Genomic DNA, 71,472 nt, shown 5'->3' on the forward strand with positions numbered 1-71,472 from the left:
CATTAAACCTGACAGCAAGCCGAAGTTTCACAAAGCCCGACCTGTACCCTATGCAATTAGGCCAAAAGTTGAGGCTAACTTGGAGGCCTTAGTCGAGAATGGAGTCCTGGAGCCTGTGAGCGTGAGCAAATGGGCCACACCCATTGTTCCTGTCCTGAAAAAGGACGGATCTGTTCGAATCTGCGGGGATTTTAAAGTGACTATTAACCCGGTGCTGTCTGCGGAACAGTACCCTCTTCCCCTCATTGATGATCTTTTTACGGGCCTGGCCGGAGGGCAAAAGTTCAGCAAAATAGACTTATGCCAAGCTTATCTACAAATGCATGTCGATGACAAATCAAAGGAGCTGCTGACAATTGTGACACACAAGGGGCTATACAGGTACTGCCGCCTTCCGTTTGGAATTACATCGGCCCCTGCTCTATTCCAAAGGGCAATGGATCAGATTTTGAGTGGACTGCCAGGAGTCCAGTGCTACCTGGACGACATCCTTGTCACTGGAACAAATGAGGAGGATCATCTTCTGAACTTGGATGCGACACTACAACGACTGAAAGAGTACGGACTCAGAGTTCGTAAAGACAAATGTGAATTCTTTCAGTCTTCAGTTGAGTACCTGGGGCATGTGATTGACGCTACTGGCCTGCATAAGGTGCCGTCAAAAGTCAAGGCGATCGTGGAGGCCCCAGCACCCCAGAATGTGAGCCAGTTACGTTCATTTCTGGGGCTACTTAACTACTATGGGAAGTTTATTCCAGACTTAGCAACATTGCTGAAGCCGTTACATCAGTTGCTATGTCAAGGCAAAATATGGAAATGGACTGAACTGTGCAACGAAGCTTTCGTCCAAGCAAAGAAAGCATTGCTGAAATCGGAGGTCCTGACACACTTCGACCCAAAGCTACCCGTGCAGCTAGCATGTGATGCATCACCATATGGTGTGGGAGCAGTCATATCCCACATCATGCCTTCGGGTGAAGAGAAACCTATCGCCTTCGCATCATGCACCTTGAACAAGGCTGAGAGTAACTATGCGCAGATCGAGCGCGAGGCCTTGGGAATCGTTTTTGGAATTCGAAAATTTCATCAGTGCCTGTTTGGGAGAAGGTTCACACTCCTGACGGACCACCGTCCATTGACTTCAATCTTCGGGCCCCACACCGGAATTCCGTCTCTCGCTGCAAGCAGGATGCAAAGGTGGGCTTTACTGTTGTCAGGACACACATACGACATCAAATATCGCAAATCAGACTTGCACGGCAACGCAGACGGTCTCTCGAGGCTACCCTTGCCTGTTACTCCCCCAGAGCCTCATCAGATAGACATCTTCTACTTTAGACAAGTGGAGGGAGCACCTGTCACTGCAGTTCAGGTGCGAAGGTACACCCGCAACGATCCAGTCCTGTCTGAGGTAATGGACGATGTCATTCGAGGGAGAACTATAGGAGATTCTCCTAGTTTGAAACCTTCCGTTTCAAAAATAAATGAGCTCTCCGTCCAGGCAGGTTGTCTTCTTTGGGGACGCCGTGTCATCATTCCGCCACCTCTGAGGGAACCTATACTGCAACAACTTCATACAGGCCACAGTGGAATGGTTCGGATGAAGGAAATGGCAAGAAGCTACTTCTGGTGGCCAGGTCTTGATGGGAATATTGAGGAGAAAGCCAAAACATGTTCCCCATGTCAAAGGGTCCGGAATGTTCCACAGCTGGCAACCCTACATCCCTGGGATTGGCCTGCAGAAGTGTGGCAGCGAGTACATGTGGACTTCGCCGGTTCTTTCGAAGAGAAGATGTTTATGGTGGTTGTGGACGCTCGTAGCAAGTGGCCAGAGGTCGCTGTGATGAGGTCTACCACGGCAGAGAAAACAATTGAGAAACTTGGTGAGATGTTCAGCCGTTATGGCTCACCGGAACAACTCGTAAGTGACAACGGTCCACAATTTGTATCACAGGAGTTTGCAACCTTCCTGCATGTGAATGGTGTCCAATACATCAGGTCTGCGCCCTATCATCCCTCTACTAACGGCCAGGCAGAAAGGTTTGTGCAAACTTTGAAGCACGCCTTGAAGGCATCGCAAGGTCAGGGCTCAATCCACCAACGTCTGAACAGCTTCCTGTTGTCCTACAGGAACGAGCCACATGCCACAACCAAAACTTCCCCCGCTTCGCTCATGATGAAGAGGCAGTTGCGGACAAGTTTTGACTTACTCAAACCTCCAAGGGCAGAACAGGTTGTCCATTGTCAACAACAAGCTCAAGTTGAAAAGAGAGAGAAAAGAGCCAAGGAGAGACGGTTTCATCCGGGAGAGCACGTCCTAGCTCGAAACTACAACACTGGACCGAAATGGGTTCCTGCTACGGTGATCGCGCAGACGGGCCCTGTGTCTTACACGGTTGAGACTGCTGAGGACGTCGTCTGGAGAAGACACACAGATCAACTGTTGCTAGGAGCAGAGACAGCCACAGAGGCTCCAATGGCTGGTTGGCCTGAACTGTTTCCGGATGATACCGCAAACCAGCATCCCTTGCCACAGTGCTCTTCTCCAACACAGGAAGTCAAAGAGACTGTTCCACCTGTGTAAACTCCTGACTTTCGACTGACACAGGCACCTTCTCCATCTAGGCCTGTGTCAATGCCTACTGCTGTGGAAGCCAGCGATGACTGCCGGTATCCTGTCAGAGAGCGGCGGCCTCCAAGACGCTTGGATCTGTAGGCTTAGTGACTTACCCACAAGACTGGGGCAGAATAAACCCCAGGGTAAAGTCAGGGTTTGAGGCAGTCTACCTCTACCCTAGGTTCGTTGAGTGCATTGAAAGTAACTTACCTGTTGAGGAATAATGTGGACCTTCCATTTAAGAGGGGAGGAAATGTTATGTATTGTGTGTTCTATTGTGTGTTCTCCTCCCACCTGTGGTGGCGCTGTCACAGGAGATAAATGGTTGGGTGTTCTCTGTTAAGTTTAGCTCTCTTTGTTCGGAACTTGCCAGAACTTCCTTTCCTTCCAATAAAGCACTTCATGTTTGAATCTCTGAGTTCTGAGTCCTAAATTGTGTCTAGGTAGAAAGGTACCGACACAACATTTTCCTATGGGGTTTTTGTGCCTTAAAGGAGTGTATATTTGCCATAAATTATGTATTAATTCTTTAAATACTAGCCATTGCTTGTCTACCATCATACCTTTTAATGTAGTTTCCCATTCTACCTTAGCCAACTTGCCCCTCATACCTACGTAGTTTGCTTTGTTTAGATTGAAGACCCTAGTTTCGGATTTAACTAAATCACTTTCAAACTCAATATAAAATTCTATCATATTATGGCCACTCTTCCCTAAAGGCCCCTTTACTACAAGGTTATTAATTAACCCTTTCTCGTTGCACAATACACAACACAATACTAAAATAGCCTGTTCCCTAGTTGGTTCCTGATATACCTATCAATTCGTCCAATAAAAAGCGACGAGTTAGGAACGTAACTAAAGGTTTTTATTGACTAAATAACAGAGCCCACCCTCGTGGGTGATCGGGTCCAACAAGGAGGAATACCAGCCAGTCGACTACCTTTATACCTGGGCAGGTAGGTGGAGCCATGGGCGGAGTCGGAGGTGGTCAGCCCAGGTATAACAGCGCGACAAGAGGCGACCTCGTATCGTGATACAACAGTGATAACGGTGATAACAATACAACAGTGATAACTATAGTGTAACGATAAAAGTGGTTTACCACATTCACCCCTTGTTTAGATTTGAGTCCGGCGGGGTGAAGTGTACTACCAGTTCTGGTATGTCAGTCTGTCCGGAGGCCTCGTAAGCCTCTCCGATCGTCGCAGCGGCGGTGCTGCATTATCCGGTGTTAGTGCTGGTGTCTGCGTGGTCGGCGAAGGCTCGTGGGGTTCCGGCATGCCGTCTACCTGGGCTGGAATTGGGGGGGTGGTGGGGGGGGGTAAAGGTGGTGTCTCCGGAGTGCCCGAGGGTGCGAGGTCTCGTAAGGAGACAGAGTCCTCCCGCCCGTCTGGGTAAGCCACGTAGGCGTACTGGGGGTTGGCGTGCAGGAGGTTCACCCTCTCGACCAGGGGGTCTGTTTTATGGGCCCTCACGTGCTTTCGCAGCAAGACAGGCCCCGGAGAGGTCAGCCAGGTTGGTAGAGTGGTTCCCGTAGTCGACTTCCTGGGGAAAACAAACATTCGTTCATGGGGGGTGGCGTTAACGGCAGTGCAAAGTAGTGACCGGATGGAGTGCAGCGCTGTCGGGAGGACTTCCTGCCAGCGGGAGGTTGGGAGGCCCTTAGACTTTAAGGCTAAGAGGACGGCCTTCCATACCGTCGCGTTCTCTCTTTCCACCTGGCCGTTCCCTCGGGGGTTGTAGCTGGTGGTCCTACTTGCTGCAATACCTCTCGCTAGTAGGAACTGACGGAGTTCCTCGCTCATGAAAGAGGAGCCCCGGTCACTATGTATATAGTTTGGGAACCCGAACAAGGCGAAGAGGTCGTTCAGGCATTTAATGACCGTGGTACTGGTCATGTCTGGGCAGGGGAAGGCAAAGGGGAAACGGGAGTACTCATCAACAATGTTGAGGAAGTACACATTACGGTCAGAGGACGGGAGGGGCCCCTTAAAGTCGATGCTCAGGCGCTCGAAGGGGCGGGTGGCCTTGATCAGGCTTGCTCTGTCCGGCCTAAAGAAGTGCGGTTTGCACTCGGCGCAGGTCTGGCAGTTCCTGGTTATGGTCCTGACCTCCTCGATGGAGTAGGGCAGGTTGCGGGCCTTAATGAAGTGGTAAAGTCTGGTGACCCCGGGGTGGCAGAGGTCGTTGTGGAGGGTCTGAAGTCTATCACTTTGCGCGCTGGCGCATGTAATTCGTGACAGAGCATCGGGGGGTTCGTTCAGCTTACCTGGCCGGTACAAGATATCATAATCGTAGGTGGAGAGCTCGATTCTCCACCTCAAGATGTTGTCATTCTTGATTTTGCCCCTCAGCTTGTTATTAAACATAAAAGCGACCGAACGTTGGTCGGTAAGGAGGGTAAATCGTTTGCCTGCCAGGTAGTGCCTCCAGCGTCGTACCGCCTCCACAATCGCCTGGGCCTCCTTCTCGACCGACGAGTGTCGGATCTCAGGGCCCTGTAGGGTCCTTGAGAAGAAGGCCACCGGTCTCCCCTCCTGGTTAAGGGTGGCGGCTAGGGCGAAGTCGGATGCATCGCTCTCGACTTGGAAGGGGATGGACTCATCCACTGCGTGCATAGTGGCCTTGGCAATGTCTCCCTTAATGAGGGAGAAGGCTGCGCACGCTTCCTCCGTAAGGGGGAAGGATGTGGACTTCATGAGGGGTCTGGCTTTGTCCGCATAATTGGGCACCCATTGGGCATAGTAGGCGAAGAGCCCCAGGGTTCTCTTAAGTGCCTTAGGGCAGTGGGGGAGGGGTAGCTCCATGAGGGGGCGCATTCTTTCGGGGTCGGGGCCGATGAGTCCGTTCTCTACTACACAGCCAAGGATGGCAAGGCGCGAGGTGTTAAACACACATTTCTCCTTATTGTAGGTGAGGTTCAGCCGTTGGGCTGTACGGAGGAATTTCTCCAGATTCACGTCGTGGTCCTGCCGGTCGCGGCCGCAGATGGTGACGTTATCTAGGTAGGGGAATGTGGCCTGCAGTCCGTTCTGGTCAACCATCCGGTCCATCTCCCTTTGGAAGACCGAGACCCTGTTGGTGACACCGAAGGGGACCCTAAGGAAGTGGTATAGGCGCCCATTCGCCTCGAAGGCGGTGTACTGGCGGTCCTCAGGGTGGATAGGGAGTTGGTGGTAGGCCGACTTAAGGTCGATGGTCGAGAATACGCGGTATTGTGCAATCTGATTGACCATGTCAGATATGCGGGGAAGGGGGTATGCGTCCAGCTGGGTGTATCTGTTTATGGTCTGGCTGTAGTCAATGACCAGGCGATTTTTATCGCCGGTCTTAACGACCACGACCTGGGCACGCCAGGGGCTGTTGCTCCCCTCGATGATGCCCTCCTTCAGGAGACGCTGCACCTCAGAGCTAATGAAAGCTCTGTCCCCAGCGCTGTACCGCCTGCTCTTGGTAGCGATGGGTTTGCAGTCGGGGGTGAGGTTAGCGAACAGGGAAGGTGGCGGCACCTTGAGGGTGGATAGGCTGCAGGTGTTACGTGGTGGGCGGTTTAACCTTCGCTGGTTGTCGACTGTGAGTGGGGGGAGGGGTCCACCGTATGCTAGGGTTACACTTTGGAGGTGGGATTGGAAGTCCAGCCCTAGTAGGACGGCAGCGCAGAGCTGGGGGAGGACGAGGAGTTTAAAGTTTTTATACTCTGTACCCTTAACCGACAAGGTCACAGCACAGTAGCCGCTAATGTCCGTGGCGTGGGACCTCGATGCCATCGAGATTCGGTTGCGCGTTGGCAGGACAGGGAGGGAGTAGTGGCTCACCGTGTCTGGGTGGATGAAGCTCTCCGTGCTTCCGCTGTCGAACAGGCAGGTCGTGGCGTGGCCGTTTACTTTGATGTCCATCATCGACTTGGACAGGTGGTGTGGGCGGGCTTGATCCAGAGTGACGGAGGCTAGCGTGTAGGTAAGCGAGTCGTTGTCGTCTGCGGGCGAGGCGGTCGTCGGGTCCGGGGGCCCGGTGGCAGTCGGGCGTGGTGGGTAAAATGGCGTCTCCCACGAGGTAGGACAAAATGGCGGAGAAGATGGCTGCCCCCATAACTCACATGAGGCACTATTGGGGTCGGTTGCCTTGATCAAAGATGGCCGCCCCCATGACTCACGTGTGGGGATACTGGCCTCAGTTGCCGTGAAAGAAGATGGCCGCCCCCACAGTTCGCATGAGGCACTGCTGGCCTCTGAAGATCCGCTCCTGCAGGCCTTAGAGAAGTGGCCTTTCTTCCTGCAGGTTGTGCAGGTAGAGTTCCTGGCTGGGCAGCGCGACCTCGGGTGCTTCTCCTGGCCGCAAAAGAAGCAGCCGGCGGCCCGATCGCGGGTGCCCGATGTCGGAGCCGGTACCGGGGGTGGCGGGCCCGGTCGGGTCCGGGACGCCGACGCTGAGGTAGGTCCCGGGGGCGGCGCTGCGAAGGGTATTGCGGTAGGGGTCGGGCCCGAGTCCCAGGGTCGCGAGCAGTACCTGGAAAACGCCTCCTGGTCCTGATGGGCCACCTCCAGGGAGAGAGCGAGGGCTTCAGCTTTGTCCAGGTCGAGGTCTTTAGCTTCAAGCAGTCTTTGCCGTGAGTAGTCGGACCGTAGGCCTTTCACAAAGGCATCGCGGATATTATCTTCTGTATTTTCAACAGCCGTCACCGCTTTAAAGTCACAGTTCCTGCCGAGTGCTCTTAGCGCCCGTAAAAATTCAGCTACAGACTCTCCTGGCTGTTGCGGGCGGGATCTTAGGAGGTGCCTGGTGTACATGTAATTTACCGGGCTGCGGTACTGCTGTTTCAGTAGGTTGATAGCGGCCTCGTACGTAGTCGTGTCCTGGATGAGTGCGTATACTCTCGGGCTCGCTTGGGCGTTCAGAAGTCTTAGTTTGGATCTCTGCGGGGCGCCGGATTCTTCCAGGTAGGATTCGAAGCAGTCCAGCCAGTGTTTGAAGTTGAGGGCTGCGTTTGCTGCCTGTGGGTTTAGATCCAGGTACGGTGGTTTGAGGGCTTGCAGCCAAGCCGGCTGGTGTGGCTGTGCTTCTGGGAGGGCTTCTGGCTGGCCAGTAGTAGACATCTTTAAAATTTAGTCAATAAAATTGATATACCTATCAATTCGTCCAATAAAAAGCGACAAGTTAGGAACGTAACTAAAGGTTTTTATTGACTAAATAACAGAGCCCACCCTCGTGGGTGATCGGGTCCAACAAGGAGGAATACCAGCCAGTCGATTACCTTTATACCTGGGCAGGTAGGTGGAGCCATGGGCGGAGTCGGAGGTGGTCAGCCCAGGTATAACAGCGCGACAAGAGGCGACCTCGTATCGTGATACAACAGTGATAACGGTGATAACAATACAACAGTGATAACTATAGTGTAACGATAAAAGTGGTTTACCACAGTTCCTCAACATACTGATCTAGAAAACTATCTTGCATACATTCCATGAATTCATCCTCCACACTATTACTGCAAATTTGGTTTGCCCAGTCTATATGTAGATTAAAGTCCCCCATGATTACTGTATTACCCTTGTTACATGCGCCTCTAATTTCCTGATTTATACACTGTTCTACATTACAACTATTGTTTGGGGGCCTATAAACAACACCCACCAATGTTTTCTGCCCCTTGCTGTTTCTTAGCTCCACCCAAACTGATTCTACTTCTTGATTTTCGGAGCTAAGATCCTTTCTTTCTACTCTCTTTATCCCATCCTTTATTACCAGGGCTCCCCCTCCTCCTTTTCCATTTCGCCTATCTCTTCTGAAAGTTAAGTATCCTGGAATATTTAGTTCCCAACCTTGGCCACTTTGCAACCATGTCTCCATATAGCTATTAAATCAAACCTGTTAATTTCTATCTGCACTATTAATTCATCTATTTTGTTGCAAATGCTTCACGCATTCAGATGTAGTGCCTTTAACTTTGACTTATTTCTATTTTTCTCTGATGTCACCTTAGTCACTGATGCCTTATTATCTTTGTTATTCTCTCTGTCCCTTCCTGACCCACTCTGCTTATTGTTATCCAAAACTCTGCTCTGCTCTAGAGCCTTGACATTTCTCTTGCTGCTTTTAAATTTACTCTTTCCTGAATCCTCCCAGCCCCCTTCATTAGTTTAAAGCCCTGTCCACTGCCCTAGTTATTCAGTTCGCCAGGATACTGGTCCCAGCCCAGTTTAAGTGGAGCCCGTCCCAACGGAATAGCTCCTTCTTTCCCCAGTACTGGTGCCAGAGCCCCATGAACTGAACCCCCTTCCTCCCACACCACTCTTTGAGCCACGCATTAAACCTCTAATCTGTTTGTCCCTATGCCAATTTGTGCGTGGCTCAGTTAACAATCCAGAGATTATTACCTTTGAAGTTCTGCTTTTTAATTTGGATCCTAGCTCCTCAAACTCCCTCAGCAGAACCTGATTCCTAGTTGTACCTATGTCGTTGGTTCCTACGTGGACCACAACAACTGGATCCTCCCCCTCCCACTCCAAGTTCTTCTCCAGCCGCGAGAAGATGTCTTTAACCCTGGCACCAGGCAGGTGACACAACCTTCGGAACCATCGGTTGCGGCTGCAGAGAACAGTATCTATCTCCCTGACCATACTGTCCCCTACCACAACTACATTCCCTTTCACTCCCCCCACTTGAATGGCCTCCTGCACCATGGTGCCATGGTCAACTTGCTCATCCATCCTGCAGGCTTTTCCCTCATCCACACAGGCAGCAAGAACCTCATACCTGTTGGACAAGGGCAAATGCTGAGGCTCCTCCAGCACTGCCCTTTACCTGCCTGAGTTGCAGTCACACCCTCCTGTCCCTGACCACTAATCCAGACCTGTACCACGACCTAACCTAAGGGGTGTGACTGCCTCCTGGATCAAAGTGTCCAGATAACTCTTCCCATCCCTGATGCCCCACAATGCCTGCAGCTCAGACTCCAGCTCAAAAACACTGAGCTGAAGTTCCTCAAGATGCAGGCACTTACTGCAAACGTGGTTGTCCGGGATCACAATGCTCTTCACAAACTCCCACATGCTGCAGTTGCAGCATACCACCTGCACTGCCATCCCTATATGACCTTGTTTTTTAATTAAATTGAATTAAATTTGTAATTAGGTAACTTCGTTTACAGTGTAGTTTCTTGACTACATACTTGATCTAGGTTAAGTTATGGGTAATGAAATTAAATATCTACCTATAAAACAAAGTACTACAAGTTGTGTAGGCAAAAAGCAGCAACTCCTTCCCCCTCTTCTCCAAATTCCCACTCTTTCCAAATTCCCAAATAAAACACTCTGTTCAAGTCCACTCTGTTTAATCCCGCTTTATGCAGACCGCACTGTGCTCTGCAGAAATATTTACTTTTATACACTAGGAGCCTCACCCAATTTACAAGTGTTTACTCAGCTCCCCTGCTCCTGGTGATTAGCGCCTATTCAAGACAAACACTTACACTGGCTGTCAGCTTCTGTTAACTACAGTTTTTAAAGTTCTAGGTTAAAATCAAAATCTTAAACTAAATTTCACTTTTTACAGCTTCTACTTACCCAATACTTACCAGAAATTCCCAAACAAAACACTCTGTTCAAGTCAACTCCGTTAATCCCGCTCTGTGCAGACTGCACAGAGGGTCCTGCCCTTTTGCCTAACAGCTCCCTTCCGTTTGCAGTTACCTTAGCAGGTACTTAGTGAATGAGTGGCTAATAGGCTTCAATGTTATAGTCAATTTAATTGTCACTACCATCGAGTCTGCCCTCCTGGCAGTCACACAGAGCTGGTTCATGGTCTTTGTGATTGGAAATATCCTTTTCGTGGGTGAAACTATTGATCCAATCACTTGCCACTGTTACTTGGCAAATCACCATTTGTCACAAGGCCAACATCTTGCCCAAGACATCTGAAAGCTGCCCTTTTGATAATGGTAATAGGACTGGTCCAAAGTTTCCCAACAATGTTGAACAATGCAAGTTCTCTCCTAAGATTATTGATTCCTTGCTGGGAGAGGGTGCTATGAGCATGAGTCATCATCCGGTATCTTGCCTAAGTGACCATTATACATGTGTGAGCTTTGACAATGAGTGTCAGCCAACTATTTGACTCCGGGGGCCTTCACAGCCATGTCCAATCCTGTTCCACAATGGACACATTCTCAGGATGTGGGCGTCGCAGGCAAGGCCAGCATTTATTGCCCATCCCTAATTGCCTTGTGACGGTGGTGGCGTACCGCCTTCTTGAACCGCTGCAGTCCGTGTGGTGAAAATAATCCCACAGTTCTGTTAGGGAGGGAGTTCCAGGATTTTGACCCAGTGACGATGAAGGCACGGCAGGATGGTGTGTGACTTGGAGGGGAACTTGGAAGTGGTGGTGTTGCAACACTTGCTGTCCAGGCTTGTATGTGAAGAATGGCCATGTGGGCCAGGTACTGGAAGGCAGCTGTGCAATGGTACTCATCATAAATCAGCACCTTCAGGAGAGAAATAGAGTAGTTAGAAGGGGAAAAGGATTCTTCTTGATGAAGCTTTTTTTGTTGTAGCTATACTTGCTGGAGCCCATGGCCCAGAACAGTGCAAAAGCCATGACAACAGGAGCATCTGGGTATCAACAATCACCCATCCAAGTCAAGCTCAGTGGAGGCACTCTTGCCTTTGTCAGAAGGTTTTGGGTTCAAGCCCCACTCCAGAGACTTGACCTATAATCTATTTTGGCACTTCCGTGCAGTAGTGAGGGAGTACTGCACTTTCAGAGGTGCTGTCTTTCAGTTGAGATGTTAAACTGAGGCCCCATCTGCCCTCTGGCGTGTATGTAAAAGATCCCATGGCACTATTCGAAGAAGAGCAGGGGAGTCCTTCTGGTGGCAACATTTATTGCTCAACCATCACCTAAAACAGATGATCTGGTCATTTATCTCATTGCTCTTTGTGGGACCAATTGGCTGCCATGTTTCCTACTTTATCGCAGTAACTACACTTCAAAAGTACATAATTGGCTATACAGCGCTTTGGGAAGTCCTGAAAGACGCTATATAAATGCAAGTTACACGGCCTGATATGTCTTCAGGACCCACACGATGTGGTTGAGTTGTAGTGACCCAGGATTACAAGGGATGGGTTGCATTTAACCCACACAATTCCAATAATAATTATTTAGTCATTTAAAAAATCCTCCAAAGGTTTTTGTTTTTGCAGCGATATAAATGTTTTTAACGTTGTGATGCAAAGAGTGGCGTCATTCTCTGGTGGAGCAATGAAGGGGCCGGACTGAGTGTTCAGGGCGGAACCTTCGCGCGGAGTGTGGGTTGCTGGGGCGGGTCGGTGTTTCCTCGCTCCGTCTCCCGCGGTGGAGCCACCAGAGGCCGCGTCCTGAAGTGAAGGCCAGCCCGAGAGATGCCGGGTTTGGTGGTGTTCGGGAGGCGCTGGGCTCTGGCCAGCGATGACCTGGTGTTTCCCGGGGCCTTCGAGCTGCTGCTGCGGGTTGTGTGGTGAGTAGTGAACCAGGGAGTGCGGCTTCCCCAGGTCTCCGGCTCCCTGCTCCCGGGCTCCGGCCCCCCTGTTCCCCGGCCCCTGGGGCCCCCTGACCCCCTGCTCCCAGCTCCCAGCTCTCTTTCGGGCGGGGGACAGCCGACGCATGTTTGGAGCAGGGTCTCGCTCAAAGGCTGAAAGACACTTCTCCTTTTTGTTTAGGTTGAAACGTGACCTGATCGCAGAGTCTTGAGCAGATCAATATATTTTAATAACCTTTTCTGGCAGGGCGAGACTGGCTGTTTTTGTTCTTGTGATGTGGTCAGCATTTATTGCCCATTCCTTGTATTATGGGGGCGTTAAAACTCAACCACATTGTGCGGGACTGGAGTGACCTGTAGGACAGACTCGGCAGGGAGGATGATAGGTTCCATTATTTAACCTGCTTGCCCTGGTGGGGTTTCAACTCTCGATCTCCGGGTTGTTAGTCGAGTGACATGACATCCTGTTTCACACCTGACTAATTGAAGACCATCATAACTAATAATACCAGTTCTGACGAAGGGTCATCGACCTGAAACGTTAATCCTGTTTCTCTCTCCACAAATGCTGCCTGACCTGAGTGTTTCCAGCATTTTTTAATATCAGATGTCCAGCATTTGCAGTATTTTGCTTTTGTATAACTAATAATTCATCCAGCATATAAGGGAAAACAACTTGTATTTATATAGCACCTTTAACATAAAATATCCCAAGGCAATTCACAGGAGTGATTAAACAAAAATTGACACCGTGCCAGAGGAGGAGACATTGGGGCAGGTGAAAGAGCGTTTTAAAGGGGGAGAGGGAGAGAGAGGTAGTGGTGGAGAAGTTTGGGGAGGGAATTCCAGAGCTTAGGACCTAGGCAGCTGAAGGCATAGCCGTCGATGGAAGTGGGAGATGCACAAGAGGCCAGAAATAACTAACGAAGTCTTGAACTACAATTTTCAAAATTTCTCATTCAGAAACTCAGCTCTTCAGATCTAGAAGTGGCAACCCTGTATTAGAAGCCCAGAATGTAATATTTATAGATACTTGCTCCACAATTCCTTTGAAAATTGGAAACAAGACTTGTAACACAGTGTCTATTATTTCTTTTTAAATGCTGGTCTTTTCTCAGCAGAAGAGTCTTGCTGTGGATGTGTGGCTGGCTTTCTGCATCCTCTTCCTTTTTTGCATGGGTTGCATGCAGGATTAACACTCAAAATTCACAGCCAATTCAGTAAAAGTGGCTTGCCAACTGGATTTTGCAACACGTAAGCCAGGTCTGAAATGCCCTAAGGCATTCATGTGGCAAGGATGTAAACTGGATTATCTGTCCCCCCTTTTATAGTCCCCTGGGGTCTTGTTACAGATTCACGGTGTTGGGAGTGGATTGAGTGTGACTGACAATAATATAAGCAGCAAGTTTAGTTTCTGTAAGTGTAGAATTTCACATTTTGCCATGTTCCTGTTGCTGATTCAAAGATTGTGATTCCAAAAACAGCTGTCATTTTACAGGTTGAAAAGAAAGACTTGCATTTCTATAGCATCTTTCACGACCACTGGCCGTCCCAAAGTGCTTTACAGCCAATTAAGTACTTTTGGAGTATAGTCACTGTTGTAATGTAGGAAACACGGCAGCCAATTTTGCGCACAGCAAGCTCTCGCAAACAGCAATGTGATAATGACCAGATAATCTGTTTGTTTGGTTGGTTGAGTGAATATTGGCCAGGACACCAGGGATAACTCCCCCGCTCCTCTTCGAAAAGGTGTCACGGCATCTTTTACGTCCACCTGAGAGGACAGACGGGGCCTCGGTTTAACATCTCGTCTGAAAGACGACACCTCCGACCGTGCAGCACTCCCTCAGTACTGTACTGGAGTGTCGGCCTAAGTTGTTTTTTTTTGGTGCTCAAGTCCCTGGAGTGGGACTTAAAACCACAACCTTCTGACTCGGCGGCGAAGGTGCTACCCACTGAGTCACAGCTGACACTTTCAGAACTGAACGCTTTACTTTCTATAAAAAAAAAAATGATTGGGAAACTGGGGCAGATTTCTGTGCCTGAATTTGAATGTGTTTCAAGTACAAACAAGACTTGCTGGCTGCAGATTGCTTTGTGCCTGCAAGTACCAGCTTCTGTTGATTAGCATTTGTGATTTCCTGGTAAGACAACTTGTTTTTAAAAAGGCAAAGCAGCTTAGAAAGTTCAGCTGCTTCTGGCTTGAGCTGCAGTAGTGGAGGGATGATTGATACCTAGTCAGGCCTCATTCAAACTGATTGCAATTGCTGACAGCCACTTAAAAACAGGAGCAGCAGAGTGTTCTTTTATGTCCACCCGAGAGGGCAGACGATATAACATCTCGTCCAAAAGGCTGCACCTCTGACCGCGCAGCACTCCCTCTGTACTGTACTGCCCGTCTAGATTTATGGGCTTGAGCATCAGAGAGGTGGAGCTTTGTAAGTTGTAGCTCTTGCCTTCCCTGGCTGATTGCCAGCATGTACTTGGGCGATTAAACCTTATCTACAACACAAGTGGCAAATGTAAATCATTCTCTTGCATCATCCCTAGATGGATGCTGTTTTGAGCTGTAGCGCCTGCACTGGAGCAGCTCATTGGAGTGTCCCAGGGATGCACAGCAACAGCCAGGACCCATTTGGGCACAGTAAATTCTACAAGTTAGTGGTAACTTTTTTTTAAAAAAGCAGCTGCTGTATTTTTTATCTCACTTATGGTGCATTCACCTTGTAGGAAGCATTCTGAGAGTGAATTGTTTCTGAGCTCCCTTTGGGTTTGGAGTTCTGTTTTCACACACTATCACAACAAAGAACAAAACGTGTCAATGCAACGCTAAAGATGATGTGTGACTGCTCATTTGGCCAGTTTTAAGAGTCGGTGCTTTTGTCCCCTGTACTTGGGTAATGAATTAAATCATAAATGCCAATTGGCACCTCAACATCCAGCCGTTCCTTCATCGTCGCTGGGTCAAAATCCTGGAACTCTCTCCCTAACAGCACTGTGGGAGTACCTTCACCACACGGACTGCAGTGGTTCAAGAAGGCAGCTCACCACCACCTTCACAAGGCAATTAGGGATGGGCAATAAATGCTGGCCTTCCCAGCAACGCCCACATCCTGTGAATGAATTTTAAAAGTGAAAAATAGGGAAGACACTCCGTGTAGCTTTGAAGATGCTGCCTCTCTGGTTCAAACATGAGTGATGGTTGGGGAGGAGTCATTAAAACAAATCTAACGGTTGCTCAGGTGGCTAATGAATTGAAGTTGCTGCACAGCAAAGAAAGCTTACGAGCTGCTGGATCGCTGTGAATACCCTGTTGGCTGTACGTTCCTTGGCTGAAGTATGATCTATTTTGGGTGACTAACTGATTGCAGAAGTGTTAAGGGAACCACTGGGGAAAGTTACTTGACCTCCGCCCCTCTCTTCCACCCCCTCCTCCCTTTCCTGATACCCTCTGTTTCTCCCCCCCCCCACCCAAATCCCAAATGATTTAATCGGGAAGGTTGTTTTGAGACCGACTTTTCTCCGCTGAGTATGTTCTGGTTATGGGTGACTTCAATAAAGGATGGTGATGGAGAAACGTTTTAAATAATTAGTTGGGAAATGCTTTTTACCTTCCCCCTTTTATGTTCATTGGGTAATGTGAGATTAAGCCCGAGTTACTCCTGGTTTCTCCCTGTCTGTGTTCAGTGTGCTTCACTTTTTATTTAGTTGAGGATCTATACCAAGTGGCTCAATGGATATATACACTCACTATGTGACACAGTGTGGTGCTGAGCTACACGGATCCCCGAAACCTGCGCAGGTCTGTGCTGAGCTTGACTTTTCCCACTGTGTTCAAATAGCTCACAGTCCAGATACTGCCATGGAGAATAAGTACTTGTACAAGGTACCAGAGGGATGCTGCCCGTACTGAAAGCACTCCGCCACACCACTCCCCTCCTTCAAGAGGAAGAGAGAATATTTGGAGTGGTTGAATCTGTAAAATGGTAGATTTTTAATATATGCTTGGAAATATTAAGTTGAGGAGTAATAATGACACCCATGCAGTCAGCTGGGGCTCAGTGAGTAGCACCCTCAGCTCGGAGTCAGAAGGTCGTGGGTTTAAGTCCCACTCCAGAGACTTGAGCGCAAAAAAATCTAGGCTGACGCTTCCAGTGCAGTGCTGAGGGAGTGCTGCACTGTCAAAGGTGACGTCTTTCGGATGGTGCGTTAAGATCCCATGGCACTATTTTGAATAAGAGCAGGGGAGTTCTCCCTAGTGTCCTGGCCAATATTTATCCATCAAACAACATCACCAAAAACAGATTATCACATTGCTGGTCATCTTCCAAAATTCGATAGACTCTGGAACAGTACCCATGGTTTGGCGGGTAGCTAATGTTACCCCACTATTCAAAAAAGGTGGTAGAGAGAAAACAGGGAATTACAGACCGGTAAACCTGACATCGGTAGTGGGGAAAATGCTAGAGTCCATTATAAAAGATGTAATAGCAGAGCACTTGGAAAACAGTGACCGGATCGGACAAAGTCAACATGGATTTACAAAAGGTAAATCGTGCTTGACTAATCTACTGGAATTTTTTGAGGAAGTAACTGGTAAAATAGATAAGGGAGAACCAGTGGATGTGGTGTACTTGGACTTTCAAAAGGCTTTCGATAAGGTCCCGCATAAGAGATTAGCGTGTAAAGTTAAGGCACATGGGATTGGGGGCAAGGTATTCACTTGGATAGAGAACTGGTTGGCAGACAGAAAGCAAAGAGTTGGAATAAATGGCCCTTTTTCCGAGTGGCAGGCAGTGACTAGTGGGGTACCGCAGGGATCGGTCCTTGGACCCCAGCTATTCACAATATATATTAATGATCTGGACGAGGGAATTAGATGTAATATCTCCAAGTTTGCAGATGACACAAAGCTGGGTGGGTGGGTGTGTGTGCTGTGAGGAGGATGCCGAGAAACTCCAGTATGATTTGGACAGGTTGGTTGATTGGGCAGAAGCATAGCAGATGCAATATAACGTGGATAAATGCGAGGTTATCCACTTTGGTGGCAAAAACAGGAAGGCAGATTATTATCTGAATGGCAATAGATTGGGAGAAGGGGAGGTGCAACGGGACCTGGGTGTCCTTGTGCACCAGTCACTGAAGGTAAGCATACAGGTGCAGCAGGCGGTTAAGAAGGCAAATGGTATGTTGGCCTTCGTAGCGAGGGGATTTGAGTACAGGAACAAGGATGTCTTGCTGCAGTTGTACAGGGCCTTGGTGAGACCACTCCTTGAGTATTGTGTGCAGTTTTGGTTGCCTTACATGAGGAAGGATGTTCTTGCCATGGAAGGAGTGCAGCGAAGATTCACCAGGCTGATACCTGGGATGGCAGGAATGACGTATGAGGAGAGATTGGGTCGATTGGACTTGTACTCGCTGGAGTTTAGAAGAATGAGAGGGGATCTCATCGAAACTTATAAAATTCTAACAGGACTGGACAGACTAGATGCTGGAAGGATGTTCCCGATGGCGGGGGAGTCCAGAACCAGGGGTCACAGTCTAAGGATAAGGGGTAAGCCATTTAGGACAGAAATGAGGAGGAATTTCTTCACCCAGAGAGTGGTGAACCTGTGGAATTCTCTACCACAGAAGGCAGTAGAGGCCAGTTCATTAAATATATTCAAGAAGGAGTTGGATATATTTCTTAAGGCTAAAGGGATATGGGGAGAAGGCAGGGACTGGGTAATGAGTTTGGATGATCAGCCATGATCTCATTGAATGGCGGAGCAGGCTCGAGGGGCCGAATGGCCTACTCCTACTCCTATCTTCTATGTTTCTATTTGTGGAATCTTGCTGTGTGCAAATTGGTTGCATTTCCTACATTACAACAGTGACATTTTTTTAAAGAAGCACTTCATTGGCTGTAAAGTGCTTTGGGGCATCCCGAGGGCGTGACAGGCGCTATAGAAATGCAAGTCTGTCTTTTTACTATATTAGAGGTGCTAACTCCGATCCCTGTCTTATTAGATGATACATAGGTCCTGCATTCACAGAAGGTCCATGTTGTCAGCACCCAGGGATTGGGTGAAGTGCCTTTGGGTGTTGAGGGTTCAGTCGCAGCACTGACATATAAAAATGGTTGTAATTAGCAAAGGGGCCTTGTGTGGAGAAGGCTCCACACGCAACGAGCCAAAGAGAGAGTAAACTCATTTGAGACAGAAGCAAAACATTAAGGCGAGAACACACAGCATAAAAGAAAGGAGAAAAAGATTCCACGATAATATAAGGACAGCTCATAAACCGAGGGAAAGGAAACGGAAGGAAATTGAGCATGGATATGGTGCAGAACAAGGGAGAAGTAATAAGTATTGCAAGATCAAATTAATTTGTCTAAACAGACTATGGTACAGTTACCATAGAGACTTCAGGAAGTGAACAAATTGACCATAAAAATTTTGCTGTGATCTCTGAAGGATTTATTATTACTTAGTCACCTGATAGGTAATTTATTGTATGAAAGAATGTCCATGTTGGATTATGTGCTCGATTTCATGTCTGTATTTCCTTGAGACCATTGCTTTGTTGCTATGGACAGGTTGAAAACTGGTCTAATGTCAATGACTAAGAATGTGCCTATTGTCCAGACATAGAAACATAGGAGCAGGAGTAGGCCATTCGGCCCTTCGAGCCTGCTCCGGCATTCAACTTGATCATGGCTGATCATCCAACCCTAGCACCCGGTCCCTACACCGACAGCCATCCCACCCAAGCCCTATCCCCGTAACCCCATAACCCCACGTATTTAATCCCCCCCTAACACTAAGGTGTTGAGTCTGTGTGTTCCAGATATACTTATTTTAAATAACTGGACACAGACAACAGGAAAAACTTAAACAGGTCTTTACAAATTACTACACAGAGCTTATATACCGGTGTGGTCACCACCGGTACTATAATATACAGTAGCAAGAGAAAGTAGTCCATCTTCTTAAGGTAGTTCTCGTAAGGTGGTACAGGTTACATACACCACATAAGGGTCAATTTTTTTTTATTTTTTATCATGGCCAATCAACCTAACCCGCACATCTTTGGACTGTGGGAGGAAACCGGAGCACCCGGAGGAAACCCACGCAAACACGGGGCGAATGTGCAAACTCCACACAGTCACCCGAGGCCGGATTTGAACCCGGGTCCCTGGCGCTGTGAGGCAACAGTGCTAACCACTATGCCACCGTGCTACCCATGTTGGGAAGTTGGCTAACATTCTATCCCTTTTGTTTTGCAGGTGGATTGGGATCCTGGTTTTGTACTTGACTCGCAGAGGCCAGTTTGACTGCAAAGGAGGAGGGGTCCTCCCCAGCTATCTCATGGTCCTGATTGTTATTTTGGCTGCGATCATCTTAATCTTGTCTGTAATTGTATACATTAGTATGCAAGGTGAATATTATTCCTCTTCACTGCAGTGCAAAATAATTGTGCAGTTACGTGGATAAATTAGAGAAGCTGGGGTTGTTCTCCTTGGAGCAGAGAAGGCTAAAAGGAGATTTGATAGAGGTTTTCAAAATCATGAAGGGTTTAGACAGAGTAAATAAAGAGGAACATAAGAATTAGGCGCAGGAGTAGGCCATACGGCCCCTCGAGCCTGCTCCGCCATTCAATAAGATCATGGCTGATCTTCAACCTCAATTCCACTTTCTCGCTCGATCCCCATATCCCTTGATTCCCCATGAGTCCACAAATCTATCTACCTCGGCCTTGAATATACTCAATGACTCAGCATTCACAGCCCTCTGGGGTAGAGAATTCCAAAGGTTTACAACCGTCTTGAGTGAAGAAATTCCTCCTCATCTCGGTCTTAAATGGCCCTTTATCCTGAGACTATGCCCCCTAGTTCTAGACTCTCTAGCCTGGGGAAACAACCTCTCAGCATCTACCCTGTCAATCCTCCTCAGAACCTTGTATGTTTCAATGAGATCACCTCTCATTCTTCTAAACTCCTGAGAGTATAGGCCCAATCTACTCAATCTCTCCTCACAGGACAACCCTCTCATCCCAGGGATCAATCTAGTGAACCTTCATTGCACCACCTCGAAGGCAAGTATGTCCTCCCTCAGATAAGGAGACCAAAACTCTGCACAGTAATCCAAGTGTGGTCTTACGAAAGCCGTGTATAATTATAGCAAGATATCCTTACTCTTGTACTCCAACCCCCTTGCAGCTTGCAGTAAAGGCCAACATGCCATTTGCCTTCCTAATTGTTTCCTAAACTGTTTCTAGTGGCTGAAGGGTCGATCATCAGAGGGCACAGATTTAAGGTGATTGGCAGAAGGAGCAGAGGTGACATGAGGAAAAACTTTTAGGCAACAAGTGGTTAGGATCAGGAATGCACTGCCTGATGGGATGGTGGATACAGATTCAATAGCAGCCTTCAAAAGGGAATTGGATAAATACTCAGGAAAAAATTGCAGGGATATGGGAGAAGAGCGGAGTGGACGAATTGCTTTGCTCTTTGAAAGAGCCGGCGCAGACTCAATGGGCAGAATGGTCTCCTGTGCTGTACTATGATTTACTTCCTGCAGTCAGGGCTACCATTGCTCCTTGTAGCTAAAACTGTAAAATATAAAATATATTGTGTGTATTAACTTTTGGGTGATGGATCTGTGGATTATATTATTATTGAAGGGCAATGAAAGGAATGTATAAATGAGCTCAAGAGGAAACGAGGTGAGGTTCTGTACAGACGGGTTTAAGCGACCTGCTGAGAAACACGGGAGGTTTAATTAAAAAATGAATGTTTTCCCATTCCCAGAAATGTTTGCTAGAAGCGAGAAGTTAAATTTTCTCCCGTGTTTGTGAACTGTATTCCTCCATTGGCTCCATTACTTGGTGAGCAAAGGTCCTTCTCGGCGTAGTATTGAGAAACCGAGCAAAAGACTGTTGAGTTAGCTGGTCTTAGCCATGGAGCAGCAGAGGCTCTGAAGTGTTCCTGTCCTACTCCAGCCCCCAACCCCTCCAAAAAAATATTGTTCCACCATTGGTGGCTGTGCCTTCAGATATCTAGGCACTATGCTCTGGAATGTCTTCCCTAAACTTCTCCACTCCCCCTTTTAAGACCCTCCTTAAACCCACCTCTGACCAGCCATTTGGCTGCCGCGTGTCCTACAATACAACACTGATTATTCATTGGCTGTGAAATGCTTTGGGACGTCTAAAGGTTGTGAAAGGCGCTATATAAATGCAAGCCTTTCACCTCCCTGTATCTCCTTTTTGGTCTCTACATCCATTTTTTAAAAATTCCATCTCTGAAACACTTTGGGGTATTTTTAATGTTAACGGCGCTATATAAATGCAGGTGGTTGTTACTGGATTGGAGGAGAAACATTTAGCCAGATTTCCCCCTCCTGTTTGCTGTGCAGTGGAAGAAGTATTCCCTGGATGACTCTTTGGGCAAGTGTGTGGGTTGGTATGGTTTTTACAGAGGTAACCAAAGAGGTTCAGCTTCCTGTCAGCTCTGCCTCTGAGTCAGAAGGTTGTGGGCTCAATCTCGGCTGAAACTCCCAGTGCAGTGCTGAGGGAGTGCTGCACTGTCAGAGGTGCTGTCTTTCGATTTCGAATGGGACATTAAACCGAGGCCCCGCCTTCCCTCTCGGGTGGATGTAAAAGATATGAATTAGATGTCTGTACACTCGGAGGAAATTCAAGCTGTAGAATCCTAGACCTTAGCTGATTGTATCGACAGTAATGACATCACTGCCAAGTTTATCCTTCTGTAGGTGACCACCCCCGCGCCCCCCGAGAGTGAATGAAAAATGGCATCTTACTGCACTCATTTCATTCTTGATTTCTCTCTGTTTGCAGGAACTATCACCAATCCAGGCCCAAGACGATCTATCCCGGCTCTGATCTATATCCGTACCGCTCTCTATTTACCTGAACTGGTCTGGGCTGTCTTGGGTGCTGTCTGGGTCAATGATGAAAGCCTGGGCTGCGCTCCCTCCGTAGTTAACACAGTTACTATAGCCGTCATTGCTAGGTAAGAATACGTTTACAGTCTATTAGTTGTAACATTTAGCAAATGCTCCAGCCTCGGTTTAACGTCCCATCTGAAAGAAAGCCTCCGACAGTGCAGCACTCCCTCAGCACCACACTGGAGTGTCAGCTTGGATTTTGTGGTTGTAATGACAGATAAGCTGCAAACGCAGCTATAGGAAAGTCCAACTGGTGTCCCCTGTTTGGTGTCGACCGGCTTTGAATGAATTCCCGCTTGTACCTCACAAATTTCAACCTTCCTAGTTTTAATTCCATGCATCTGAATGCATTGTTTAAAAATAAATTTGAGAGTGGGCACTGATGGAAGGTTATAAGCTGGAAAGAGAAAGAAAGAACTTGCATTTCTACAGCGCCTTTCACGACCTTGGGATGTCACAAAGCGCTTTACAAAGTTCTTTTTTTTTTGAAGTGGAGTCATTGTTGTAATGTAGGGAAACACGGCAGCCAATTTGTGCACAGCAAGCTCCCACAATGTGATAATGACCAGATAATCTGTTGTAGTGATGTTGTTTGAGGGATAAATATTGGCCAGGACACCGGGGAGAGCTCCCCTGCTCTTCTTCGAAATAGTGCCATGGGATCTTTTACACGCACCTGAGCGCAGACATGACCTCCGTTTAACGGCTCATCCGAATGACGTCACTTCCAACAGTGCAGCGTTCCCTCAGTGCTGCACTGGGAGCGTCGGCCTACAGTTTGTGGTCAAGTCTCTGGAGTGGGACTTGAACCCATGACCTTCTGACTCGGAGGCGAGAGAGCTACCCACTGAGCCAAGGCTGAGTGCCAGAAATGTACAGTTTAATTTAGAATCTAGTGGAATTTTTTTTTTTAAAAGCCAAGTTCGAGGATTTCACACTAATCCTGGCAAATGTCCTTTTCGCAGCTGGATTTTCTTATTCTTCACGGTGGTTGCGGTCCTTGTTGTCTTCGATCCTCTGGGCAGACCCAAACGGTTGGGTTTTGCAAGGTACACCGAGCACGACCTGGAGAGCAGTGAGTCGGACCAGCTGCTGTACACGGCCAAGTCCGTGGCAGCGCGGGTGTGGGAGTACAGGCTGAAGCTGTTGTGCTGCTGCATTATGAGGGATGCAGATAATCGGGTTGCCTTTACAAACATCGGGGAACTGTTCAGTGCCTTTTTTATGGTGAGTTCTTTTCCAGTCCACATTTTAAGAGAAGCTTGTCAAATCCCTCCAGGGTTAGAATGTCGCAGACCATTTCACTTGCGCTTAATATGGGAGGAAGAAAAAAAAGTTTAAAAATCAGGGGACTGTGGCTGGTGAATTAGAGTAATTCAATTGCTAAATACTTAGGTTTGCTGACCATTTCATTTTATCTACAGCTTTTGAGTTTTTATTGCACAATTCTGTTTTTCTTGGGCCAGCTAAATATCTTTTGTCAATTTTTTAAACTGGCTGAAATGTTTTCTGTCAGCCGGTGGAGCTTTAGATTTGCGCTGTAGCCTCTGTTTGTACCTGTATTGCAAGACCTCTGGGAGAGTTTATCATAATCCATATTAATGACATTTCAAGAAGGAGCTGGGCCGGTTCCTGACTGGGGCAGAGACAGCATCATACAGAAGCTAAGTGTCTTTATAGAGAACTCTTGGTCCATGTGATCTCCTGGACTGGTTTCCATCGTCTGAGCGGGTTGGAGAGGAATTTTCCAGTGTATTGTTTTCCCTTATTGACCCTGGGTCTTTGTTTGCCTCGCCCAGGAAATTACATGGCTGCGGGGGGCTGGGGGCAGTGCCTAGTCGCGATGGTCTAATCTGGTCTTTTCCTGCCTGTCAATTTCATGACTTCCTGTGGGCCCCACCCAACTAACTGAAAATTCCCAGCACTGTGTGAGTTGTCGATGTCAGACACAGCTTTTTCAACAAAAAAAATGGTGTTCTCTGGGCGTGGGTGACACACTGGCAAAGCCTCATTCAACACCAGGCTGTCCTGAGAAGGTGTCGGTAGCATAGCAATTCTTGGCTTGCCAGGCCACTTCAGAAGGCAGTAAGAGCTTTGGGATAGAACCATCGCCAGGCCGTTCTTGACTCCTTGCTGAGCTGTACGCTGGCAGAGGTACTGGGAGCAGGTGGTCTTGGCTGTTCGTGACCTGGGGGGATGGTGGTTGGGGAGGAAGTCGAGGTATTTGGTGCGTTAAAGACCTGATGATGCACCAGCTCATTGGGTCTGTGTTTTTTGATTCAGCATTCCGTTTACCCTTTTTATTGCCTCGTTTTTATTTTGATATTCAATCAAGGCCCACTTCAGGGACTTGAGCACAAAAACCTGGGCTGACACTTCAGTGCAGTGTTGAGGGAGTGCTGCACTATCGGAGATGCCGTCTTACGAATGAGACATTAAACCGAGGCCCCTGCTGCGCCCTCGGGCTTAAAAGATCCCACGGCACTATTTCGAAGAAGAGCAGGGGAGTTCTCTCCGGTGTCCTGGCCAAGATTTATCCCTCAACCAACATCACTAAAACAGATTATCTGGTCATTATCACATTGCTATTTGTGGGAGATTGCTGTGCGCAAATTGGCTGCTGCGTTTCCTACATTACAACAGTGACTACAGTTCACAAAGTACTTCATTGGCTGTAAAGCGCTTTGGGATGTCCTGAGGTCATGAAAGGCGCTATATAAATGCAAGTCTTCTTTCTTAATGTTCCTTTTGTATTGGGGAGAGGCAGGAATGTATTCTGACAAGTGCTCCCTTGAAGTTTTAGATTTGGGGGGAAAAGTATATCTGTTATCTTTCTCCTGTTTATTTTTCTATGGACAGGACACCGACCTGGTGCCTGGTGATATTGCTGCAGGACTGTCTCTCCTGCACCAGGAGCAGGATAAGATAGAGCAGTGCAAGGATCTGGAGGAGGTGGCTTGTACTGTCCCACAACCAGCATCTGTTGTAAGTTCACAGTCGAGAATTAAATCTCTTATTAAACTGACAATGACTTTTCACTTCTAAATAAAAACTTACTCACCTTTTTCACGAATGCTGAAGTGGGATTATCAAACACATAAAAAGATTTGACTTTTCTCTGTTCCTCATGTTTAATAAAGTAAGATTACTGGTCTTGCAGAGTCTGAGTGGAAGGGAAAATGGTTCTTTACATCTCACAAGGAGTTGGCCCTGATGATCAGTGACAGAATTACATAATATTTACAGCACAGAAACAGGCCATTCAGCCAACTGGTCCATGTCGGTGTTTATGCTCCACACCAGTCTCCTCCCACCCTACTTCATCTCGCCCTGTCAAGATATCCTTCTGTTCCTTTCTCCCTCGTGTGCTTGTCTTCCACTTAAATGTATCTGTACTATTTGCCTCAACCACTCCCTGTAGTAGCGAGTTCCACATTCTAACTACTCTCTGGGTAAAGACGTCTCTCTTACATTCCCTATTGGATTTATTAGTGACTATCTTATATTTATGGTCCCCAGTTATGGACTCCCCACAAGTGAAAACTTCAGTTGAGAAGGAAAGAAGCTCTTTGCTCAGTATGGACCAAGTTTTGAATCTTTCATGCTGCCATAATACCTGTCTGTATGGCACCAACAGTTGGACTGTGGTTAGGGCCCAAGGACAACCACCAATAATAACCTTGGCCACTGCATCAATTGTCAGCCATGCAACACACGTCACCATCCACGCACCGATGCATTACCAGAAACGCTGGCTAACTGACCAGTCTGCCACTTTGGACACGCTCCTCGAGCACCCCCATCCCAAGGGTGCTGGTTAACCAGATCTTCTTTGCCAACCTGGAACCACCAGTGTGCAAGGGCCACTGTGTCCCCTGGTCGGGCTGATCAAAAACTGGAGATCATACGCTGACCAGCAGTACTCTGCGAGCTTGCTAATCAACATTACTCAGAACAGAAGCATCTGGCATCAGCATCTGGTGTCGGCTCGGTCCCAAGTCCACCACAGCCGTATGCAGTTAACTTGTGAGCCTAATTTCTGTCCTGTATGTCTTTTTAAGTTGTTGTGTGTGTCTTGGCATTGTTTATTGTTTTTCCAGGCTGAGGAGCTGGATATAGAATTGGAGAATGCTGCCCACTACATGCAGTTTGCTGTTGCTGCCTACGGATGGCCACTGTACGTCTTCAGGCATCCACTAACTGGCGTGTGCAAGCTGAGCCATGACTGTTTGTGGTAAGTCCTGATTGTTGACATTATCCTTAACCCCTTTAGCATAATCTTCGTGTGCTTTGTGTTAAGTATGACTGTGATGATGGCACTCAGTATGACATGGATGTTGGCCCATAGGTTTTCAGACTGAGGATCCGGAGGTCATTAGACTTCTGCATTTGTTGATTATTGAGCATATTATTTCCAATGCTGTCTGCTAATTAAAATTATTTTCTGCAATAAAAGGACTGTTTTTCTTTGGGTGAATGACAAGTCTTTCACAAGGTCAGACAGTGGCCAATTATGGACCAACAAGAAGATCTTGTGTAGGCAGAGGGCATGGCTGAGGTACTAAATGAGTACTTTGCATCTGTCTTTGACAAAAGAGAATGCTGCCAAGGGCTATATAAATGCAAGTCTGAAGGATATACTTGCCTTGGAGTGCAACGAAGGTTCACTAGATTGATTCCTGGGATGAGAGGGCTGTCCTACAGGAGAGATTTAGTAGAATGGGCCTATACTCTCTGGAGTTTAGAAGAATGAGAGGTGATCTCATTGAAACACATAAGATTCACATATGAGACCACATCTGGAGTATTGTGTACAGTTTTGGTCTCCTTACCTAAGGAAGGATATACTTGGCTTAGAGGGAATGCAACGAAGGTTCACTAGAGTGATTCCTGGGATGAAGGGATTGCCCTATAAGGAGAGATTGAGTAGACTAGGCCTATATTCCCTAGAGTTTAGAAGAATGTGAGGTGTTCTTATTGAAACATAAAATTCTTAAAGGGCTTGACCGGTAGATGCTGGGAGGATGTTTCCCCTGGCTGGAGAGTCTAGAACCAGGGGTCACAGTCTCAGGATAAAGGGTCGGCCATTTAGGACTGAGGTGAGGAGAAATTTCTTCACTCAGGGTTGTGTATCTTTGGAATTCTCTACCACAAAGGGCAGTGGAGGCTCAGTCATGAGTATATTCAAGGCTGAGATTGATAGATTTTTGGACTCTTAAGGGAATCAAGGGATATGGGGCTCGGTGGGAAATGGAGTTGAGGTCGATGATCAGCCATGATCTTACTGAATGGCGGAGCAAGCTCGAGGGGCCGAACGACCTACTCCTGCTCCTAATTCTTATGTCTTCTTGTTCTTTCATTATCTTTTTCTAAACTTCCCTTTTTACCAAATGCATTGTAAAACGTCTATCACTGGAGTGTGGATGATGTGCAAAGTGCTGCAGAAGGAAGTCCAGTTAGACCTGATAAGACTGAAGCTGTTGAGAAGTGCTGGATATCGGGAAACCCAATTGCAATCACACCAACGTTGGGCAAAGATGACTTCCTGTTTTTGCGCGGGGAATGGGGTAAACCAAAATCACCCCAGTTCCCAAATTACCCACCCACAAGTTTGCAGGACTTAAGAATCTGCACGAAAGGTGTAGCTCTACACTGAACTCTGTGGGCGTTTCAGTTTAAAACCAGCTGCTCCTTCTATTGAGTAACGGCCAGTGGACAGAGACTGGGTGCATTAGTCAGACGCAGCCACTGCTGGGAACATAGGAACAGGAGGAGGAGGCCATTTAGCCCCTCGAGCCTGTTCCGCCATTCAACTAGATCATGGCTGATCTGTATCTTAACTCCACCTGCCTTGGTTCCTTAATACTCTTGCCTAACAATCTATCGATCTCAGTTTTGACATTTTCAATTGACCCTTCTCTTTCTTTCCCCCCCCCCCCCCCCCAGCCTCAACATCATTTTTGGGGGGGAGTGTTCCCAATTTCCACTATCCTATGTGTGAAGAAGTGTGCCTGTTCTGACTGTTCATTATCTGGTTGGCCACCACAAGTCTTGTAAAGCTCGCAAAACGAGACTCGGTCAGCTTGATGTCGCAGTTATTTCTCTTCAGTTGCAGAAGCCAGGTTCCTGAACAGGACATAGTCGGTGGGGATCACCTGAGCTGTCACTTCACTTCCATGTTGCAAACTACGGGGCTGCAGTACCGTGACTTCATTCATATCAGTTTCCATAACAAGGTAACGGCTGACGTGGATGGGTTAGAACGCTAGTCTACAGGATGGAATCTGATTCATAGCGCCGCTTGACTCGGAAGTAGCCCTCGTGCTGCTCAGTTGGAAGGCTGTGGGTTCAAGTCCCATCTCCAAAACCTGAGCCCATAATCCAGCTGATACTTCAGTGCAGTACTGAGGGAGTGCTGCACTGTCCAGGGGCAGAACTGAGGGAGTGATGCACTATTGGAGGTGCCGTCTTTCAGACCGAGGCCCATCCACCTATTTAAGTCGGCATTAAAGTTCCCATGGCACTTTTGTAAGAAGAGTAAAGAATTCTCCCAGTGTCTTGTGTTGAAGAACAGATTATCTGGGCATTCACCTCATTGCTGTTTGTGGGACCTTGCTGTGTGCAAATTGGCTGCCACGCTTCCTATATTACAATGGTTGACTCACTGCACTGCCAAAGTAATCCGTTGGCCGTGAAGTGCGATGGGACAACCTGAGGACGGGAAGGGCACTGTAAAAATGCAAGTTTGTTCATCTGTTCTTGATTGTTGTTCACAAACCTCTTTTGTTTCTGTCAGACGGATCTGATTACTGCAAAAATTAGCCTTTAGTGATTAAAGAGAAACTATTACATTGGAGGTTTTTCAAAGGCAGCAGTGTAAGTGATTGGAGAGATTATCAGTGGGGTACTGTTAAGGAAATATTTGACATTTGATTGCCTAACTACCTGATGTGTCCTTATTTCAAAACCAAAATGCTGGAAAGACATAGCAGATTCAGTTAGTGTGTGAAAGAGAGCGAGGTGTCTCTCCCATGACACTATCAGTCAGGCAGGCTGGCGTGCACATTGCCAGCTTTTTCTGATCTTCGTCTCGTGGGGTTTTTTAAATCTCTCGTTTATTCGTGCGTGTTGTGTAAATATTTAGCATGAACGACAAGGCTAGGGTATTATGAGCTGTTCTCACAAACTAATTCACAGTGATTGAGGGCTGTTTTAAATGTCTTGCGTTGTTTTATTTTTTACCCCACTTGGTGCAGATTTATGAAATTCCGTTTTATGTGGCACTGGATCACAAAAAGGAGGCTGTGCTGGTGGCCGTGAGAGGAACACTTTCACTCGAGGTGAGTCTTTCCTCGACTTTTTAATACTCAATGGAATGGCCAATACCTGGGGGCTTATTTGTACTTCCTAGTGGAGAGTGTCCAGGATCTAATTTATTTATTTACTTGTTATGTATGTCAGCCTGGTGTCTGACAGGCGGGAGTCAATCGCCATACTCTCCAAACCAAGCTACTGAAGAATACACACACAATAGAGTTGGTGTTTGCCCGAGACAGTGCACACGTGCTACCTGTAGGGACACACGCCACCTACCTAGGTCCAGAGAGTTTAAGTGCAAGTTGGTAAGAGATGGGGTGGTGGCAACAAGTTACCAGTAGAGGGCACTGGTAAGCTTCCTGCTACATGCCCATCCTGCATGTTAGGACATTGGATTGCTGGATTATTTGGAGCAGAGTACGGAGACTCCCAGTCCCCCAGTGACGGGTCTGTGTGTCCACACTCCCAGTCCCCCAGTGACGGGTCTGTGTGTCCACACTCCCAGTCCCCCAGTGACGGGTCCAACCTTGCACAAACCTAGAACTGCTCACGTAGCATGGTGAGCATCGAGACTGACCAGCTCCTCTTTGTGGCTCCTTGCCCCAAAGGTCTGTATATGATAAGTTTGCTAGTCCTGACTTTAAACTTGTGTTTAAACTTTTAAGTTCTTAAGAGCTGTGGCCGTGCTACAAACGATTGTGACGGTGCTGTTGTAGTACTGATTGGTGCCACTGGATGGCTCTGTGCAGCAATTGGATCGTGCTGTGTGGCAGCACAGCTGAATGATGCTGGGAATTAAAAAGTTTAATTTCCCGCCCCTTCCCCTTTTTTATTTCTTAATTCTGGCTACTCTGTTCTTTGTCCTTTTTCCTCCCTACACCGTTTCCTGGTGGAGTGGGCGTGGCAGTGACTTGCTTTAAGCTCTGTGCGGAGTCTCCAATTAAAGATGATCTCGCGAAGGTTGGGTTGTCGTCGAGACCCAAGCAAATCTGCCTGGAGTTCGGGGGGAGCTTCAAATCAGGAATAGCTCTGCTTTTCTACTTACTCGGCTATGTAATCTGAGGCACATCGGGGGTCTCTGCATCGAACTGTAAAGTCCTAAATTCAACAACAACTTGCATTTATATAGCACCTTTAACGTAGTAAAACATTCCAAGGTGCTTCGCAGGAGCGTTATCAGATAAATTGACACTGAACCAAAGAAGGAGACTTTAGACAGGTGAGGAGGTAGGTCTTAAGGAGCATCTTAAAGGAGGAGGGAAGTGGAGAGGCTTGGGGAGGGAAATCCAGAGCTTGGGGCCATGGCAGCTGAAGGCACAGCCGCCAATGGTGGGGTGAAGAAAATTGGGGAAGCACAAGAGGCCAGAATTGGAGGAATGCCGAGATCTCGGAGGGTTGTAGGGTGGAGAACGTTAGAGATGGGGAGGGGTGAGACCATGGAGGGATTTGAAAATGAGAATTTTAAAATCGACTAAAATTAACAAAATTTAAATAAAGCAGAGACTGAAATAATGTAGCAAAAAAAATTGATCACTTAGGGAAAGTGTCTGGTCCACCAGGTGCCTAAACAAGATCAGTGAACTCGGCACACACCTGCGATCAAACATGGCGCTTTCCTAATCTGTTTAGCTTGGTTCCAAATTGGGCAACACATTTTTCAACTGAACCATTGGGGGAGCATAAGCAACTTGAAATGTTCTCCATTGTCATTGTAATGTGTGACTACCAGGATGGTAGAAAGTGAATTAGATGAATCGTCAACTTTTTCCGTCCAGTAATTCCAATGTTCTATCCCTGTTGTGATGTATTGTTTTTACCTGTAGGATGCTTTGACGGATTTGTGCGCAGACTGTGAGACGTTGAATGCAGGTGGGGTGATGGGAGAATGTTTGGCACATAAGGTAGGTATTCAGCTCCTTGCTTTCAGGCTTAAAGACAAATGAGAACCAGGGTGAAGTGTCACATTAAAACTGCGCAGCATACGTTTTTGTTTCTGTTTTAGGATGCACTTACACTGCAACCTTAGCATAGTTGTGAAGCAGTTCCCGTTAAAGTTGTAACGTAGAGTTGGAGTCTCGTGCTGCTTGGCTCTGGCTTCAGGTCAGCATCAATGCTGAGGTTAAAGTGTAAATGTGTCCTGACTGACTGGTTAAATATTAATCCAAAGTTTGAAATCAGAGCTTAGAATTATAGAAAATACAGCACAGAAGGAGGCATTGTGCCTGAACTGGTTCTCTGATTGAGTTATCAGTTTAGTCTAATTTCCCTGTCCCTTCCCTGTAAACTTGTATTTTTTTCTGTTAAACCAAGCTCTGTGTGTAAATAGCTTTTAAATGATTCCTAACACTTCTCCTTGGTTCTTGGGCTGCAAAACAAGTTGCTGTGCTTATTCCTCCTGTTTTCCAATTTGCTGCAGGCTCTGTCTGTCAGGGTATGTTCCACCAGGTGGCTTATTCTTGTGTGAGTCGAGACTGTTGGCAGGTTATCCAACCATTTCTGGGGCAGCCACACTGCAGAGTCCGACACTGTCCTCGCCCAGGCGTGTGCGTGTACCCATCTATCTGTCACACATGTGCACACACACACATGAGCGAGGAACCCTGGCTGATATTTTCCTCTACCACCTGGACTGAGCTAAGCTGAGCACAGAGTAGGATTAAAGCTCGGACTCTGCTGACCTTCATAACCCCATTCTGGTGGGGACAGTGCACTTGCTAATTGGGTGGGGAAGTGGGGGGGGGGGGGAAAGAAAGAGAGAGTGTGATTACTGTTTTAAGCTGAGCCCGAACTAAATGGGGACCCCTTTCCGTTCAAAATAAATGCGGTTTGTAATTGGATCAGAAGTGAAAGCCTGCACCATGCCAAACGTCCTACTGTGAACCCATGCAGACACTGCCCGCACGGCTGGTCTGGCTGTGTTGTAAATGAAGTGTGTGCGCCAACCATTAACTAACCTGTTCAAACCGTTTCTTTCAAGGGGATTATCCAAGCAGCAAGTTACATTCACAAGAAACTAATGAACGACAAGATTTTAAACCAAGCTTTCACGATTGCTCCCGTGAGTTTGTCGATTTTTTTGTTTGTTTTTTGTTTTACCGTGTCTGATACTTAAATTTTTTTAAACAGCTGAAATTGTTTAATGGGAGATATGTAGGAGAAACTGCAGCTTCCTTTTTGTCTTGTGTTTTTTCAATGGTGAGTGACCTGAGGAAATCAAAGTTCAGCACGAACAAAGACTGTCGGAGCACAATTATCTTAATGTTGATCAAGGAAATCCAGTACTGCTGTGTTATGACAAAACTCTGTTCTTCTAAATGTTTTCCCTGGTTTTGGTTCAAAATGCACTGAATTGTTCTGCCTGCCCTCGCAAGTGTATAATGTTGGATTTTGTACAGTAACTGGGTAGCGCACTGAAGGCAACAGTCCAAGCAAAGTGGGTCGTATTGCTCAATGGTATCATTCCTATTGGTATTTAAGCACCAATTTATTAGCAGTCAGTATAAAACTGATTGCAGACGTTGCTTTGCTGATATGAATGTTTTCATTGCCTCATGTTGCTTATCCCATTTATCTCCTGCTCTACTGTACTGGAATCAGACAGCACGGAAGGAGGCCATTCGGCCCATTGTGCCAGTGTCAGCTCTTTGGTAGAGCTCTCCAATTAGTCCCATTCCCCTGCTCTTTTCCCGTAGCCCTGCATATTTTTCCTTTTCAAGTATTTATCCAAATCCCTTTTGAAAGTTACTATTGAATCTGCTTCCACTGCCCTTTCAGGCAGCGCATTCCAGATCACAACTCGCTGCGTAAAAATAAAAAAAGTCTTCATTTCCCCCTGGTTCTTTTTGCTGATTATCTTAAATCCGTGTGTCCTCTGGTTGCCGACCCTCCTGTCAGTGGAAACAGCGTAAATGAGGAAAAACTATGAAAGCCACCTCCTAATTTTGAACACCTCCAGTAAATCTCTCCTTAACCTTCTCTGCTCTTAAGAACAATCCCAGCTTCCCTAGTCTCTCCACAGCACTGAAGTCCCCCATCCCTGGTAGTTTGCCACAGACAATATATCTTTAGAGTTTCCTGAGAGATTTTTTTCTGTGGGTTGCTATGCCAGAGAGCTTCCTGGAGGTTTGTGTCTCCTTAAATGAGCCTAACTTTATCCTCTGTACTGAAGGGGTTGTTTGACACCGATCCTGATCATTCTAAAGGTCAGTGTCGGAAGTCTAAAGGATAAGAATTATCTGCACTTTCGCCACCTGGTTTCATTCTGGTCATGCGAGCAGTATAGAATGACCAAATCTATAAGCTCAACAACTGTTTCCCCATGCAGTGTCTACTGGCCAGTGGTTCTCAAACCTTCCTGGTTCAAGGACCCCTTTTCAAATGGATTAGTAATCATGGACCCCCCATCTAAATTATAATACTCATAATATGAATGTGCTGCATGTAAAGAGTGTTTTAATAATGCTTTTAAGAAAACAGATATTTACTGACAGATATCAGTGATTGGGTGTGCCTGCTTCTCACCAATTCTGGGCAACAGATGGCCACCATTAGCCACTCAGTGCTGGACAATTTTTAAAGCCGTCAGCAGGCTGGCCAAGGTGAGTGCAGGCACGAGCACACGTGAGGCTGCTGGGATGCTGCTGGAAGCGCGACTCACCGCCACACTGTCCCACCGGCATGTTCTGTAACAGCTGCACTGTGGGATTGTGCTGTTTGCGTGAGCCCGTTCAGGCATGTGTTTGAGGGTCCCACAGGCGCTCTGATCAGGTGTCGGAAGGATGGCACAGGGTCGCTGTGACAGGGAAAAGAATCGGCTCGACCAGCAGGGAGCGCTCGTTGCAAAGTGAGCGAGAGCTGTGGGCCTCTGAGGAGGCGGGCCCAGACGTTGAGAATAATTCGCAAGAACTGAATCAGTGTCGGTTTTATAAAGAGGAGCAGGCTTGGAAATTATCTCCGGCCGACCTGATCGCAGATCCCCTAGAAAGTCTCTACGGACCCCCCAGGGATTCGCGGACCCCAGTTTGAGAAACACTGTACTAGGCTGCCATGGGTGCATATCTACTCCAGGGAGATAAATATTCATTTTGTGTTCCTGCTACGTCATGACTGATCAGCACAGTGAGAAGCTGAGCCACACAGATCAGCAAGATCCCAAGTTCAGTCCCTGATCTGTGCTGAGTTACCTGATCTAATCCATAGTGGCACTGCAAGGGGCCTCCTGAGTCCCCGCGCCTGATTGCGACCCAGCGCCTCCCATCCCGCACTGGACATGCAATGGTGTGGCAGGATCGGGCTCCGCTGATCACTACACATGGAAATTGTCCACTTCAGCAAGGTGGCCGGAGGCAATCTGAGCACAGGGAACTGTGTGGAGAAGAGGATTGGAACCCTTCACGACTCCATCTTTCTCTGCACAGTTGGCAAGCTCAGCAAGGAAGCTTAATGCGTTCTGCCAAATACCAGCTACAGAACTGGCCAATGTTAGTTTAAAATGATGTGCTGTTGGAGTAAGCCTGTTCTTGCCCTGCAGGAATATAAATTGGTTATAACTGGGCACAGCCTGGGGGCAGGAGCCGCCTCGATCCTTGCTATAATGCTTCACAATTCCTTCCCTGATCTCCGATGCTATGCGTTTTCTCCACCAGGAGGTCTACTAAGGTGAGAGGCGTAGAACGACTGCACTCAGCCTTTCTTTTTGCTAATGATATGGTCGTGTTCGGAACGGTTAAGTTGCATTGTTTATTCTTCGGCTATATTTTTCTTATTTTTAAGTATTCAGATTTTATGCACTTAAACTACTTTCTCACTTGAGGGGTACTCTGTTGCACTTGGCTAGGTCTGTTAGTGGTACAGTAACTAACTGTGAGTGCATTCTCAGTCAATGTCCTTGAGCTCCACTCCTCCAGCACGATTTAAGATTGAATGGCCCCTCAGCACTGAACCTTTTCAGGTGGAAGTGGCTGTGTAATTGCGCCTCACTCCTGGCCGTTGGATGGTTGGAGAAGGTCTATCCAGAGCAGTGGGGAGAGATCTGGATCACTAATCGGAGAAGCCAACTGACCCGGTACAAAATGGCAACATATGTCACCACCGACTCCTCCCCGCCGGGCCCCCGCCCCCCCCCCCCCCCCCCCGACATGTCCCTCCACTCGGAGCCCCGCCTTCCCTGGCCAATCGGAAAGCAAACATACTCCTTTACCTGATTGGATAATTCTTGGCTCTCGGTTAAACTGCCTTTTCCCCCCCCAATCTCCAATATTTCTATAACTAATAAAAGTGTTCAAAGAATATGGGGGGAGAAAAGCCCATAATGCCCCTGTGATTTTTCTCCCGGGTGTTGCAGCAGGGTCCTGGAGATTAATCTTTAATTCCTGGAGACTCCAGGGCAATCCTGGAGGCTTGGCGACCTGAGTGGCATTGCTGCCTCTGGAGCAGCAGGCGAACACCGCACACCCGAGGAAGGTCTTCACTCCTCTTTCCATTAGAGCGCTGCCCTCGGGGAAGTTGCTGTTGCTGTGGTGCGGTACATGAGTTGCCAGCTTCAATCCCTGGTCTGTGCTAAGTTAACTGGTCTTGACCCTCACCTTCATCGGCTGTGATTTCCCACACCTCGTGGCTGTATGGTCTTCTGACGTTCACTGTCTGGGCTCATGCGTGAAGAATGCCAATTTGGACCAACCAGCAGACGGCCAAAAGTGATGTGACCCAATAACGAGAGCCTGGTGATCCCAACATAGGAACAGGAGGCGGCCATTCAGCCCCTCGAGCCTGTTCCACCATTCAAGGAGATCCTGGCTGATCTGCGATCTAACTCCGTATACCCGCCTTTGGTCCATATCCCTTAATACCTCTGGTTAACAAAAATCTATCAATCTCTGATTTAAAATTAACAATTGATCTAGCATCAATTGCTGTTTGTGGAAGAGAGTTCCAAACTTCTACCACCCTTTGTGTCTAGAAGTGTTTCCTAATTTCACTCCTGAAAGGTCTGGCTCTAATTTTTAGACTATGCCCCCTAGTCCTAGAATCCCCAACCAGTGGAAATAGTTTCACTCCATCTACCCTATCAGTTCCACTTAATCTCCTGAAAACTTCAATCAGATCACCCCTTAACCGTCTCAATTCTAGGGAATACAATCCTAACTTGTGTAATCTCTCCTCGTAACTTAACCCTTGAAGTCCGAGTGTCATTCTGGTAAACCTACGCTGCACGCCCTCCAAGGCCAATATAACCGTCCTATGATGTGGTGCCCAGAACTGCTCACTACTCCAGATGTGGTCTAACCAGGGTTTTGTACAGCTGCAGCATAACTCCTACCCCCTTGTACTCTAGTCCTCCAGATATAAAGGCCAGCATTCCATTAGCCTTTTTGATTATTTTCTGTGCCGGTTCATGACATTTTAATGATCTATGTACCTGGACTCCCAAGTCTCTTTGGACCTCCACTGTTTTTAGCTTTTCACCATTTAGAAAGTACCCTGTTCTATCCTTTTTAGGTCCAAAGTGGATGGCCACATATTTGCCTACATTGTAATCCATTTGCCTCAGTTTTGCCCATTCACTTCATCTGTCATTATCCCTTTGTAATTTTATGCTTTCCTCTACACTGCCTACAATTCCACCTATCTTTGTGTCATTGACAGATTTGGATATATGACTTTCTATGCCACTATCTAAGTCATTAATAAAAATTGTGAATAGTTGAGGCCCCAATACAGATCCCTGCGGGACACCACTAGTCACATCCTGCCAATTTGAGTACCTACCCATTATCCCTCCTGCCGCTCAGCCAATTTCCTAACCAGGTCAATAATTTGCCCTCAATTCCGTGGGCTTCTACCTTAGATAACAGTCTCTTATGTGGGACTTTATCAAATGCCTTCTGGAAGTCCATATAAATAACATCCATAGACAGTCCCCTGTCCACTACTTTAGTCACCTCTTCAAAAAATTCAACCAGTGTTCAGTCACCCTATCCTTAATTATAGACTCTAGCAATTACCCGACAGCAGATGTTAGGCTAACTGGTCTATAATTCCCTGGTTTCCCCCTCTTACCATTCTTAAAAAGCGGAGTGATGTGCAGTTTTCCAATCTAAAGGCGCGGTTCCTGAATTGAGAGAACTTTGTAAGATTATAGTTAGGGCATCTGCAATGTGCTCACCTACTTCCTTTAAAACCCTGGGGAATTGTCACTCTTTAGTGCCATTATTTTCTTCATTACTGTTATTTTACTTTAATTTTATTGAGTCCTTGTCCCTGATTCAGTATTCGTTTCTTTGGGATTTCTGGCATGCTATCCTCTTCTACTGTAAATACTGACGCAAAGTAATTATTCAATATGTCCACCATTTCCCCATTGTCATTGACAATGTCACCACTTTCAGTTTTTAAGGGGCCAACATTGCTCCTGACCACCCTCTTTTTCCCAATGTAACTATAAAAATTCTTTGTGTTGATTTTGATATCCCTTGCAAATTTCTTTTTATACTCCCTTTTTGTAGCTCTTACTATCTGTTTTGTGACCCTTTGCTGTTCTTTGTATATTTCCCGTTCCCCAGGATCTGTGCTAGTTCTGTGTGCCCGTCCCTTTAGTTTGATTCTGCCCTTTACCTCTTTAGTTGTCCATGGCTGTTCTCTGTATATTTCCCGTTCCCCAGGATCTGTGCTAGTTCTGTGTGCCCGTCCCTTTAGTTTTATTCTGCCCTTTACTTCTTCAGTTGCCCTTTGCTGTTCTCTGTATATTTCCCGTTCCCCAGGATCTGTGCTAGTTCTGTGTGCCCGTCCCTTTAGTTTTATTCTGCCCTTTACTTCTTCAGTTGTCCTTTGCTGTTCTCTGTATATTTCCCGTTCCCCAGGATCTGTGCTAGTTCTGTGTGCCCGTCCCTTTAGTTTGATTCTGCCCTTTACCTCTTTAGTTGTCCATGGCTGTTCTCTGTATATTTCCCGTTCCCCAGGATCTGTGCTAGTTCTGTGTGCCCGTCCCTTTAGTTTTATTCTGCCCTTTACTTCTTCAGTTGTCCTTTGCTGTTCTCTGTATATTTCCCGTTCCCCAGGATCTGTGCTAGTTCTGTGTGCCCGTCCCTTTAGTTTGATGCTGTCCTTTACTTCTTCAGTTGTCCATGGCTGTTCTTTGTATATTTCCCGTTCCCCAGGATCTGTGCTAGTTCTGTGTGCCCGTCCCTTTAGTTTGATGCTGTCTTTCACCTCTTCAGTTGTCCATTGCTGTTCTCTGTATATTTCCCGTTCCCCAGGATCTGTGCTAGTTCTGTGTGCCCGTCCCTTTAGTTTGATTCTGCCCTTTACCTCTTTAGTTGTCCATGGCTGTTCTCTGTATATTTCCCGTTCCCCAGGATCTGTGCTAGTTCTGTGTGCCCGTCCCTTTAGTTTGATTCTGTCTTTTACCTCTTTAGTTGTCCATTGCTGTTCTCTGTATATTTCCCGTTCCCCAGGATCTGTGCTAGTTCTGTGTGCCCGTCCCTTTAGTTTTATTCTGCCCTTTACTTCTTCAGTTGTCCTTTGCTGTTCTCTGTATATTTCCCGTTCCCCAGGATCTGTGCTAGTTCTGTGTGCCCGTCCCTTTAGTTTGATTCTGTCTTTTACCTCTTTAGTTGTCCATTGCTGTTCTTTGTATATTTCCCGTTCCCCAGGATCTGTGCTAGTTCTGTGTGCCCGTCCCTTTAGTTTGATTCTGCCCTTTACCTCTTTAGTTGTCCATTGCTGTTCTTTGGTAAGTAGAGCTCTTGCCCCTCAGGGGTATAAACTGGTTCTGTATCACATTCAATTCTTTTTTGAACATCTCCCACTGATCTTCTGTTGTTTTACCCATTAACAGATTTGCCCAGTTTACTGTGGACAGTCTCTGCCTCATTCTGTTGAAGTCGGCCTTGCCCAAATCTAGAATCTTAGTAGATATTTCGCGTTTCTCCCTTTCAAACACTACATTGAACTCCGATCATGTTATGATCGCTATTGGATAAACGTTTACGTACAGTTAGGGTGTTAACTAAATCTGGTTCATCACTCATTACTAAATCTAATATGGCCTGCCCCCTTGTTGCCTCTAGGACATTGTTGTAGAAAACTATCCCGGACACACTCAAGAAATTCCCTACCTTTCTGACGGGTGCTAGTCTGCTTTTCCCAATCAACATGAAAGTTTAAAATCCCCCATTAAAACTACTCTGCCTTTACTACACACTTACCTAATCTCTGCATTTATACAATCTAGCACTTCACAGCTACTACACAACTCCCACTACACTCTTAGATCCTTTACTGTTTCTTAATTCAACCCGTACGGTCTCCACTGGCTGCTTACCTCTCTTTAAATCCTCTCATCATTGAAGTGATTTCATCCCTAATCACTAAGGCTACTCCTCCACCTCTGCCATTTCCTGTAGACTTTATAACCTGGTATATTTAGTCCCCAGTCCTGACTGTCTTGCAGCCATGTCTCAGTAATGGCTACCATGTCATACCCTCCAATTTGAATTTGTGCCTGCAGTTCATTCAATTTATTCCTTATACTCCGTGCGTTTGTATAAAGAACGCTTATTTGGGCCACACACATTAGCCTGTCCTTCAGCTTGGATGCTTTATTCACATGATTCTTATTTCTTTCTCCTGGTTTAATCGCTTTACATCTTTTAGTTTTCCCTTTACCTGTGTGCCTAAAGTACAATTTCTGACTGCTACTCTACTCTCTTCCCTTTTGTTTGTTTTTGAACTACTGTTTGTCTTGTAATTTCCACCTGAGCGAGCCCCCCCCCCCCCCCCCCCCCACCAGCTCCCATTTATTAGTTTAAAGTCCTTGTGACCGCCCTATTTATCCTTTCCGCTAGGACCGGAACACTTCCTTCCTGTCCCAATACTGGTGCCAGTGCCCCATGAAATGGAACCCCTCTTTCACCACTCCTTTAGTCATGTGTTTGCTTCCCTAATCAGCTTATCTCTACACCAATTTGCACGTGGCTCAGGTAATAATCCAGAGATTATAACCCTTGAGGTCCTGTTCTTTAATTTAGCTCCTAGTTTCTGGTACTCCCCAAACAGGACCTCTTGCCTACTCTTCCCTATGTTGTGATCCAGTCATTGTGGTCCCAACATGGGATCCTCCCCCTCCAATATCCTTTTCAAGCCGGTTTGAGATGTCCCTCACCCTGGCACCAGGTAGGCAACATACCATGTGGGACTCTCAATCCTGCTTACAAAGGATCTGTTCCCCTAATTATAGAATCCCCTACAACTACCACATTACACTTCCTCTCCTCCTCCTCCCCCCCCCCCCCCCCCCCCCTTAGGGCAGCCTTCTGCTCCAAGTGCCATGGTCCTCCGACAGTTTTTATCCTTATCCTCACAGGTAGCAAGTACATTGTACCTGTTGGATAGGATCAGTTTCTGTGGATCCTCGTTCCCTTTCTTACCTGGGTTCCCCTTACTCTGCACACTATCGGTCACACTAAACCCATTCTGATCCTGCACCTCTCTACAGGGTGTGACCGAAGTCTGGAGCAAACTGTCCAGATACTCTTCCCTCTCCCTTATGTATCAGAGTGTCTCCAACTCGCACTCCAGCTCAATGACTCTGAGCCGGAGAGATTTGAGACTGAGACATCTCCTGCAGACGTGTTTGCTCGGGACAGTCTCGCTGTCCACAAACTCCCACATACTACAATCCAGGCACACAACCTGCTCTGCCATATCTTGGTTTAACCTTGTTTTATTTATTTAATTAGTTAAAATCTTTATTCAATGATTATTTATAGTTATTTTAATTAGTTTAACTAGTTAAGTTATAAATTTAATAAAATACGTTCTAGTTTCCTGCTCCTAGTTTAAGCCACTGTCCTAGCTTAGAAAGAAATAAAAGGCTAATACTCATCCACCAATCGCCAACGTCCTGTCCTGTTGAAATCGTCGGAGGTACCAGTTTTACTTCTGTCGATAATTGATTTAATTTCTTACTTATTTTCCACGTACAGTAGGATAAGCGCAATTCATTTGGGAGGAGTTTACAGTGACCAGTGCCATTTTAAGACGCAGTAGCTTCAAGTGGGCCCCACAATCGCTTCTCTTCCGCCCTGGTTCCTATGAGGTATAATTGCTGTGTCCTGTATGCTCCTCCTCTGCTCTTCTCCCAGCATTGACGGTGGTGTCTTGCTCTTGTTCCCTCACTATAAAAGGTTCTTAGAATCCTTTCTCTCTATTGGCAATTCTGTAGCTTGCTTTTTATAGGTTTAGTTTGTAACTTCATCAGTGTCCCTCAACAGTAACAACTTGTATTTATATAGCAGCTTTAACATAGTAAAACGTCCCAAGGCGCTTCACAAGAGCAATTATCAAACAAAATTTGACACCAAGCCACATGAGACATTAGGAGCTTGGCCAAAGAGGTAGGTTTTAAAGGAGGAGAGGGGGGTTTAGGGAGGGAATTCCAGAATTTGGGGCCGAGGCAGCTGAAGGCACGGCCACCAATGGTGGGACGATTAAAATCAGGGCTGAGGAAGCGGTCAGGATTGGGGGAGTGCTGAGATCTCGGAGGGTTGTCGGGCTGGAGGAGGTTACAGAGATTGGGGGGATGGGGTGAGGCAGAGGGTGGATTTGAACAATAGGATGAGAATTTTAAAATTGAGGCGTTGCCGGACCGGGACCCTCGCTTCAGTTCAGCTGCTGACTCTTGCTCTCGGTCCACTTCTGGTGCTACGGCCTCCCTTGCCTTCTCCCAGTTTACAGTGGCCCTCTTCAGTCTAGGTTTCCGATTCTGTGTGGGGTATTTCCAGTTGGGAAACCACAGATCATACACATACCTATCACAAGATTTTGGAATGTGAAGATTGTCTTTATGTGGGCACACTGAGCAAGACTTTCTGCAAGGGCAATATTTGCAGAACACGTCTATAAAGCAGTAAGACCACTCCAGGTCGGAGCGACTGCTGCAGCAGATCAGGGAAGTGTTGGACCAGGTTTTGACTCCCACCTTGTTTGACCTCGGTGTAAAAATTGACTGAGAATGTACTCACAGTTACAATACCACACACTGATGGGTGTTTAACATTATGAGGAGTTACATAGAAACGGGAGTCCGCCATTCTATTAGATCATGGCCAATCTACATTTTCCCGCCCTTTCTCCGTATCCCTCAATACCATTACCTAACAAAAATGTACCGATCTCCGTCTTGAAATTTTCAATTGACCCCCAGCCTCCACAGCCTTTTGGGGGAGAGTGTTCCAGATTTCCACTACCCTTTTGGTGAAAGAATGTGGATTCAGATGAGCTTGTCTACAGTCTTTGAAATTCAAGAGCAAAGGGTCTTCATTCCAAATTAAGGATATGGAAAAGAAAATGGGAAGATCAAGTAACATATTTTTCAACAAAAGGGAGATATACAAATGGGATGTAGAGTCTGGACATGGGTAGTGTGATGTGGAACCAGACCCGTTCCTGTTAATGCATCGGATTGGTGTTATTAGATTTAGCACTGCATGATGGGAATCTTTTAAGGCGATTGGATGACTGGGCTAGATGAGCCAATGGGCTACTGCTGCCTGAAAATTATTACCATGTTAACCTTTTACTGCAATAAAACCAAATCCACAATCCATTTAACTGAATCTCCTGGAGTTCTTGCTGCTGTAACTAAACAGTTGCCCAGAGCTCCTTAAATTTTTGTGTATAATACAAGACCTGTAAATAAGTCCTGCATTTAACTTTTGCAACTAAAGTTTCAACTTTTTTTTATAAAAGTGAACCGTCAGTGCAATCTTGGGTAATTTTTAGTATGTCCATTCCATTCCCCCTCAGTTACTCAGTGTTACTTTGCAGACCTGTTCTTGAAAGAAGGTGCAGTCTGTGGCACATGAGTCCTTCAAATCCTGATCACACACTTCCACTTCTGTACCACTGCACCTAGATGATCAGTGATTGAAGAACTACCTGCTCTGTCAGCTGTGGCTCAGTGGGTAGCACACTCGCCTCTGAGTCAGAAGGTTGTGGGTCCCACTCCAGGGACTTGAGCACAAAGCTAGGTTGACACTCCAGTGCAGTGCTGAGGGAGTGCTGCGCTGTCCGAGGTGCCGTCTTTCGGATGAGACATTAAACCGAGGCCCCGTCTGCCCTCTCAGGTGGACGTAAAGGATCTCACGGCACCATTTTGAAGAAGAGCAGGGGAGTTCTCCCCGATGTCCTGGTCAATATTTATCCCTCAACCAACATAACAAAAACAGATTATCTGGTCATTATCACATTGCTGTTTGTGGGAGCTTGCTGTACGCAAATTGGCTGCCGTGTTTCCCACATTACAACAGTGACTCCACTTCAAAAATACTTAATTGGCTGTAAAGCACTTTGAGACGTCCGGTGGTCGTGAAAGGCGCTGTATAAATGCAAGTCTGTCTGTCTTGTACGATCTTCCCAGCTTATTTTCAGCATGCCAAGCTCCCGTCCAATCACGCTCTTTAATTTGGAGTGCTGGAAACCTATTATTTGGTAAATTCCTAAGTTCCTAAATTCTTTTTTGCTGAGTGTGTCTTGGTCATAGAGAACACGGGACGCAGTATTTATACAGCTTAAGAACAGAGGGGGCAGGGCAGGGCAGAGAGAGATGGAATAAAGAAAGGCAACACGATTTAATCTCTTAAAGGGGCCGAGTGCCTGGTGATTTACCCCATTTGATGAACCGTGCTCCCTCATGCCATCCAGCCTGGGTGCAGTCGAGTCCTGACTGCCGTCTATTCCTGGATGGAGGGAGCTGGCAGCTAATCAGAATGGGTGGTGAGGGACAAATGAAGAGGAAAGTTTCTCCTCCCTCCTGCACGGCACCTGCTGTATGTAGCAGCTTGACCGAGTCCAGAGATTTGTTTTCTTGTAATGGTCAACTCTGTGACCCGTGCCCACGGTTTTCTGGTTAGGGGGAAGCTATTTTCTCTCTCGCATTATTTTAAGCTTTGTAGACACACACCCAATGCTGACTTACACAGATCTATAACAGTGTGTGCAGTTTGCACAGTGCTGTGGTTTGTCTTACCTGCCTGTAATGATGCCCCTGTCAGCATCCAGTACACGGAAGGACTGACTGGTAGCTTTTTACTTCACTGCGTCAGTTTAGCGATCGTGCCTCATTTTCATCTAAAAATGCTACTTTCTGAAATCAAGCCCCCTTTTTAACAAGGGTATCCTCTCCAGATTCTATTGTCCTCAGTCCACTAACTGTAGCTTGCATCAGTGTCTCCTTTTTAATCGGGAAATTTCATTTTTTATTTTAGCAAGTCTCTGGCTGAATATAGCAAACGATTTATCGTATCTGTCGTCTTGGGCAAGGATCTCGTTCCAAGGTTGGTGTACAAGTTCTGTGATCTGCAAGTCCGATTTTATTCTGGTTGGATGCCAGCACTATATCCTTAACATTTATTTTCACCTCCTTATTTGCAGGCTAAGCCTTTCCAATGTAGAAGACCTGAAAAGAAGAATATTAAGAATAGTTGCCCATTGCAACCGGCCTAAGGTATCAATGTTCTACAGTGTTTTTGGATGGAAATGCTGATGTACTTTTGACAAACATATTACCCTCTTGAGGAGTGCAGTTACTTTCTTTTGCTCTAGGGCCATAAATATCAGTTAGTCACTAATAAATCCACTGGGGTTCATTTCTAGAGGGATACAATTGAAAAGCAGAGAGGTTATGTTAAACTTGTATCGAACCCTGGTTAGACCACACTCTGAACAGTTCTGGTCTCCATATTGTAAAATGGATATAGAGGCTCTGGAGAAGGTGCAAAAAAGATTTACTAGAATGATCCCAGAACTGAGAGGTTATACCCATCAGGAGAAATTTCTTTACCCAGAGAATGGTGAGAATGTGGAACTCGCTACCATAGGGAGTGTTGAGGTGAATATTATAGATGCATTTAAGGGAAAGCTGGATAAGCACATGAGGGAGAAAGGAACAGAAAGATATGTTGCTGGGGTTGGATGAAGAGGGGTGGGAGGAGGCTCGTGTGGAGCATAAAAACCAGCATGGACCAGTTGGACCGAATGGTCTGTTTCTGTGTAAAAATGGCATTGTTTAACTCAATAGAACAGTGCAGGAAACTGTTGGATAATGTGAGATTTGGGATCTACACATTCACATTCAGTGAAGCAGAGCTGCTTGTAATTTCTCATCCTGACTTTTTTTATCCTATTGATCAGTTCACTTGACAAGGACATCGAGGTCACTCCGCAATTAACGTGCAGATTCTACCATGGCCAGTCCATGACTGGCTGTCGGAGGCTGATGAAGCTGAAGCCTTGCTACAGAGTGAAGCATCATTGAAATGTGCAGCCTGTCTCTGGTATCTCCGCCCTGCCCTTTTATTTATGCAGCAACGCAAGTTATTTACAAATAACTGAGTTGACGAGGTTAATTATTGACCATAGAATCTTGCGGCACAGAAGGAGGCCATTCGGCCCATCGTGCCTGTGCCGGCTCTTTGAAAGAGCTAACCAATTGATCCCACTCTCCTGCTCTTCCCCATAACTCTGCACATTTTTTCATACAGGCTGTAAATACTGGTTGCCGTGGGTATGTGCTTGCAGCAGGGGGGGCAGGGTGGGGTTAATGGTGCTGATTACAGACAACTGACTCTGAAACTACAAATCAATACTCTTCCCTTCTATCAGAAAAAGAACTGAATTATGCAACCTCTACTGTCCTAACTATGGGGACTAATAGTAGAACTAATAGTTGTATGTACTGGACAGTATTTTATAAATAGTACATTTTTCCCTAATCTCCCCCTCCTCTCTCGAAGGCATGGACTTGCTGGGCTGTGATTGCAAGGCTGCAGGTTAAACTCCAGGACTATGCGTGCACCCTGCCATTGAGTGTCGGCGGGCGAGCATATCACAGCTGAGCTTCATGCACAGAGGCTACCCTGTGGTGATCAGGCGCAGGGACACCAGCTGATTGCCCTCCTCTCCCGCTCCCTGTCCGTGAGAGCTGAGGTCAGTTACAGCACCCGCACTGGCTCGCTGGCTGGGATCAGGTAACTCGGCACAGACTGTGGATCGAAATGCGACCGTCCTGGTCTGTATGGCTCAGTACCACCATGCGCAGTGCTTTTACCCACTGAGCCACGCAGCGTGTTTAAAAGTATTCCCCTGTCATTTTCAGATTCCAGGAAAAATGCAGGATAATGTTTCCCTTGGTGCACTTTCAATGGGGGAACTGAGTGCCCACATGAACTGTAATCTAATCACGTATTAAAAGTGTGCAACTTTTAACCACCCAATTTTTTTTTTAATTGACTAAACCCAAAGGCACTGTAATAACAAAATGTCTTGTAAATTTTTTTAAAAAAAATCACTAAGCTGGAGTATTGGGACCACCAATCATGGAACATAGGAATAGGAGGAGACTATTCAGCCCCTCGAGCCTGTTGCGCCATTCAGTTAGGTCATGGCTGATCTGTATCTTGATTCCATTTACCCACCTTGATTCTGTGACCCTTAATACCCTTGCCTAACAAAATCTACCACACTCAGTTTTGACATTTCCAATTGACCCTCAGCTTCAACAACTTTTAGGGGGGGAGATTTCCAGATTTCCACTACCCCTTGTGTGAAGAAGTTCCTGAACGGCCAAGCTCTAATCTTAAGGTTATGCCCCCTTGTTCTGGACTCCTCCAACCAAAGGAAATAGTTTGTCTCTATTGAATCCCTTTAATCATCTTAAACACCTCAATTCGATCACCCTTAATCTTCTATACTCAAGGGAATACAAGCCTAGTCTATGCAACCTGTCTTCATAATTTAACCCTTCTAGCCCTTATCTTGGGGAGACCTTGCTGCATTAGATCTTTGTTCCCAATTGGCCATTGGTCAGGAAGTCTGTATCTCCACCCATCCTGTTATCTTGTTCTTTCTGCCCAGTATCAGATTCTGCTGCAAGGATGCTGGTATGAGATATTTGGAGGGGATCCAGACGATTTCCCCACTGAGCTGGACGGCAGGCAACCGGAGCAACTGACTCAGCCCCTTCTCGCGGAACAGAATCTGATGGGGCGCCGGACCGCTTCCTACACCAGCATCCTCGACGAATCCCCTTCGAGTTTGCCTTTCCAGGGCACTCCCCTCTTCCTTCCGGGGAAGATCATTTACATCACGGAAGAACCCAGCGTAGGGAGGTGATTATGCCATTCAACGTGAAAGATCCCAAAGTCTCTCTCTGTATAAACAACAGTAAATTTGGATGAGATTTTATTGTGAGATTGTTGTGAGCCTTAAGTTAGGTTTGGTGAGAGAACAAATGCAAAGATTTAATGGCTGAATTGAACTACTGGCAATGTGCTTGAGTGCACAAGTCTGGTAGTTTTTAACAAGGAGGTTGGAAACCTTCTGTGCTACAATCTGAATCATATGACTAATTCTGGTCATTGGAATCATACAGCACAAAAGGAGGTCATTTGGCCCATTGTGCCTGTGCCGGCTCTTACATAGAGCTATCCAATTAGTCCCACTCCCTGCTCTTTCCCCATAGCCCTGCAAATTAAAGTTCATTCTCTCTCTACTTCAATGCTGCACTGTCAGAGGTGCCATCTTTCGGATGAGACGTTAAATCGAGGCCCCGTCTGCCCCCTCAGGTGGACGTAAAAAATCCCACGGCATTATTCAAAGAAGACTAGTCCAGGCCAACATTTATCCTTCAGCCATCGTTATTAAAATGGATTATTTTGTCATTGTATCTCATTGCTGATTGTGGGAGTTTGTTGTGCGCAAATTGGCTGCTGCATTTCCCTACATTACAACTGTGATTACACTTCATAAGTACTTCATTTACTGTAAAGCGTCCCGAGGTTGTGAATGGCACTGTATAAATGCAATTTAAAAAAATCTTTTTACCTTCTCTGCTATGGAGGTTGGTGACCCTGCACTGCATTGCAATTAATTGTTACACTTCTATTTCTAACTAATCCCCCTCTCTTTCTCTCTCCCCTCTAGTTTCTGCTTTTCTCAAGTGAAGTACCATGCAGTGTGGTGTGATGCATCGTCCTTCAGCAGCATTCTCATCAGCCCCAAGATGATAACCGATCACATGCCGGATCTTGTATTCAAAGTCCTCAAAGACCTGACACGAGAGGCACCTTTCATTCTCTGCCCCACGCCACACGCTGCATCGAGTGAGACGCATCCAGTCTAGCCATCGGCAAGCAGTGCAAAGCTCTCTAGTTGCTGGGAGCCAACGAGTCGAATGGAACCTCGGTGTGAGTTGACCCATCGACTGTTTCGGGCATCCCAGGAAAGGGCTGTAGTGCAGTGGTTGCACCGGGCCACCTACATGATCGACACGATGCAGGTGGCCGCAGTAGCCGGACTGACTAATCGCGTTTGCCTATTTGAGTTTACGTGGCCATTACCCCTGCTGCGTGGGGCTCTGTCATTTGCATTTAGGTTTTTTTTTCTCCTGGCCCTTCAATTTCCTTTTTTTATTATATATGTAAGAAACAAACTGGTACCCGAGCGGAGAAGGAACAGGTTCACTTTAGACAATGTGACGGCTCCAATCGATTGATGAGACTCTTTCACGCCATCGAATTGACTTCGTTCTCCCCTGAAAATTGTAGCGTCAGTGCGGGGGCATGAGGTTCAAGATCTCTTCCAAAAGGGCCCATTGGGTGCTCCAGTCTAAAATAGTTAATGCTCTTTCCTTTGTGCTGTGTCAATTTGGAGTATATTTGGTTTAATGTGGAATTGTTTGAACTGTATATTACTGACTGAGTAAAATCATAGTGTACCAGCAGAACAGTTGAAAATGTACCTTTCTTCCTCGTTCAGCAACATGGGATTTAATCCTAGATTGATTGGTTCTGCAGAGGCCATGCAGTTTTAGCAGGCGTGTGGCCTTGGAATCTGTGGTAAACCACTGTCATACCTGTCTGTGTCTGTATGTGTATTCCACTAGGTACAGGTCTGGACATGCCTCGGCTGACTCCTCCCACTATTCCAGGTATATAAGTGACTACCTCCCAGTCCCTTAGTATTCTGGACGGGTCGACCACTCGAGACAAGACCTTCATTCTTTAGTTAATAAAAGCCTGATTGTTACTCGCTCAACTTCAGTCTTTTGAGTAATTGATGGCGCATCAGAATCTGATTGGGCAATGCCACACAAGCTCTCTGACCCCAGCGCCTGCCCAGTTGCACTAGTACATTTACTCTAGTTGCAAAGAGTGAGCTCTCTGGTCCCAGCCTTGCATTTCCCAATGATTGTCAAACTGCATTTTGTAGCTCAGATTAGGTAATCCTTCACAGTTTGGTCCGTTCACTTATTTAATTCCTCTGGACATTAGTGCCAGCCAACTCGCTTCAAGAACATGACAGTCCGAGTGCTATTTTTTTTTTTTTGGACCTGCATACTTCCCTTTAGGGAAGGCAATCTACTGTCCTTACCCGGTCTGGCCTATACGTGACTCCGGACCCACAGCAATGTGGTTGACTCTTAACTGCTCTCTGAAATGGCCCAGTATGCGGCTCACCACCACTTTGTCGAGGGCAATTAGGGATGGGTAATAAATGCTGGTCTTGCTGGCGACGCCCACATCCAATTAATGAATTTTTAAAAGTACAAAATAAACCAAGCTCAGGCCTGTTTGTGAGCTGCATGTGTGGCTCAGTCTCAAATTTGTTCTAATAACGCTCATGTGAAGCTCTTTGGGATGTTTTACTATGTTAAAGGCGCTATACAAATGCAAGTTTTTGTTGTTTGAATACAGATGGTGCTTTTTCACATTGGGCTGCTGGCCTATCTCATTGCTCAAAGCTGCCATACCATAGGTTTTTAAAAATCCCCACAGAAAAACAAAGGGGGCTGAGGCACCAGATTGAATTTAAACATATCTTACAAGAGTGTTCACCTCCCCAAAAATGTGTGACTCATCAACAAATATTCCTACCTTGGATGGCTTGACAGCAGTTCTGTTCCTTCCTGCAGGGGACCAGGCTATACATTTGCACTCAGATAGTTTGCATATGCATCCCAGAGCTTCCTCATGAGCTAATGGATAAATGGGAACAAGATTCCCCCTCTTGGGGAGAGGGAGCAGGACGGTGACCATCTGTGATGATGGTACCTTAGAACGGAGTTATACATTTAGAGGTTTTAATATTCATGTCGCCTAAAAGCTCAATGTGTTTGCTCTGTGGGTACAAGGTCCTTAAAACAAAGCCAAATCTCTAGGCCGTAAACCCGCGTCTACCAACTACTTACCTGGAATTTCTCCAGCCCGCTTTCTTTGGGCCCCAAAGTAGCCCGAGCTTACAAGGTACGTTGGCAGAGCCTTGATGCACCATCTCAACAGTCTTCCTCCAAGTCTGTCATTGACCCACGAGTCTACTATACTGGGTGGTGATCCTGTCACCCATCATGAAACGGAGGATAAGGCCACACTCACTTGATGTGTGTACTTACAGGGATCTAATGACATGTAGCCAAGTCTGTTGTGTATGTAATATGTGTGCTGCTTTGAACCTATGGACAGGACTGCACTACTTGTTGGGCGTAGTGATACGCAGTACCACTCCTGGCCATAGGGGTATAAATAGTACTGTGGGTACTGATCCCCCTCAGTTCCCGCCTGTGGGCATGAAGTAAAGACCTATGTATAGTCCCTACCTCCAACCAGTAAAGACCTGTTTGAGTTATAAGTTTAAGTCTTTGTGTTAATTGTTCAATACAATACACATACTTAACACTGGCGACGAGTCGGTTCGAACCCTGCGGCAGTTATTCCACGGCGGCTTCGTCCAAAGACAGGACGTTGAAGAGAGGTTCCAATCCTCAACACCCCACTGAAAACTGAAGGGCAGCAGAAATCCTGACAGCTTCCAGCGACTGGAAGCGACAGGCATTAGGACCCTGAAGCCTCCATAACCTCGTGGGTAAGCCAGAGCCCGGGAGGGAGCGAGCAAGAGCCGCCGAGCGGGTGAGCCAGAGGCCGGGAGCCGCTTCAAGCGGGAGGCGCTTAGCGGGTCAGCGATCGCACCGGTGATAAGGGCTGAGAACCGTTTCGGGCGGGCGGCGCACCAGCGATCGCACAGGAGATAAGAGCCGCAGTCGGGCTGAAAGTCAGCGACGAGAAGCGCGGGAAAACCGCCATTGAAGTGGGCGGGGAGAGCGAGAAGTGCGGGAAAGCCGCCATTTTTCGCGGGAAAACCGCTGGGGAAGAAGGCAGAAGCGGGAAAACCGCCATTTTGTGGGCGGAGGACGACGGCAAGAGCGGGAAGCCGCCATCTTGGATAACAGTAAAAAAAAAAAAATCTGAGAAATTGCAAATCTGATAAAGTACTACAATGCCTAAACACGGGAATATTAGCAACTTTGATAGTGACATCGAAGATTGGGCCATATATGTTGAACGAGTTAAAAATTATTGTAAGGCCAATAAAATTCGTGAGGCTGATAAAGCACTAACATTATTAAATTTAATGGGTGCGAAGACATACGGGCAATTGAAACACCTGTTATCACCAGATGAACCGGCGGATAAGACGTTCGATGAGATTGTTACTGTCCTGAAAGATCATCTAAACCCCACGCCGCTGATGCTAGCGGAACGATTTAAATTTTACGACAGAAGGCAGCTACAGCATGAAAGCAATGCTGATTATTTGCTGGAATTGCGTAAATTAGCGAAATATTGCCAGTTTGGAACGGGACTGACAGAGGCACTTCGAGACAAATTTGTGTGTGGTTTATTTAAACAGGATACACAAAAGCGACTGCTCGAGGAGAATGAGCTGACGCTTGAGAAGGCGGTCACTATGGCAGCAGCACACGAAGCCGCAGCGAGAGGCACGGCAGTAATGCAGCTACGGTCACCGGAGCTCAGTGCACACAAATTGGGTGAGAGTTCTGGCAAATGTTATCGTTGTGGAAAGACAACGCATGATCAGAACCAGTGTTGGTTTAAAAACCAAGAATGTAGAACTTGTGGTAGGCTTGGACATATAGCTAGAGTATGCAGGTCAGGGAAGAAGACCAGCAACAAGAAGTCACCGCAAGGAAAATACGCAAAGGTACACAAGGTGACCGAACAGGAGTCCGATTCAGACGCTAGCTGTAATGAACTGGCTAGCTTAAGAGTACTCAACGCTGGTAAGGGTGCAGACCTCCAGACAATTTGGGTCACTCTTCAGATAGAAGGAGTCCAAGTAAAACTGGAATTGGACACTGGATCGGCATTGACGGTCATAAATAAGAAAGATTACGGAAAGTTATTCCAACATATTCCCCTACAGGATACGGGGATTATATTGAAAACATACACGGGGCAAAGAGTGTACCCCATCGGGAAAATAGAGGTTGCAGTGGTCCACAAGGGCGAAGACAGTCAAATAATGGACTTATATGTGATATCTGAAGGAGGTCCTCCACTACTAGGACGGGAGTGGATTAGGAAAATGAATATGGACTGGCATTTCCTACAAACAATAACGAGTGAGAACTCGGTGAAGATAGTCGGCCCAGACTCTGGAACGGATGATGGTAAGCCCAACTCAGGTGCAAAAGACAAAGTTTCAGCACAGAATTCCACTGAGCAACAACAACATAGTTTAACTGTGGATTCTGAGTCTGGCAAGTCTACTGATGTGCCCATTTCTGAGGGACACCGGGCTCGAACTCAACTCCATTTCAAACTACAACAGCAATTAGAACAAATGCTTCGCCGTTTTGAGCAAGAGTTGAATGCAACGAAAGAGTTCTTTGATATAGAGTTGGAGAATCTGGAAAGACAACAGAAGCAGCTGATGGAGAAAATGGAGCAGGAGCACACAAAACGTCTGATGTCAGAGGAGTTAACGGTCAGCCAACTCCTGCATATGCTGAAGGACAGGACTCTGAAATGGGAAAAACTTGAACATGAACTTCAATATTCAAACGAAAGGGGTTCGGAGCTCTCAAAGGTTATTGGAAGAGCTGAGGTGGCAACACAGACTGAGATGACTGCAACAGAGCAGCCCTTGGATGCCAAAAGTACGCTGACTCACGTCAACGTAGAACAACAGACCGCTGAAACAGCTGCTCCGGTAGAGGGATTGCATAGTCCGATCAATCAATCTCCAAAGGAAGTTGAAGTATTAAAATCACAAATGAGGTCACTAGTAAACGACTTGCTGAAAGCCCAGAAAAAGCTGGATGCAGAGGTACACATGAAGAAGCCTCTTCAGGAAAGATGTCTGGATTTGGAACAAGAGCTGGCTAACGTCCAGCTGGGTATGGAGGAAATAGACGACCCTCTCACTGGTCTAGCTCAGGACGACACCGAATATTACGATGTCCTGTCCTGCCCAGCTTGTAACTTCGACTCCCAAAGTGCAGAAATCATGGAGGAGCACCAAAAGTCTACGGAACATCGGGAGAAGCTGGCTCTACGACGGAAACAGGAGGAAGAGAAGGAGGAACTGCGCATGCAGCTGGCAGCTGTGGCAGCTGACAATGGAGCCCAGAGAGTCTCCAAGAAGCAGAAAAGGAAAAGTAAAAACAGAAGATGACCCATCTGAACCATTATCACCTCTACCAGATCACACACGTGGTCCCTCCGAACGGAGCCAATTCAGTTCGGAAGTTCAAACTGTTAAATCCATGGAAGGACTATTGAATGAGTCACTCCAGCAACGTGAACCGACTACACCAGAGATTGAATCTGTGAACTGTTTTCCGCAGAGACTGAATCTGTGATCTGTTTTGACATGAAGTTATCTATGTTATTCTGTTATGTAAACCTGAAGTTATATATGTATATATGTTATTACGTTATGTTAAATGGGGAGATGACTGTAAAGCTAGGAAGGGAGGAATGTTGTGTATGTAATATGTGTGCTGCTTTGAACCTATGGACAGGACTGCACTACTTGTTGGGCGTAGTGATACGCAGTACCACTCCTGGCCATAGGGGTATAAATAGTACTGTGGGTACTGATCCCCCTCAGTTCCCGCCTGTGGGCATGAAGTAAAGACCTATGTATAGTCCCTACCTCCAACCAGTAAAGACCTGTTTGAGTTATACGTTTAAGTCTTTGTGTTAATTGTTCAATACAATACACATACTTAACAAAGTCCATCAGGCAGGTTTTGTCAACAGGAGGGCTACCCAACAAGATTGGTGGCAAAAGTAGACCACAGCCCATTTTTATAGTTGATCTCCCCTCCCTCATTGAAGATATGACGCAGGCTGCCGTGCTGCAACAGTCGGGGACTCCACATACTTCAGACTCAGGTCCGTGGCCTTCAGCATTTTGCTTTGCCAGCTGGTGTTGCTCTGTTTAACATCACTCCAGTGGAACCACAGCAACAGCTGTTGGATTACCCTTTGAGGAACAAGGTATTTTTAGGGGGAGTGTGGAAAGCGAGGATCCCGCTGTAGTTTAGAGTCGAAACTGACTAAATAATCAAAAAGACAAAACTTGCACACTGCAGGGGGTGGTTGGGTGGGGTTGCATATCATTCAAAGAATGAAATGGACCCCATTAGTGAGACCCCAGCAGTGGAGCCGAACTACCAGCTCCTATGACCGATCTGTTAAAGAACCCCATCGTGTGCAGGAGTGAACTAGAGAATATTTCTTGGTAAGGTGGTGAAGATTACTCTGTGTGACCACTTATCAAGTGCTGTCATTTGGAGCCTAATTGAGAAAAACCAGGAAGCCACCATAGAATAAGTGGAACGACCCTTCACCTGATTCCTGAGTTTTGTTTCTTAGAATGCATTCTACCCTATAGTCTTTTCAATCATCCACCTCGCTATTTGTTGTTTGACCACTTGCTTGACTTGGGCCTTTAAGCCACCGGGAATAAATAACTGCCTAGACTTCAGAAGAGGGGCAGAGTGGGTGGCTTAGAACTCTACAGGCAACCAGAGCGTAAAACCAACACACCATTTCTGACTGGTGTGGTGACAGATAAAATCACAAGCCACATGAAACTAAGAAACAACTTTCAGCAGAAGCTTCATGTCCCCTCTTTCCACCCCCCCCCCCGCCATGGGCTCTCTTCATGTCCCCCTTCCCCCAATGGACCCTCTTCGTGTCTCCTCTTCTCCCAATGGACCCTCTATCCAAATAGCAAATATGATTGAACAAGCAAGACAGTTTACAATGATACAAGCTTCTGCAACGTTGAGTTATAGGCCTTGTGAAAATTTTAATGAACTGGTCAAAATATCCACAACCAAAGGAGGTTAACATTCACCACCTGTGACAATCTCTTCTGTGGCTCATGAAGTCCCGGCTCGCTGCGGCAAAGGAGTCTGAAAGCCTAGGCTTGCGAAGTCATTAAGGAGTCATCAAGAATGACTTGTTTGCTCATTTTGATTGTGTCATTTGCACCACCCCATAATCGGGAGTGACAGTGGGGACCCATATAGAAACTTGGGTGTCCACTGGTTCCAGTGTGATGGTACTGAGCAGGTATTGGGCTTTGTAGGACATGGGAATGGAAAATCATGCGTGGCTCCGCCCATCTCTGACGTTATTTTTATTATGCGTGACAAAATCAGCTGTTACGAAAGGCTCCTCTGGTGGATGGAAGATAGTGTGCCATTCGAAGAATGGAGAAGACCCTAGAAGGTAGGTAATCTATCTTGGAGCTGATGTATTGTTTATTTGTAGTCACTTTGTACTTAAATTTTATTTCTTTGGCCATTGTGTTTCTTTTACTGCACATAGGAACCAACGACATCGGTAGAACTAGGAATGAGGTTCTGCTGAGTGAGTTTGAGGAGCTAGGATCCAAATTAAAAAGCAGAACCTCAAAGGTAATAATATCTGGATTGTTACCTGAGCCACGTGCAAATTGGCATAGGGACAAACAGATTAGAGGTTTAAATGCGTGGCTCAGAGTGGTGTGGGAGGAAGGGATTTTAGTTCATGAGGCACTGGCACCAGTGCTGGGGAAGGAGGGAGCTGTTCCATTGGGACGGGCTCTACTTAAACCGGGCTGGGACCAGTGTCCTGGCGAATCGAATAACTAGGGCAGTAGACGGCTTTAAACTAATGAAAAGGGGGGGGGGGGGCGCGGTGGTGGGAGGATTCAGGAAAGAGTAAATTTAAAAGCAGCAAGAGAAATGTCAAGGCTCTAGAGCAGAGTAGAGTTTTGGGTAACAATAAGCAGAGTGGGTCAGGAAGGGACAGAGAGAATAACAAAGGTAATAAGGCATCAGTGACCAAGGTGACATCAGAGAAAAATAGAAAAAAGTCAAAACTAAGGGCATATATCTGAATACATGAAACATTTGCAACAAAATAGATGATTTAATAGCACAGATAGAAATTAATAGGTTTGATCTAATAGCCATAACAAAGACATGGTTGCAAAGTGACCAATGTTGGGAACTAAATATTCCAGGATACTTAACTTTTAAAAGAGATAGGCAAAATGGAAAAGGAGGAGGGGGAGCCCTGGTAATAAAGGATGGGATAAATACAGGAGAGAGAAAGGATCTTGGCTCCGAAAATCAAGAAGTAGAATCAGTTTGGGTGGAGCCAAGAAACAGCAAGCGGTAGAAAACATTGGTGGGAGTTGTTTATAGGCCCCCAAACAGCAGTTGTAATGTAGGGCAGAGTATAAATCAGGAAATTAGTGGCGCATGTAACAAGGGTAATACAGTAATCATGGGGGACTTTAATCTACATATGGACTGGGCAAACCAAATTTGCAGTAATAGTGTGGTGGACAAATTCATGGAATGTATGCAGGATAGTTTTCTAGGTCAGTATGTTGAGGAACCAACTAGGGAACAGGCTATTTTATATCTAGTATTGTGCAATGAGAAAGGGTTAATTAATGATCTTGTAGTAAAGGGGCCTTTAGGGAAGAGTAACCATAATATGATAGATTTTATATTGAGTTTGAAAGTGATTTAGTTAAATCCGAAACTGGGGTCTTCAATCTAAACAAAGCAAACTACATAAGTATGAGGGGTGAGTTGGTTAAGGTAGATAGGGAAACTACATTAAAAGGTATGGTAGACAAGCAATGGCTAGCATTTAAAGAATTAATACATACTTTACAACAAATATACATTCCTTTTTTAAGGCACAAAAACCGCACAGGAAAAGTGGTCCAACTGTGGCTAACGAGAAGTTAAAGATAGTATTAAATCAAAGGAAGAGGCTTATAATGGCCCAGAAATTCGGGTCCCAACGCGTGAGTACGCGCTGGGTACTCACATGTAGGCCCAACAAAAGTGCCAGTTTCGTGCATGCACTGCGCATGCATGGGAAACCGGCACTTCCGTTCCCCTGAAAGAAGGGGTTGACAGGTGGAACGCATGTGCCGGAGAGGCAGCGCGTGCGCATCGAACTTACGTTTTTTTTTGCAGGTTTCTCCGAGAGGGTAAGTCTCCAGCAGTTACACTTTTAAAAAGCAGGCGCAAGGCCTGCTTTTAACAAGGTAAGTGGTGAATTAAAATTAAAACATTTTTTCCACAGGTTTATATTTTTAAATACTTTAAAGAAAGGTAAGTTTATTTTTAGCCCTGTTAGAAAATGTAATTAATTTTTTCAAAAATTTAAATTATTGTTTAAAATAGTTATTTCATGTAATTTAGTTATTTTAAAAACGTGATTTAAAAAAAAAAATTTAATTGAAGTTTTAGTTATGTTTTGGGGCTTATAGTATTTATAGGTTTGACAGCTCTTCCTGTCAAACTTATGAATGAAGCATTCCCTGCTACCATTGGCTCTCCATGGCCCACGTGATCCCAGGGGACGCATCGAACTAACCGCCTCGGGGTACGCAAGTACTGCGCGCTGGCAGTTGGAGGAGGCCCAGGATCAGAATCCCATGCGGGCCCACAGCTCAACGGCCGGCGCGCTAGGTAAGTGCAGGTCCGACCCGAATTTCTGGGCCAATGTTGCCAAAAAGAGTAGTAAGCCTGAGGATTGGGAGGATTTTACAATTCAGCAAAGGAGGACCATAAAATTGATAAGGAAAGAGGAAAAAAAATGGGAGTAAATTAACAAGAGACATAAAAACAGATTGTAATCATTTCTATAGGTATGTAAATAGGAAGAGATTAATGTAAGTAAACGTGGACCCATTAGAGTCAGAGCCAGGAGAAATTATAATGGGTAATAAGGAAATGGCAGAGGCATTAAACAAATACTTTGTATCTGTCTTCACGGTAGATGACACAAAAAAATTCCGGAAATAATGGGGAACCAAGGGTCTAGAGAGAATGAGGAACTTAATGAAATCAGTATAAGTAAAGACATAGTACTGGAGAAATTAATGGGACTAAGTGAAGACAAATCCCCTGGACTTGACGATCTGCATCCTCGGGTTTTAAAAGTGGTAACTGCAGAGATCGTGGATGCACTGGTATAGCCCTGTTCCTGGGACTAGGGACAGGGTCACTGGCAAGGCTTGGAAGCTAAGCAGAGCCAGGCCTGGTTAGTACCTGGAGGGGTGACCATCAGGGAAGACCAGGTGCAGAAGGTCACGGAAGGAGCCCCGGGAGGGGCGGCTGGTGAGCAGGCCCGGGCGTTGGGCTGAAGATCGTCGGACAGGAGGAATGGTGGAAATGGAATGGCGGCGCGCACAGACGCAGCAGCTTTGCTTCTCCCAGGATGGTGCTATTTACGTTTAATGTTAATGTTATTTGTACTGGACTCATGGGAGCTTGCAAGATCACATTTCGTTGTTCATGTACTTGTGCATTGTACAATGACAATGTTGAATTATTATTATTATTAATCTTCCAGAATTCCCTAGATTCTAGAACAGTCTCCAAGGATTGGAAGGTAGCAAACATAAGCCTGCTATTTAAGAAAGGAGGAAGAGAAAAAACAGGGAACTATAGGCCAGTTAGCCTGGCATCAGTAGTAGGCAAAATGCTAGAATTTATTATTAGGGACGTGCTAACAGGGCACTTAGAAAATCATCATATAATTAGGCAGAGTCAACATGGATTTATGAAAAGGAAATTGTGTTTGACAAATCTGTTCGAGGTTTTTTGAAGATGTAACTAGTAGGATGGATAAGGGGGAACCAGTGGATGTGGTATATTTGGATTTTCAAAAAGCATTCGATAAGGTGCCACACAAGAAGTTATTACACAAAATTGGGACTCGTGGATTGAGGATTGGTTAATGGACAGAAAACAGAGAGTAGGAATAAACGGGACTTTTTCAGATCGGCAGGCTGTAACTAGCGGGGTACCACAAGGATCGGTGCTTGGGCCTCAGTTATTTACAATTTATAATGACTTCGATAAAGGGACTGAGTGTAACGTATCCAAGTTTGCTGATGATACAAAGTTAGGTGGGAAAGTAAGCTGTGAGGAAGACGCAAAGAGGCTGCAGAGAGATCTAGACAGGTTGACTGAGTGGGCAATAACATGGCAAATGGAATACAATGTGGGGAAGTGTGAAGTTATCCACTTTGGTAGGAAAAACAAAAAAGAATATTTTTTGAATGGTGAGAGACTGGAAAATGTTTGCATTCAGAGGGACCTGGGTGTCCTTGTACATGACTCACAGAAAGTTAACATACGGGTACAGCAAGCAATTAGGAAAGCAAATGGTATGTTAGCTTTTGTTACAAAGGGATTAGAGTATAAGAGTAAAGAAGTCTTGCTACAATTATACAGGGCATGGGTGAGGCCACACTTAGTACTGTGTACAGTTCTGGTCGTCTTACCTATTACAACAGTGACTCCACTTCAAAAGTACTTAATTGGCTGTAAAGCGCTTTGAGATGTCCAGTGGTCGTGAAGGGCGCTATATAAATGTAAGTCTTTAAGGAAAGACGTACTTGCCTTAGAGGGGGTGCAGCGAAGGTTCACTAGACTGGTTCCTGGGATGAGGATAGATCAAGTAGACTAGGCCTATATTCCTTAGAGTTTAGAAGAATGAGAGGTGATCAAATTGAAACATATAAATCATAGAAAGTTACAGCACAGAAGGAGGCCATTTCGGCCCATCGTGTCCGCCGACCAACAAAGAGCTATCCAGCCTAATCCCACTTCCCAGCTCTTGGTCCGTAGCCCTGCAGGTTAGAGCATCCCAACTGCACATCCAAGTACTTTTTAAATGTGGTTACAGTTCCTGTCTCTACCACCCTTTCAGGCAGTGAGTTCCAGACCCCCACAACCCTCTGGGTGAAGAAATTTCCCCTCAAATCCCCTCTAAACCTTCCCCCAATACTTTAAATCTGTGCCCCCTGGTTTTTGACCCCTCTGCTAAGGGAAATAGGTCCTTTCTATCTACTTTATCTATGCCCCTCATAATTTTATACACCTCAATAAGGTCTCCCCTCAGCCTCCTCTGTTCCAAGGAAAACAGACCCAACCTATCCAGTCTTTCCTCATAGCTAAGATTCTCCTGGCAACATCCTTGTAAATCTCTTCTGTACCCTCTCTAGTGCAATCACATCTTTCCTGTAATGTGGTGACCAGAACTGCACGCAGTACTCTAGCTGAGGCCTAACTAGTGTTCTTGTATTCTATGCCACGGTTAATAAAGGCAAGCATTCTGTAGACCTTCTTAACCACCTTATCTACTTGGCCTGCTACCTTCAGGGATCTGTGGACATGCACTCCAAGGTCCCTTTGTTCCTCTGCACTACTCAGTGTCTTAACATTTATTGTGTATTCCCTTGCCTTGTTAGCCCTCCCCAAATGCATTACCTCACACTTCTCCGGATTGAATTCCATTTGCCACTGTTCTGCCCACCTGACCAATTTATTGATATCTACCTGCAGTCTACAGCTTCCTGCTTCAGTATCAGCCAATTTTAGTATCATCTGCAAACTTCTTAATCATACCCCCTATATTCAAGTCTAGATCATTGATATATACCACAAAAAGCAAAGGGCCCAGTACTGAGCCCTGCGGAACCCCACTGGAAACAGCCATCAACCATTATCCTCTGCTTCCTGTCTCCGAGCCAGTTTTGAATCCAACTTGACACTTTGCCCTGGATTCCCATGGGCTTTTAACGCAGCAGAACCTGTGCTTATGAAGCAGTGCCAGTATTATGAATCATAGAAACTTACAGCACAGGAGGCCATTTGGCCCATCGTGCCCTTTGCTGGCTCTTAGAAAGAGCAGTTATGCTCAGTCCCACACCCCCGCTTTAAGTTCCTCATCCACCTGTCCAACTCCCTTTTCAAATGATTTGTGGAATCAGCTTCCACCACCACCTCAGGTAGAGCATTCCAGAATCCAACAACTCTCATGCTCATCATTTTGTACTCTCTGGTGTTAATACATTTAAAATGATGATTGTTTGAATAATATAGTTCCTTGAGAGGGTTGCTCCTAAATTCTTTAATTGCGAGTTTGAATCCCAGCAGAGGCAACAAATGGAAAGTCATGACAAGTTCTGCTTTTTTAATAAATCTGAGTAATTGTTTCTCAGGCTGTGTGGGTGGTCGATGAGTTATATAACCAGTTTGTATTTGTCTATTTCTGTAAATAAAATGTGAGATTCTAGCTAATGTACAAAATAAAGCTATTTCTAAACTTTGTTTCCTAACAAGCTGAAGTTGATTTGTCCTTGTTACTGTCTTTACACTATCAAGAGTAGCAGAGCATATTACTCTGATGCCTCCTTCGTATTTGTGGATCGGGCATTGAGTCGCTCCATGGTCTGTTCTGGGTGACCACTGTCGCACGCTGGAGAGTTTTTAATTCTCCCTTTGTGCCGCAAGTATCCGCATCTCCCAGTTTGAGCCGAAGCACTTTAGAGTTGGCCAGAAGATTGAAGGCAGGGATCTTTTGCGTCAGGTCGTTCATGAGGTAATGGTTCAGGTAAACTTTCAGGGTAATGGTTTCACAACCCTCTGATACTTTGATCAAGTGACAGTGTGTGTAGCCTAGTGATTATCAGCAGCCAAAACTGCCCTCAGTAACTGAACTGATTCCACAAGCACAGGATAGATTGCACAGTGATTACATGGTGTGGAAAGGTACTGTTCAGTTATTTAAAGCACCTTTCATCTCCCCATGAATGACATACAAGCAAATCTTTGCCTCCTCAGGCAGTGCAGTTAATCCCAGAATTTAAGGGAATGACTAAGGAAAAATTGACCACCCTTAGTCTTCACTTTTCATGGGAGAAAAGACAAATTATGAAATGGTTGGACAAATTGGATTGAAATAATCTTTTCTGCCATGTATAGAATTTAAGCACAAGGGATCATATTAACAAATTAAAGAAAACAGAAAATGCAGGAGTAATTTTTTTTAACCAAAAGTGTGGTAAGAATGTGGAGCAAATTATCAGCACAGATGGTGGAACAAGAAACCTTAATGGGTTCAAGAACTAATCAGAACCTTGTCAATAAATGTGATATACAGGGCTTTTAGATAGCTACCAAAGGAATACTGTGGTTAGGAGGGCTAGATGGACGGATGGTTTTCTCCTATCTAAAACTGTTACTAGGCAAGTTGATGAGGCCCAGGAGTGGCGGGGTCGGGCGGACCACACCACAGCCTATGAAACCCAGGCAGAGGACCTGCGGGGAGGAGGACAGTAGGAGTATGTGTGTGGTAGGCCGTTGTAGCAGAGCCTGGTCTCCAATTGTCTTGGATCCTCTTGCCATCGGACCAAGCTGTCAAGCCCGTGTGGTAGCTGGTGTTCAGCAGCCACCCCACGTTAAAAGAATTCATGCACAGGCATCTTCCACACTTTAAAATGAAGTTCAGGACCAGGAATGTTAGGACCCTCCTGGACAACCCCAACAGCGACAGAGACTGTAGGTCCCGTATTGGACTCCTCAGTCACCTGCAAACTCATGTTGAGTGTAGAAGCAAGTCGTCCTCGGTTCCGCCTAAGAAGAGTGCACTATATAGTGTGAAGGGCTTCAAGATGTTTTGATAAGGTGCTAAATAAGCAGACCTATTAGTTCTTTGTAATTCACTTTTAGTTTAAAGGTAACATGCTTGTCAAAGCTTTGAAAAGACAGTGATCAATTATCAGGCTGTACTGTGTCTGCCTTAAATACTTTTGCAAGTAATCCAATCCGATGCCAGGAGAACATTTAGAAACTGGAACTAAAACCCCAGTGCAGCAGCTACATTCTCTTTTCCACTGAACAATGGCTTTGCCAGAGCCGTGGTGGATTTTGAGAATTTAAAAAAAGAACTGCACATATCAAAAGCTGTGCACTGCTGGGATGGTCCAGCCATAAAGCCAGTCAGCAAAATTTAACCACTTTCCTACTGTACCCTCTGAAAACCTGCCTCAGTAGTTATTGCTTTGGCGTGTAACATGTTTGTTGAAGACTATTTAACCTGTCAATTAGCTCTTCAAAGAGGGGAGTCACCCAGTTTACACCACTGTACAATCTCAGATGGCAGCAACTGTATGTATTATTTGCCGCTCACCCTCACCATCAATTAAAGTTCTGCAACAGGAGTCATTTTTGCCTTTTTAAAAGAAAAAAACTTGTTACCTAGTCTGGGACATACAGACCATGTATAATTCCCTCAACTTAGACCAGACCAGGGCTCAAAAGGACATTTCCCCCCAGTTCTACAGTGCATTGACTCGCTAAGGCATGAAGAGTGTATGCTCTTATACAAAACTAACACTAAAACAAGCCAGCAAAAAAAAACAGAACCCTCACTTAAAATAGCAAAATACAAACCTTTCCTTGCTAGATCATTAAACAGAAGCACTGGCCGACAGTACAGTCACATGCAGATCTCTAACCAATCGGCATATTCACCATTTATTTAAATCACACAGTTAAACACAGAACAGTAATTATGAATGTAAGCAAACTGTTCCTTTTTCTCCAACATTTTAACACTTGGTTTTTAAAAAAGCAACATCATTTGTTTCTCCGTTAAGTTCTTCCCCCCCCCCTTTGTTGGATTCCACTGTTCTAAAATAGATGAGCAACATGCATAGAAAATACACTGGGATTATGTACATTTTCGATAAGGCAGCTACGGTAGAATTAAACAGAGCACGAGGACAGGTGAGGAGTTGATGGCTCCATGCAAGATTTGGTTGGTTTGCTTTTAAGGCTTCCCAAAACAGGAGAGAAAGGGTTAAGATCTGCAATCAAGCTGCTTGAGACAGGAAACATGGAGGGATAGAAACTGAGGTAATAAAAATGCTCTTTAACTTGGAGAGTTAGTCAAGCATTTTCCACAGAATCGCATGTTTATAACAAAAAGTTAGCAACATCAATCCCACCACTCATTATGTTCCAGTTTATGAAATAACTTTCATTGCATTCAAAACTGAAGAAATGACACATCCAATATGACTTCATGTTAAAATTTACTATTTAAAAATGAAAATCATCTCGTTAGTCACATACAGTCATGAGTATAACCATTTCAGAAACATACAAAAAGTATGTTGCATATAAATCCCTTAAAGTTATAAATCAGTAAAGTTTGTTAGGACCCAGTTAATGCCTTCAATGAACCAGTCTTTTTTTTTTACCCCAAGTTCCTGCATCTGCTCCCACCACATCAACACTCATTTCTACCTGTTGTCCCATCTGTACTTAAAACATGCAACGGTTCAGCAAACCCAGCAGAGGTCCTTCAAAAATCAAGCATCTGTTTCCCCTTTCTCTATACCAGTCCAAGAATACTGAAGCTCCCAGTTCAATGCCAATTGTTAACTGCACCTCCATCACACTGGAGCACATTTTATTAGTAATTTGCTTAGACTTCCAATGCGTTCGGTTTTAAGTTTAGATATGTAGCAGCAGACATGATTAACTCGTTGTACTTGACGTTTACATCAATAAAGCCTCTGTGCCATCTTCGAGCTAGCAAGGTAATGTGGTTAGCGTATAGTGTAATATAGTAAAAACAGGGCCAGCTAAAGCATCCTTTAAAGCCTCTGAACTCTACGAATCCTTTCATATCTTCAGAGCTGTTCCAAGTCATACATCTATAACCATTTCAACACTATGGGTTAAATGCAGCTCCTGTCCCCGTGCAGTTTAAGCCGTTGAGTTAATGTGCAGCTATGCTGCAATGGCTGGGAGTAGGTCCGGCACTAATTGTATAGTTAGTGTTCTGGAAAGGCTGTAAACGGTACCAGATGGCAGAAAGATGCAGTTCCTTCTACACATTTAGTGTTTGTAGTGCAGCAGATGTGTATCTTTAGTTACAGTAGATAATTTGGCAACTTAAATACAATTGAGGAGTGTAAACAGGCAATGGTTGTGTGTGTGTGTGGGGTGGGGGAGGGGTGGTAATATAGGTAGGGAGGGAGGTGGGGACGGGACAGAAAGCCAACAGGACCTATAATCAATACTCTTCCATTACATAGTAAACGTCTGAAAAATTAGACAGTAGCTGTGGTCAATAGTGCTGCGTAGAGGGACTCTAAAGAAGAGAGGAAAGTAATCACAACACAGGGAAAAATATTGGCATTTGAATCGATGCTCTGTGGGCCTGGTAAAACTGACGGGAAGGATTGATTTACAAAAAAAAACATTTTCTCTTCTTTTTCTTTACAGGAATAGGACAGAGAACCGCTCGGATCGCTTCATCAAACACGGTCTTAAGGCCTCGCTGAGTTAGTGCCGAACATTCCAAGTACTTCACTGAACCTGTGGAGCAAACGGCGGAACAAAAATCAGTAGAATCGCAGCATTAAAATTAAAAGCTATTCTTTGAGTGAGTCAGTGATTATTTGTGTTGGTATAACTTGCAATTAATGTGTCTTCTGATGACTGAAAAACACTTCCCTGCTGCAGTCACTAGGTAGTGATCAGGAACATAGGATATACGGCACAGAAACAAGTCATTCGGCCCAACCACTCGAGCCTCCTCCCCTTTCCTTATCTAACTATCAGTATAACCCTCTATTCCTTTCTCCCTCATATGCTTATCTAGCCTCCCCTTAAATACATCTATACTATTCACCTCAACCACTCCCTGTGGTAGTGAGTTCCACATTCTCACCACTCTTTGGGTAAAGAAGTTTATTCTGAATTCCCTATTGGATTTCTTGGTGATTATCTTATATTGATGGTTCAATATAACGCGGCCCATTCTCTTTCCTTCATCCGCCCCTCAACTGAAGGGCAGAGGCCAAAAGTAGTGCAGATTCAATAATAACTTTCAAAATGGAACTGAAACACTTGAAAAGGAAAAAAATTGCAGGGCTATGGGAGAAGAGTGGGGGAGTGGCACTAATTGGATCGCTGGCACGGGAACGATGGGCTGAATGGCCTCCTCTGTGATTATAAATCAACATGCATTTTGTATTCCCTACTGAAAGTGTGCCAACTTCAGGCAAGACCACCCCACCTTTACAGTAGCTGGTTACAGTAGTGTTGCACACAGCTTATAGACCACAACATCTTCACAATGCATACTTCTGTAGCTGGTTCATATCTAATATTTCTGTAATTAGATATTCCTGCGACACATTTTAAAAGCCAAACGATATGCAGCACACAGCTAAAAATCATTAAGTAAACGGTTACAGTCTACAAAAAGATCATGTGACAAACACACACTTTGTTGAAGAATTGTTAGTTTAAAGTTAGCTAGTTTAAATTCTAGTGAAAGTGGAATGACGCAAGATCACATCTGTGATGCTTTTCTAAACAGGCAGAGAGAGAAGTTCGTTAATCTCCGCAGTGATTAAGTCAGCTTGTAACAGTCTTCAGCTGTCCAAGTTTGCCAGCTACAGCTCTACGATACTCAAATTACTGTTCACTGATAAATTTCAGCACACTAGAGTCACGGGAAACCCAAAGTCTGACAGGCTGTAAATGTACTTTTGGAAAGGAAAGAGCCTGGTTTCCAAATTTATTAAAAATCTAAAAGCGATAAACCGCTGCCTAAGCTCTAGTTACCTGGTCTGTGAAGTCTAGGTGCTCAGTGATTTAACTCTAACTTGGCTGGTGGTAGGGAGGAAAGAGGAATTATATTTATTTAATTGCTCAAAATTAAACAAGTGCTGATTCAAAGAAAAGACTCCTTTAGTTTGATTTAACTTCAAAATTAACACCCATATTTAATGGCAAGGAATGTTATCTGCAGGAAAGAGAACTCTGTTGCAGGGTCTCGGTTAGTGTCTGCAACCTCCTCCAGCCCTACAACCCTCCGAGATCTCTGCGCTCCTCCAATTCTGGCCTCTTGCACATCCCCGATTTTCATCACTCCACCATTGGTGACCGTGCCTTCAGCTGCCTGGGCCCTAAGCACTGGAATTCCCTCCCTAAACCTCTCCGCCTCTTGCCAACCTTCAAGATACTCCTTAAAACCTACCTCTTTGACCAAGCTTGTGGTCACCTGTCCTAATATCTCATGTGGCTCAGTGTCAAATTTTGTCTGATTACACTCCTGCAAAGCGCCTTGGGATGTTTTACGATGTTAAAGGCTCTATATAAATGCAAGTTCTCATGGTTGGGGTGTCCATGGCGCACAAGAAAGACTTGCATTTCTACAGCGCCTTTCACGATCACCTGACATCCCAAAGCGCTTCACAGCCAATGAAGTATTTTTGAAGTGTAGTCACTGTTGTAATGTAGGAAATGTGGCAGCCAATTTGCACACAGAGACTTGAACCCACAACCTTCTGACTCACAGGCGAGTGCGCTACCCACTGAGCCACAGCTGATGAGTAAGTGGCAACAAAGTCTGAACAACTTTGAAGTTATTGAGGCAACACCAAGATTCAGGAGAAACATGAAAAGGGTGGCTCAGCTACCCAGCCGGGCCTGTAAAAGCAGTTTTAGGGTCTGCAGATAGAGCAGTGAGAAATGCAACAGTGCAAGTTAACAGGAACAAGGGAGGAAATTCGTACCAATCTCTTTCGCCATAGCAAGGCCCTGGGGGTAGGTAATAGGAGTCAGCTTTTTTTCCCTCAGTTTTTCAATTGTGTCCTTGTCATCTCGCAGATCAAGCTTGGTGCCCACCAGGATGATGGGTGTATTTGGACAATGATGCCTCACTTCAGGATACCACTAGGGAAATAAACAGTGAATAAGAACATAAGAAATAGGAGCAGGAGTAGGCCATTTGGACCTTCGAGCCTGCTCCGCCATTCAATAAGATCACGGCTGATCTTCTACCTCAACTCCACTTTCCCGCACTATTCCCATAGCCCTCGATTCCCTTAATATTAAAAAATCTATCGATCTCTGTCTTAAATATACTCAACGACTGAGCCTGCACAGCCCTCTAGGGTAGAGAATTCCAAAGATTCACCACCCTCAGTGAAGAAATAAAAGTACAATTCCACGCCTTCACACAAAACTGAATTCCAACATTGTCCTAAACCCTCGGACATCCACAAACAGCAGACACAAGATACTAAGCAATCCCTCACTGAAAAGGAGTTTGGCCAGCCTGTGACCAACTGCAGCACCCAGTCCCCATCTACTGAGGGTATTTCCACTGTAGTCATAAGCACTTTATATAAAATTGCTACTCACCCTGTCAATGGACAGGTTTCCCCAAGTAATAGGATGCTAAGTCTCATGCTGACAACAACTAACGGATTAAAAATCAAAATAAAATCAGCACGGCTCAAACCTTTACAAAGCCACATTGTGTGGGTCACAGCAAGTGAGTAGATTTCCTTTGCGGCATTGTGCCACTTGCTAAGTCTGCACTTTCCAGCCTCCAGTACAAGCCCCACATTTTGATTGAGGTGGCCTCAACTGAACAGTGTCAGTTGGAATTGTCACAAGACTGCGATGAAACCATTCCACTCACTGTAGTTCTGTATCGAGCCATTGCTTACCTTGGCACGGACATTTTCAAAGGAGGCCGGGCTCACCAGTGAGAAGCAGATTAGAAACACGTCCTGCAGGAAAAACAAGAAACGTTAGTATTGGTTGTCAAAACTGCTGCTTTTTATATTCACTTCCCCCCCCCACCCCCAGCAGACACTTACAGCCCTCTAGTATCTAACGCAATTGGTCATTCATGTGCCAGTGGAGAATGTCTGCAGGCTATTGGGCCAAGGGAGACAGACAAAACATCACAGCGGAAACCAATCTGGAGCTGACCCGAAACAATCTCACACCCTCTTGTGGCAGCAGCAACCATTAAAGAAAGACTTGCATTTCTATAGCGCCTTTCACCTCAGGACGCCCCCAAAGCACTTTACAGCCAATGAGGTACTTTCTGAAGCATAGTCAACTGTTGTAATGTAGGAAATGCAGTAGCCAATTTGCACACAGCAAGAGCGAACAAACAGCAATGTGATAATTACCAGATAATCTGTTTTAGGGATGTTGATTAAGGGATAAATATTGGTCGCATCTATTTGCAACACCAGATTTCTGACAAGACACACCCAACATTTTATCTGGAATGTGTAATTAGATTCTGCCTGCCTCAGTAATCAAGTACTTTGCAATGTGTAATATGATCCATTCATTGTGACAGCCAGGCTCCAGAGCTCACAGAGAACAAACAGGACTCACCCTCACAGGTTAGGACCCTCCTCCCACTCCAAACAAGTTCCTGCCCCTCCCAAACAAGTTCCTGACCCCCCCGCCCCGACATTCACCGCCCTCTTTCCTCCCCCCAACCCCCCCGACATTCACCGCCCTCTTTCCTCCCCCCCCCCGACATTCACCGCCCTCTTTCCTCCCCCCCCGACATTCACCGCCCTCTTTCCTCCCCCCCCCCCGACATTCACCGCCCTCTTTCCTCCCCCCAACCCCCCCGACATTCACCGCCCTCTTTCCTCCCCCCCCCGACATTCACCGCCCTCTTTCCTCCCCCCCCCCCGACATTCACCGCCCTCTTTCCTCCCCCCACCCCCCGACATTCACCGCCCTCTTTCCTCCCCCCACCCCCCCGACATTCACCGCCCTCTTTCCTCCCCCCCCCCGACATTCACCGCCCTCTTTCCTCCCCCCCCCGACATTCACTGCCCTCTTTCCTCCCCCCCCCGACATTCACCGCCCTCTTTCCTCCCCCCCCGACATTCACCGCCCTCTTTCCTCCCCCCCCCGACATTCACCGCCCTCTTTCCTCCCCCCCCCCGACATTCACCGCCCTCTTTCCTCTCCCCCCCCCGACATTCACCGCCCTCTTTCCTCTCCCCCCCCGACATTCACCGCCCTCTTTCCTCCCCCCCCGACATTCACCGCCCTCTTTCCTCCCCCCCCCCGACATTCACCGCCCTCTTTCCTCTCCCCCCCCCGACATTCACCGCCCTCTTTCCTCTCCCCCCCCCGACATTCACCGCCCTCTTTCCTCTCCCCCCCCCGACATTCACCGCCCTCTTTCCTCTCCCCCCCCCGACATTCACCGCCCTCTTTCCTCTCCCCCCCCCGACATTCACCGCCCTCTTTCCTCTCCCCCCCCCGACATTCACCGCCCTCTTTCCTCTCCCCCCCCCGACATTCACCGCCCTCTTTCCTCCCCCCCCGACATTCACCGCCCTCTTTCCTCTCCCCCCCCGACATTCACCGCCCTCTTTCCTCCCCCCCCGACATTCACCGCCCTCTTTCCTCCCCCCCCCCGACATTCACCGCCCTCTTTCCTCCCCCCCGACATTCACCGCCCTCTTTCCTCTCCCCCCCCCGACATTCACCGCCCTCTTTCCTCTCCCCCCCCCGACATTCACCGCCCTCTTTCCTCTCCCCCCCGACATTCACCGCCCTCTTTCCTCCCCCCCCCGACATTCACCGCCCTCTTTCCTCCCCCCCCCGACATTCACCGCCCTCTTTCCTCCCCCCCCCGACATTCACCGCCCTCTTTCCTCCCCCCCCCCCGACATTCACCGCCCTCTTTCCTCTCCCCCCCCGACATTCACCGCCCTCTTTCCTCCCCCCCCGACATTCACCGCCCTCTTTCCTCCCCCCCCCGACATTCACCGCCCTCTTTCCTCCCCCCCCCCGACATTCACCGCCCTCTTTCCTCCCCCCCCCGACATTCACCGCCCTCTTTCCTCCCCCCCCCGACATTCACCGCCCTCTTTCCTCCCCCCCCCGACATTCACCGCCCTCTTTCCTCCCCCCCCCCGACATTCACCGCCCTCTTTCCTCCCCCCCCCCCGACATTCACCGCCCTCTTTCCTCCCCCCCCCCCGACATTCACCGCCCTCTTTCCTCCCCCCCCCCCGACATTCAC

The 71,472-nt window shown here is 46.3% G+C and overlaps 2 protein-coding genes across 3 annotated transcripts in view; one reads left to right on the forward strand and one right to left on the reverse strand.

Moving 5' to 3' along the window:
* Positions 1-11,918: 11,918 nt before the first annotated feature.
* On the forward strand, positions 11,919-51,085 carry daglb (diacylglycerol lipase, beta). Of its 2 annotated transcripts, XM_086001086.1 has the most exons (15): positions 11,919-12,113; positions 19,402-19,553; positions 21,975-22,149; positions 23,050-23,311; positions 24,944-25,069; positions 26,185-26,318; positions 28,194-28,320; positions 29,341-29,424; positions 31,225-31,302; positions 32,379-32,459; positions 34,932-35,059; positions 44,668-44,736; positions 44,834-44,906; positions 47,315-47,568; positions 48,383-51,085. In XM_086001086.1, exons 1-15 carry the CDS (start codon positions 12,019-12,021, stop codon positions 48,579-48,581), a joined length of 2,037 nt encoding a protein of 678 aa, XP_085857212.1. In that variant the 5' UTR covers positions 11,919-12,018; the 3' UTR covers positions 48,582-51,085. The 2 variants fall into 2 exon arrangements, with proteins under 2 accessions (XP_085857212.1, XP_085857213.1); XM_086001087.1 differs by lacking the exon at positions 24,944-25,069.
* Positions 51,086-64,661: 13,576 nt separating this feature from the next.
* LOC147110775 (ras-related C3 botulinum toxin substrate 1-like) overlaps positions 64,662-71,472 on the reverse strand; it is a 20,833-nt gene continuing 14,022 nt past the window's right edge. Inside the window, exons 2-4 of the mRNA XM_086001088.1 lie at positions 69,125-69,187; positions 68,183-68,342; positions 64,662-65,972 (exon numbers count right to left, since the gene is read on the reverse strand). Coding sequence (XP_085857214.1) covers positions 65,842-65,972; positions 68,183-68,342; positions 69,125-69,187 — 354 coding nt within the window. The 3' untranslated portion in view covers positions 64,662-65,841. The remainder of the gene's footprint in view (positions 65,973-68,182; positions 68,343-69,124; positions 69,188-71,472) is intronic.

This window comes from Somniosus microcephalus, chromosome 11 (genome assembly GCF_052327205.1).
Source record: "Somniosus microcephalus isolate GS21.2 chromosome 11, FLI_Smic_1.0, whole genome shotgun sequence".
Classification (NCBI taxonomy): Eukaryota; Metazoa; Chordata; class Chondrichthyes; order Squaliformes; family Somniosidae; genus Somniosus; species Somniosus microcephalus.

Excerpts from the sequence above, each read along its gene's own strand:
- daglb (XM_086001086.1), top strand. The coding sequence starts at position 12,019 with ATGCCGGGTTTGGTGGTGTTCGGGAGGCGCTGGGCTCTGGCCAGCGAT. Across the intron at positions 28,321-29,340 it reads ATATCAGTTTCCATAACAAG|ATTTATGAAATTCCGTTTTA; the intron begins GTAACGGCTGAC and ends CACTTGGTGCAG. Across the intron at positions 44,907-47,314 it reads CCCATTGCAACCGGCCTAAG|TATCAGATTCTGCTGCAAGG; the intron begins GTATCAATGTTC and ends CTTTCTGCCCAG.